The following is a 72089-nucleotide window of genomic DNA, read 5'->3' as shown; positions in this document are numbered from 1 at the left end:
GAAAATAACCAACCCACCACCTTTATCAGGTTTCATAACCCTAACAGGCATCTGACTCAGATGATCCAGAGCAATTTTTTGATCGTATGAAATATTGCTATGGAGGTCAAGCCGTTTAGCACTATCGAGCAAATGTCCAAGATCTAATTCACAAACATTTTCAAAAATGCTCAAGTTAGGGTGAAGTGGAGGGTTGAAAATACTAGGCAATTTAAACATTCAACGTTCACTGTGTGCATCATTGTTAAACAAAACTATTAAATTCAATTTACGCACATAACATTTAAGGTCAATCAATGTTCTAGCTAGACAAGGCTTCTGGTCGGGGACGAAGGTAACACCCCTAGACAGTAATTCGACCAGTTCTTGGTCAATGCAAAAGCTTGAAAAGTTATAAACCTTAAAGTCACCTTTTCTATTTAGTAGGATTACAGGTTGAGTCAGATTTTCAAAAGGAACTTCAACCAAAACATTAGGTAGAGTTAATTGTTGTAATTCAACCGTTGTTGAGGTTTGTTGTTCCTTCCCCCTAAAAAAGGCCTCTGTTGGAATTTATTGTTGGGGTTGTTTTTATGGTTCTGACTATTAGCCTTGATCCTACTACTTCTCCTTAACCCCTCATTCGGAGGGCAAGGGTCACCATTACTCTGATGGTGATTTTCCAAATTTTCGTCCCTAATGGGCATGGAAGACGTGTCCATTGTCCGGTTCGTGCCCTCATTCGAATTTGTATTGTTAAACTTATTCCTAATGATGTTAGGGTAGGCAGTGCCCTGTTGATAAGCCTTCCTATCCCTCAGTAATTTCTTTGACTTATTGTGTTTTAATTTCACAATAAGCGCGTCAATACTAGAGAAAATACATTGATAATCATATTTGTAACGTAAGAAATTAAAGTCCATCTTGATGGTATTGTCCAGTTCCTCAGTATCAGTCAGAAGATGCCCAATGTGATTATTGTAGTGCTTGATCATAAGTTCAAGCAACTCTGTACCTTGGCGATTGAACAAGCAAGACAAATCATCTAAGAAGGCTGGATCTGTAAGTAAAGTAGTAGGAGAAAAAGAAATCCTTAGGCCTTTCGGTATTATTTTTTCAGCCAAACTTTGCTGGAAGTAGGCCACTTCAAGCTGTAATTTCTTAATTTTTAACATGTTACTATCCAAGGTCTTTAGTTTTTCAGAAATATTATCAATGCAGTTACCTGTATTGTAATCCTGAGAAGATGGATCGATAAGCGGTGAAATACCGAAACCGAAGCACTCGGTATTACCAGCCCAATCAGAAAAGGAAGGAACACCGGTAAAACCACCAGTGTTATCTGCTGTAGAGTCCCCAGGCTGGTGCCGTTGCGCACCAACATTTACATCATTAGAGCGGAAGGTATCAAGTTCGCCAATGGATCCCAGTCCATAGGACATAGACATAGGTTATGTAATACTATTGCACAATGTTGTGCAGAATGCATTCTGCTGTCCTCAGGCCGTATAGCTGTAGCAGGCCTCACTGCCTGTAGCTCAGTCCCACAGCGTTTAATCACTACATGACATATGCAGGCACTGCTTGCTGTCTGCAATGCCACACACTACAACCTACATACATATGTGCACATAACAGCCTTCAACAACATACATATGTCTAGCCTTCACTAACATTTGCAGTATGTCCCTTGCCCTATGCAAATGTGCATGTACATATAGATACGGACTGCGGCCACATATGGATGGTTCACGGTATGTAGAGTACCCTTCAGAAACATCATTCGGATGTCAGCAAATACATATCAGTTACATACCTTACCTTTGTATTCCTCACCTCCGTCTGTTGTAGGTGTTGATTGTTCTTGTTTTTTTTTTTTTTTTTTTTTTTTGGTTTTGGTTTCCTCTGTGTGTTGGTCTTTCTTTTCAGTGTCTGTCTCCTACTGCCTGTTTATATCCGTCTGTCTGTCTGTCTCTGTCTGTCTCTCTCACTCGCGGTCTCAATCTCTCTCTTCCAGTTTGTGCAATGATATTATTGCATGTGTGGACAGCAGATACAGGCTGCTTTTCTAGGTATCTGCACATGTGCATGTGATGGCCTCTGCATCAATTGGTGCCCACTATTTAGTAATTGCATGCAGCCTGCTGTGTGGTAATTGCAGTTCTCACTGTGATTTCAGGACACTGCTATAAAATGATAGGTTAGGTAGGCGTAGCCCTTTCAGTTTTGCAAGGTGGGGACCATGCTTGTTTGCTGTGGACACTGTTGTGTCAGTCAGAAGGTTGGTATATGTCTCATATCTGAAGCAGGGTTGTATCCAGTGAAATGCATGTTGTACTGAAACCTGACTGTTGCTTCTTCCAGTACACTCTTCTCAGTGTGTAGGTTTACTCACACCTCCAAATGCTAACACTGGACACATGGGAGTATGGACTTTCTTTTCCAATTAGAGAATTAACTGGCATACAACAGTAGTTATTGCAATGTATTCCTATGGCTTTCCTATTTTCCCTTTAAATTCACTCATTGTAATGCATGTTATATTTCTTTCAGCAGCCAGTTATTGAATATCTGCTGTGGTGTAGTGGTACTTCATGCAGACTGGTGAGTCTGAGGTCCCGGGTTCGAGACTGACAAGGTTTTTTATTTTGCTGCTGAGCAGTACAAGGGCCTTGTCATGCAGAGTGACTAAGGCACTTTTAAGCAGTTGTAAGTGGGTTTGCACGGGTTTGCATGACGCTTAGCGATGCTAAGCTAAGCTTGGCTTAGCTTATCATATCTAAGCAGTGCTAAGCTAAGCGCACACATGCACACACTGGTGCAAACCCGCTTACTGCGGTTTACAAGTGCTCACTACCGCTAACCCCTGTGCTCATTTCTTTGACAGAAAAGTAAATGGGGAGATAGGAATGTGGTGATAAAGGGTGCACAAAGAGGGAAAGACAGTAGGGAAACAAGCTCGGGATGTACAGGATGGGTGTGGAGAGGGTCCATAGCTGCCCATTTCTTTACCAGCAACAGCTGTGCATTTGCAATACATCAGGAGGGATATTTGAAACTTTCCACCCCTGAGAGAGGGGTGAGGACAACTAAGTGTGTTGTACTAGCAATTATGAATATCAGGCACTTGCACTGTTTGTGAACTGCTACACTGTCATTAGTATGTTACTCACTTCTGAACAGTTTGTGGTTTGTTTGTGCTGACATTAGCACAGTCTGCTCAGGACAACTGGACATATTTCACTACTGTGTATGCCTACCTACACCCTTGGTTGTGCCTGACTACACAGGCATATAGTACCTTTGGGTAGGGGTGCAGAAGTGCAGAGTGTATTATTTATTATCGTGTGATGTTTATCTTACTGAACATGCAGAGTTGCCGTGTACCTGTAAGTTTATGAAAGCTAGTAGTCTTTCTGAGTAGCTCCCACCTGTGGACATATCCAGAGGGTAAACAAAGGTCAGCCTAGTATTCTTTGACTGTGCACCACAGCAGTCTTTTCAGCACCTGAACAATGGCATTGTCACAGGTGGTTGCTAGCAGTACATGGCTACATCCTTTGATATTTCTGTGTTGTACTTCTTCATAAGGGCATGCTTGCAGGATTCATTCTACAGTTATTTGCAGAGTGTGTAACAGCAGACAAGCTGATATGCCTGTGTGTTTCTGACTCTTCCAGGCCTCAGATACTCTCACGCTTATATATGAACAGCCTCAGGGAAAGGCACATATAACTGGGATACACCTGTGATATATTTCAGACATTTTGCAGTTCAGACTTTGGGGGATTCAGAGCATATGTATTACTACACCTTTTCTGATGTGCAGGCAGTGTCTACTCTCACTTATTGACATTTGTCATTAAGTGAGATTCCACACCTTTCTGCCTACTGTTAGTACATTTCACAGGGAGTCAGAGGGGCACAGCTAACATTTATTTACAAATCAAGGTCATCACTGTAGAGCAGTCACTGTTGGGAGGTCTGGCCTGTGACCTATGCAAATATGCCAGTGTTTATCCTGCTCTGATACTGTGTGGGGTTTGTATGGTGCTACTGTGACCTTATTCCCTACTAGTATGGCTGATTCTCTTTTCACAGTCATGTCATGCAATTCCACAACACCTGCTGGTTAAGGCCCACAGAACAAGATTTGTGTTATGCCATTCCTATTTTCCCTTTACATTCACTCATGGTATTGCATGATATATTGCGTTCAGCACTAAGCTATTGTATATCTGCTGTGATGTAGTGGTACTTCATACAGACTGTGAGTCCAAGTTTCCGGGTTCGAGACTAACAAGGGTATTTTTTTTTTGCTGCTGAGCAGTACAAGGGCCTTGTCATACACAGTGACTAAGGCACTTTTAAGCAGTTGTAAACGGGTTTCCGTGGGTTTGCGTGATGCTTAGCAATGCTTAGCTAAGCACACACAAGCTCACACTCGCACACCCCCGCTAACTACTGCTTAAAAGTGCTTACTCCCGCTAACCCCCACGCTAATTTCTTTTAAAGAAAAGAAAATGGGGAGATAGGAAAGTGATGAAAAAGGGGGCACAAAGAGGGAAAGACAATAGGGAAACAAGCTTGGGATGTGCAGGATGGGTGTAGGGAAGGTCCATAGCTGCCCATTTCTTTACCAGCAACAGCTGTGCATATGTATGAATTTTGGTGTGAAATTTGAAACCTTCCACCCCTGAGAGAGGGGTGAGGACAACAAAATATGTTGTACTGCCAATTAGAATTATCAGCTTACATGTCCAGCGGACATGTGTGCGAATTGGGCAGCTATGTATGGGGCGTGATTTTTTTGTGGGAACAGATTGCCCTTTTTTTTATTTTTTTTTTCAGGCGAGAGTGGAATGTGAGGTAGAGGATGTAGGTATATTTGGGGAGGTAGGTTGGGGGGTAAACAGACAAGACAAACAAGATGCATACAGGGGCGGAGTTTGACACATGGGGCGGGTGAACACAAATGACGGGGAAGGTAGTTTGGAAATCGCAAGCCCATGAGCCCACAGATGGTAACAGTGGAACTGAGATCCCCACCCATGGGCAGTCACCACTGCACCTTCACAGTCCCAAGGGTGCTGTGCTGGGGGCTGAGTAGGACGGGCAGGCTCAACCGAGAGACGCGCCACTCTCGCCTCAAGCTGGCGTAGGGGATCAGCGACTGAATGCTGGATCTCCTTATGCACCACAGCCCTGACCCTTCGAAGGGTGACAGGTGGCCCTTCTCTGCCCACGCTTGCATGGGGGGGATGAGCCCCATCCCTGCAGTGCTTCCACCCAAAGGTGGCACAAGACCAATGGAGGAGGGGAGCCTGGGCTGGGCACCGGAGCTGCTGGTGGCAGGTGCACTCGCCAACTGAGGAGGGACAGGTGGGTCCGCTGGGACCGGCCTTCCCATACGTTCTGTGATTAGGTGTGTTTAATTACAACATAAACAACAGCATTCCAGATTAGTTGTAACAGCATGCAGTAATATTCCCATTAACCCAACACACCAAGGTTCCAACAGTTGAACAGCAAGCATAACACATGCATATATTGAACGACAGTGGATATTCCAACAGCATGCAGGGATGTTTGGTAGCAACAGGCCATCATGAACGTGGTGTTTGAACAGGGCACATGCATCAACATCAATGCAAATATTTATAAAACAATAGGACATATGTCCCAATAAATATTTAAGGTTACACATACCCATTGAGGTGTGGAATTGCATGGTTTATGCACATACGGTAGGGTGTAGAAAAAAAACCTACACTACATTCCCAGTGACTGCAAGTGTATATCCCCTACCTGTATTATTACACTTGCCACCATAAATTAGGTTGCGTCATGTGTTTGGCTAGTTCAGTATATGCCTGACCTATATCTGACATACTAACTGTCCAGGATGCAGATGTTACTGCTACATATTTCTTGTTTGCATTTATATTTCTTTATCTACATATCTTTGATGTTTTCATATGAAATTTTCACTTCGATTTGTACAGAACCCTGCGTTTCTTAACACACACTCACATTTCTGGTGAATAATTACATGCTTCATGTGTGCCAGGTTTACTTATTCATGCCAGCCAGTAACTGACTATTGTGGACTGTATATATGTTTCACAGCTGCTAGCACTTCCATCACCCACTTTATATGGGACTGCATAACTCTGGGTTGTCAGCAAATTTTCAAACAGTACTGTTTGTATAATGCAAGGGTACAACAACATTTCAGACTCTGTGACACAGACACACTCTGGGTTTTAGACCTTTATTAATGACATTGCACACTTTTCCACAGGCTCACTCCTTTATTTGTTTTAACGGTGTTTATGGCAGACATGTTCAAGACATATTATACCTTTATTAATAGGTTAGAACAAACTTTTTTCAGGCTCACTCACTTATGTTATATGAAAGTGCCTACAGAGATATTATTCCAGACATATGTTACCTTTCTTAATGGGTTACTACACTCTTTTTCTGCCTCTCTGACGTTTGTATCTGGCAGTACATGCAGAGGACTTATTCAGGCAATTCTATGGCTGTTTTATTGGACTACAACACATTCTTTCATGCTCTCTCCCATATTTTATATAACAATACATGCAGAATAATCACTAACCTGCCTGGTGGCGCAACCTTAGCAGCCTATCAGCATAGGCTTGCTGATTCGTAGCACGGTCACCTGCAGCTGTAAAGTAAATGAAGGGATATTGAGACATACCTATCCGTTATACATACTCCATTATCAATTCTTACATACTGAATTCCATGGCTACATACTCAGTTGTGGGGCATTCTGCATCCCACAGGCTTCCTGTATCCACTGGTTCAGGCGGTCCTGCTTTTGTCTCTTCAGGTCTGCATGGTGGTGATGGACCTGCTCACCAGTCCGGGGAATGCCTGTGGCACTGGTGAGGTCATGAGCTAACTGGTTCCAAGCCTCTGCCTTGTACTCCATCCCTTGGAACTGGCCCTGCAGGAGTCTTGACTCGTGATGGTGGACAAGGAGCCAAACCATGTATTTGGACTCCTTGATGCCCCAAAGTTGCACTCAGAAGTGTGAACTACAATCAGTTATGGCGAGTATTCCCACCTATGGGGCTTAAATATGCCGCATTTCCCGCACTTTTTTGTGATTGACCATTTTGTAAAATTCTCGGCTGACTGCAGACCTGCTTAGTAATGGTTAAACTACCATTCGTAAGTATATGAATGTTAATAGTGGCTGCTTCCCTTATGTTGTCATGGCTTAGTGGTTCTGTACTTTGATTATGATGCACAGAGTCCTGGTTTCGAACCTTGTCATTCTTTTATTTTAATACTGTCTAGACAGGCTAGGGGGTGTTGCTGCGTTTAAGCAACTTAGCTCTACGTTGCTTCCCGGTGCCCTACAGTGCCCTGGTTGGTGTGGCGAGCACGTCCACGCCAACACATTGCGCTGAGTAAAGTGCTTTTAAACTTTGGGTAACTCTATTGTGCTGGGTAAAGCACTATTAAACCATGGGCAACTCTGTTTAGCTGGGTAAAGCACTATTTAACTATGGGCACCTCTGTTTAACTGGGTAAAGCGCTATTAAACTATGAGCACCTGTGTTTCTCTGGGTAAAGTGTTGCTTAACAGCAGCCTATTATATATCTGGGTCCTTTAAAAATATATATTTTGTTCACTGATACATTGGCCATGTCACTGCTTTTAATAAAATTTTAATCAGATATGTCTGGTATTACTTCAAATACTGATTTAAAACATAAATACGAAGGGGAGTGGTGGGACTCGAACCGTGGATGCCTTCCCTTTGTGCATATGCTCTACCATTGCACTATTGCAATTTGGTGTGATTTGCATAAACATTCTTTCTTATGCTCTTCCATATCGAAATTGCTTACCATGGCTAAGCAATGGGCACATCCATGCACACACGTGCAAATACAGGCAGCTATATCGTGGATTTAAAAAAAAAAATATTTTACTTTTTATAACTGTGATGGGGGTTTACAGTGTCAGAGAGTGTGGTGTTGGGTGCAAGTACATTTGAGCAAACTCACTCTTATGTGTTGACATTTTGCTTTTACTACACTTGCAGGGGCATGGACATTTAGATTGCTCAGCAGTCGGACATGCCCTCTGCTTTCATACTCGGTCCATGTAAGAGTTACGGTTGAGTCAGCATGCCCTCATGAATATTCATGGCATGCTGACATCAAACCGTTCAACTGCAGCCTCTGAGTAAGACTTATTAAGTCTTACACGGAGGATTAGTAAATCCTGGGGTTTATGTGAATGGTACACCTCACATGGAACCTTGAATCTAATTGCTACACATCACATGAAATATAAATAAAAGCCATGAATGCAATGGCTACATCTCACATCGAGTATGTGAGTGCTGCACCTCACATGGAATACATATAAAACCAATGAATGGGAATGCTAAACCTCACATGGAGTAGACATAAAAGCATGTTTGTTAATAATACACCTCAAATGGAGTATGCATAAAAATCATCAAAGTGAGTGCTAAACCTCACATGGAGTATATATAAAAATGATGAATAGGAGAGCTGCACCTCAAAAGGAGTTTGTATAAAATCTATGAATAGAAGTGCTACACCTCACATGGAGTATGTTTAAAATCTAAGATTGTTAGTAGTACACCATGCATGGAGTATGCATAAAACCCATGAAATACATAAAGCCATGAATGTGATTGATGCACCTGACATATATTACGTATAAAATCAGTTAATGGTAGAGTTACACCTCATAAGAAGTATGTATAAAATGCATAAATGTAAGTGCTACATCTCACATGGAGTATGTATAAAACGCATGAATGGGAGAGTTAAACTTCATATGTTGTATGTATGAAAACATAAATGATAATGCTATGCCTCAAATGGATAATATATAAGACCCACGAAGGAAACAGATGATTCTGAAGAAATTATTTTTTAGGAGAAATTTTGGAAATATATCATATGTATGCTTGTAATATATATATATATATATATATATATATATATATATATATATATATATATATATATATATATATATTCTGTGTATATTTTTATACGCATATACATCCTTAGTAGGATTCTATTTTCTATATTTTTATTTCTGTATTTTTTTGAATATGTTGTAGATTACCTGAGTTTTTTTAAATGATGATATACCTTTTAGGTAATTGTGTTGAAGCTGTGTCATGTGATGCCAATTAACTAATTGTGATATGTATATAATGAGTGGTATCTTTAAGCATTTGATATACACTGAAGAAGGACATAGTCCAAAAGCTTTGTGAGCTATTGAACTTTCTTTTGCTGTATTCCTGAGTTGGTCAATTGTTTCCTTCACTGCATTTTCTTTGGGACATTATTGCTGTTTGCTATACAGTGAAGGTTAACTTTCAAATTGATCTATTTTTCTTTCTTATGGAGAGAATGAGTGTCTGGAGGTCTGTTATGTCCTTGTTTATAATTTCCATGATAATTATTTCCCTGGCTTTGCAGATAAGACTTATCAGACTAATTGAGCAGTAATTTCCAGGATCTGTTGAATGTCCTCTCTTATGAAAGGGGATGACCATTGCAGTCCTCAATTTATGGTCCACAAAGCCTGTTTTAACACTGTAGTTAAATAATGACTCCATGGGTCCAGATAAGTCACATTTTAGACAATTCAAGAGGCGTTCTGGGATGTTATCTGGGCCCATTGAGGCTGTGATTTTGGCTTTAGTGAGTCCAGCTAGTACATGCTCCCTAATTATAGTTGGAGGCATTATGTTTGAGGGTGTTACTATAGGGATGGTTGGGGATGAAGTGGTAAAGTTGGAACTGAATTTGTCTGCTAACAGGTTTGTTATATTGCCAGGCTCTGTGAATGTGGCACTGTTAGCCAACAGTTCAGCACATTGCTATATAACACCCTTGAGGTCTCTGAAACAGCTGTAGAGGGCTTATGGTTAGCTTTCACCTGGGAGGATAGCTTAACCTCAAAGTTGGTTTTGCTCGACCTAGTTAGTCCTGCTAGTTACCTATTCATTTTGATGAGAGAGATTTTATCTTTATGGGAGTTAACCATCCTGATGTTGCCATATTTTTTTCCTTTTGTTGTATATTCTGTTTAACTTGGGATGCTACCAGGGCAGTTGGTTTCTGTATCCAGATCACAGGCCAATTAAATGATAGAATCAAATTAATTAAAATTGTCTGAACTTTCAGTTTTTTTAGAATTTTGAAATCCAGGAAGGGAATTGCTAGGGAGTTACAAGTATAGGACTTTTGAAGAGTCCTCCACATTCTCAACCAAGATGGGCATCATAAACTTTTATGATGATTAAAACTGATAATGGGTAATAATCTATTGTAGTTAATGATTACGTAATAAAGGTATTACAGAGATTGGCCCCTTCTTTAGATTTATGTGAAAATAGATTAATATATCAGATGCATGTTGATTTAGGTGTCCAAATTAATTTAGACAATAATGAGGTGACATCATTAAAGAATTTTGGGGGGATTTTTTTTGAAAAAAATTAATTGTAAAGAAGAAAATCCTAGGACAAATGTTTGTTTTTACAATACCTAATTTGGAAAGGAATGAGAACTTTAAATTGGAACATCTCTTCATGTCTTCATTGATACATAACCTAGTGTTAATGATACTGGCTCTAAAACTGAGGGAAACATTTTGATGAAATGTGATAACCTAGATGTTTCAGTTCTGTGCTTATCTTAAATTTATTAATATTAGTTGTTTTAAATGAATTATAATTAGTCTTAAGAGGAAATAGCAATGATTTTTGTTAGTTTTTTTTATAATTCTAATTTTTCCAAAGGAATTATTAATATTTATGATTTTTGGAATATCTGAGTTGAGACTATTAAAGTAAATATTTAAATCATTGGCTAAGCTGTGTATGAAATTCTGAAGTTTGAAAATGTAGGCGAATGATAGCGAGTCTTGAAGAATAAGTAAATAAAAGGAGGTTCTAAGTAAATGTTAAAAAGAAGGGGAAATAGAGTGGGCAACCTTGTCTGACCTCACATTTGATGTATATAGTGAGGAGTTTGATTTCTTGATATATAATCTAGTGGTAGGGATTTTTTTATAAAATGTGAATATAGTCAATAAATTATTTTGGAATTTCAAATCTGGACATGATTTTGAATTAGAAATTGTAAGGTATCCTGTTAAATGCTTTTGTGGCATCTACAGCCAACATAAAATATTCCTGACCACTATGAAAATTTATGGTTTGAAGGGATTTGACAGTTAGTTTGTGATTTATTTTATTTATTTATTTTACATTTGGTTACAGGGAAAGTCTGACTGGACACAAGTCCCTTTTTTTAGCAGAGGCCCGGGGAGAAACTCTCCACATATAACAAAGCACATACAACATAATTATTATCAATTATAATTTCACAGTTGCAGAAGTAAGACATTTTCTATTTCCATCACTAACTTGTCTGTTGTAGAGAAAATCAGATTGAAAAAGAGATAATATACTGGCAAAATGGATTTGTGTCTATTAGTTAGCAAGGAATCATACATCTTTATATCAAAGTTTCTGATGCAATAGGCCTATACTTTAAGGGGCGGAATGGTCTCTGTTTGGTTTTGGTATTATATTCTATTTGATTGGTTTAAATAATGATCTGAAATTTAATTTTTCTGTTGTCATTGCAGAGTTTTGAAAGGATTTTTGAGTTGATGGGTGGAAAACATTCAAAAATTTTGTAGTGAAACTATCTAAAACAGGAGATTTACCATTACTGAGAAACTTTATACAAGTGGAGATATCAGAAAAAGTAATGGGTTTAGTTAGTTTTTCTTGTTGAAAAGAATGAATAGCTGGGAAGTCAATTTGGTCTAAATATGAAAAAAGGTCAGAGTCTGGATCAAGCTGCATTGAGACATGATACATTTGAGAATATATTTTTAGAAAAACATTGATTATTTCTTCATTAAAAGTTATAATAGATTGGTTATTTTTTAAGATAGAGATATAACATTGATAAGTGTATTTTATGATCCTGCCTAATAATTTTAAAGGGTTTTGTGACCAATGTGAATATGTTGCTAACATTTTGGATTCATAATGTGAGTTGCTCTTAATAAAGACGGTTTAATTGTTTTTGAATATTTTGACCTGAAGTTCTAATTCCTCGCTGTAATTAGTAGCTAGTTATTTTTCAAATATGAGTGTGATGTTCCCACTCTGGGCCAGTAATCAAGGAGCCTGAATCCTTACCACTGACATTGGAGGGGGACATTCACTTGGAATGCATATGGAAACACTCAGAATTTCCAGATGCTATCCTCTCTGCATCAAGCACAACTTCCATTAAGCGGACACAGGAAACACACTCAGCACGGGGTCTGGGTTTCTCTCCCTGTCTCTCCCCAGGTCCCAGTAAGGCTTTCTACTGGCACAGCTGTGTTCAATATCTTGTCTGTGAAACCAGTGCTTCATATCCCTGCTCCAAGTAGCTGACACACACTCTTTTTGAGATTTAGTGTTTCACACACACACACACCTACACACACACACACACACACACACACACACACACACACACACACACACACACACACACTCACATACACAGAAGCACACACACATGGAAAAGGCTGGCACAGATTACACTCTACCATTTTTGCCCAGACTATATGGTACATTCATTGCCACCAGTCAGTTACTGTAAGGCTCTTTAAAGGGTACCCAATTATATGGAATGAAATTAATATTAATACAAATGGTAATGTTGACCAAACAGCCAGGCTTTTTGGAGTGACCACAGTTATCACCAAATAAATATATGCAAATACTCTCAAAGCTTAAATATTTTCTAAAGGGATCAACCACAAATGGAAAGTTTAAATATATTTAATAATAAATAATAAAAGAACAAAGAAATACTAAAAATCTATTTACAGTAAATGCCAGAGTTTCAATCACAGGAAATATTTAAAATAACACAGCTGGAAAGATTCAGACAGCTACAGAAAAACAACAATTAATTATTCTAACTGTATTTTCCTGACTGATCTAGATAATTACTGCCCCTGGTCACTTACTAGAGCAAGGCAAGATGAAGTAGGTGAGTGGTCTTCCTTCTTTCTCAGGTTCCAAGAACAGGCTGTTCAGTCTGACTGACAGTTTTCTCTATATAATTATTTCTGGGGTAGCTTACAGAATGACATCACTTCTGGTCATCTGACTCTGTGTCCCACACTATCACGAAACTCATTGCTGCCAGAATTTTGAATCTCTGTGTTACCATACACACAGGTAGAGCTTTGTTCAGATCTGCTGCAGCTCCTGGAAGTCATAAACCAATTTCAAACCTCTAGCCTTCCAGAGTAGCAATCAGCTCCATGCTAGAGACAATAAAGAAGACTTCCTAGTACTTGATTTTCCAGACATTTTGTCTCTGGCTGCAACCAGAACGGTAAGATACAATCTTTATGATCTAATTTAATTTCAACAATTGTTCAAAGTTTGCTGCAGCTGGATTGTGATTAACCTCTTCTCTTCCAGTTTTCTTTGTTAAAACATATATATTTAATTCAGTTATAATAATACATGCACATTTCTTTTCAATCCAGTGGGGTACACTGTTGATACATTTTTAACACAATTAACTTTAGAAATACATTTTCAACACAATCATCTGTACAACTTAGTTTTATATAGAAATGGCATATAATTCTTTACAAAATTCCAGCTTGCTGTGCTGGGATACATTACACATCTACTGCCCTACTTCTCCTGGCATAGCTGGTAGGACCTCCTATTGTCACAACGAGTAATTTGTTTTTGAGGCTATATTATTTAATTCTGTAAGATCTGTGATAAAAAAGAGGATTTGCCAATAAGGATTCCTCTGATATGAACTTTTGCAACAGCCTGTTTGATGTCTGTTTTGATACTGGCATTGAGTCTATCACTGTAAAACTTCCTAAGAAGGACATTTATATTGTTTTTGATGTCAGCTTTTTGAAGTAGCCATGGGTTAAATGTCCATGGAATGGTTTTATTTTTGTGGTTTTAGATCTAACCCAGTCTAGAGATAAAATCATTTTTGAGTGGTCTGAAAAGTATTTGGGTTCAGTAGTGAAATTAGATGAGGTATAGGTTAATGTCTATGAAATAAGAAAAAAGTCAATATGGCACCAAATTTGTGGCAATTAGAATAGATAGTTGCATACCGGAGCTATTTCGTAAACCCTATACCAACTTTATTACAAGCTGAGATAAGTACAAACTTGCAGTGTTATAAGATAGTACTGAATTTTATTTTTTCTGTTTGTTTCATTGAATAGTGTGTTAAAAATAGTACTCCATTTATCAGCCTATTTGTTTACTGAAAATTGGAAGCTGTCTCTCTGTCCCTCCCTGTCTGCAGTTAGTTTATTCATCTCACTTCATTGCTATTCAGTATAGAAGTCTTAGCCTAGAGGGATTCTCTTTGCCTTAAAGTCTTAGTCCCTTATCTCTGAAATTATTTCTGCTGAATAGCTGCATACTGGAGCTGTTTGGTATACCCTACATCAACATTATTACAAGCTGAGATAAGTACAAACTTGCAGTGTTATAAGATAGTACTGAATTTAATTTTTCTGTTTGTTTCATTGAATATTGTGTTAAAATAGTACTGCATTTATCTGCCTATTTGTTTACTGAAAATTGGAAGCTGTCTCTCTGTCTCCAGTTAGTTTTCCTTACTCACCCTCTCTGCTCTTGTTGTGGTAGTAATCTTGGTGGCTTTGGAATTGACCACCCCTCCTGTAAAATTGTGTTTGAACACTCCTCCATCTCATTTGCTCACTCAACTGAGTACAGTGAAATCATATTTTGATTTCAGACACTCCTACCATTCCCATCTGTTCAGCCCTATCCCAGCTCTATCCTAGTCTAGTCTCATTAGCTTATCCTGCCTAATATAGAGAGAACATTTGAGTAGGCATACCCACTTAGGCCCTGAACTTGTCTGATTGAAGACTGCTGGAACAGGGCTCAGTTCTGAGTTTTTTTACCGGTTAATTGGGTAATTTGTTCAAATCAGTTTGCTTGTTTTCTATTGTTATAAAAAAATAAATAAATAAAAACAATTTGCACTTTATCTGCTTTTACTGTATTTCTGTTTTTTCCTACTTTATTACCGTATTTTGATTTTGCCTCTTCTTAAAAGAACTCAATTGTATTTCTTCTGCTGCATTTAATACTGCTTGGTGGTAGCCTGATTAAATTGTAACTGTTTTTTCGTCTTTTGGTTATTACACTTGGGCTTCAGACCAGTTGTTTTACATTAAGAAGGTTTGTGGTCTGCACTGTTGTGGCAGGACTGGTAGCTTACATCCTTCTAAGTTGGGAATTGCTGATTGAAGGCTCAGTGTCTGTTATTCTAAAAGTGTATTAGTTTTGGTTTAAGCACTTGGGCTCCAGGCCAGTCATTTTACATTAAGAAGGTTTGTGGTCTGCACTCTTGTGGGAGGAGAGGCTAGATTCTACCCTTCTGAGCTGGGACTTTTTGGTTAAAAGCTTAATGTGCATGCTCATTTGAACTGTTTTTTCTGATATTGGTGCACCTTGTCTGTTGTACCATAGACTAGATTCAGGCCTGCTGAATCTAGCTTTGTTTGTATAACTTGAGCACAAATCCAGGCCATCTTTTTTGGAGAAAGTTCCTCTGCACCTTCGTGGCAGGAGTGTGCGGTTGGAACTTGTCAGATTGAAGACTGCTGGAACAGGGCTCAGTTTTGAGTTTTTTTACTGGTTAATTGGGTAATTTGTTTAAATCTGTTTGCTCGTTATATATATATATATATATATATATATATATATATATATATATGTATAAAATTGCACTTTATTCATCTGTTTTTACTGTAATTGTGTTCTTCCCACTTTTTACCTTATTTTGCTTGTGCTTCTTCTTGAAAGTACTCAATTGTATTATTCTGCAGCAGTTATTACTGCTCAGTAGTAGCCTGATTAAATTGTAGCTGTTATTCTAAGCCTTTTGGTTTAAGCACTTGGGCTTCAAACCAGTTGTTTTACATTAAGAAGATTTGTGGACTGCATTGTTGTGGCAGGACAGGTAGCTTACATCCTTCTAAGTTGGGAATTGCTGATTGAAGGCTCAGTGTTTGTTATTCTAAAAGTGAATTAATTCTGGTTTAAGCACTTTGGCTCCAGGCCAGTTATTTTACATTAAGAAGGTTTGTAGTCTGCACTCTTGTGGAGGGAGAGGCTAGATTCTGCCCTTCTGAGCTGGGAATTTCTGGTTAAAAGCTTATTGTGCCTGCTTATTTGATCTGTTTCTTTCTGAAATGTGTGCGCCTTGTTTGCTGTAGCCCAGAAGTTAGTAGTTTATTGGCCATTTTGGGCTAATTTCTATCTCTTTCATTTTCGACAAACTTTCAACTTAATCACTCAAACCATTAATTTCACAGCCCATGACTTGCTCAAAACTCATAGCAAGCACTAATTAACCCTAACACTAGACTCCCCTATACTGTCCAGGATGACAAGGCTCTTTATTCATCCCTACCAGCTAATCAGTAAAACAGCTCACTTTACCTGTTCAGGTATGTCCAAAGGGAAGTTTCAGGTGTACTCTCCAGTCCAACTGGTGAATCTGGCAATGTTACAGCTGCCTCATGTACACAGACAACCCTCTCTTTTTACCACCAAACACTAATATATGCGAGAGATGCAATTATACAGCCAAACTGGAGGCAAAGCTCTCTCAACCCAAGACTGGAACTGGCAGTCAAGAGGAGAAGGAAAATACTTGCAACACAATACCAGTCTCACATAGACCCACTAAACCAACACCAGCAAATAATACACATAAATACATGAAAACATACTTGGAGGCTCTAAATAAAAATCTGCAAAAGCAACAGAGACCTCCAAAGCAGACACCCAAGCAACCTCCACACCCCATCACAAACCATGAAACACATACTTCACATAATCAGTGTGCCACGCAATCACAGCCCTTAAGGCAAAATAACATACCCAACACACTAGTAATAGGTGACTCTGTAGTCAGGCACACTGATGTCCCACTAACTAGGCTGGACAAGGAAAAGGTTACAGTTAGCTGCCTGTCAGGCACCAGGATCCGCCATATAACACAAGCACTCAGGTCACTCCAGAACAAGTACAAATATGACTCTGTCATTGTTCATGTTGGTGTGAATGACCTGAGATGTACCTCCCTGGACTGCATGAAAAGAGACATGGAAGAGCTCTCTGAACACACAGCCCAGGCTGGTATGACCCTGACCCTGAGTAGCATCCTGCCCTCACCAAGAATGATGCTACAGTATAAAGAAAAAATGATCAATTTCAACAATTGGCTAAGTTTCTGGTGTCATTCAAAGGGGATCCAGCATCTGACCACCTGGGATGACATGCTTGATAAGCCACGTTGCTTCGCAAGAGATGGCTTGCACCTGTCACTTTTAGGCTTTCGGATACTGGCTAAGGCTTTTGCCACCCCCATAATGCCTTTTTAGGCAAGGCTCAAAAGACAAACCCACTGCCGTAAATAGCACAAGTAACCAAAAACTGAGGGTAATGCTACTCAACGCCAAAAGTCTAAACCTCAAAATGCATGCACTCAAGGCACTCCTCAGTATGGAGAACATTGATATCTGTGCAGTAACAGAAACCTGGTTTAAGGATCCTGAGAGCACCCCAACACTACCAGGCTATAACTCATGCCATACTTTTCGGCCACAGAACCTGGACCGAAACACAAAAGGTGGGGGTGTATCCATATTCATCAAGGATAACCACACCTCCAGGTTAGTGGCACAGCACAATGCCTCAGAGATCATCCATGTGCAACTAACAATGGGAAAAACTACAATTCAAATTGTAGCTTGCTACAGATCACCCACCATGACCCAGGACCCTCATTCCGCATTTCTGGAGACACTGGAAATATGAAGGTTCTACCAAATGCCCTAATATTGGGTGATTTCAATTACCCAAACATTAACTGGGAGAACGACTCAAGTACTAACTCCCTTGCCCAATGCTTCCTAGAATTTATAAACTCAAATGCCCTGGATCAACTTGTCAATACCCCCACCAGCGGTGACAACATATTGGACCTGGTCATCATCAACATGGGCAACCGGTGTTCTGCACTGGAGGGCAAACCCTCGCTGGTTAGATCAGACCATAGACTAATCACTCTGGATATCCACATTCCGCCCCCACCCCCAATCAAGGAAACTACAGTGAAAAACTTTTCAAAAGCAAACCGCGTTACTTAAGACTGAAGTGAAAAGGTTCACAGCCCCCATGGTAAAGGTCAACACTGTCCAAGCTGCTGAAACCCTTACAAAGGCACTCTATGAGCACCTGCAAGAATGCATGGATCATACTATCCCAAGCAAAACCAAGACTCACTCCTCCAAGTAAAGGAAACCAGTCTGGTGGACCCCTGCCATAAACAAGCTATACAATAGAAGGTGGAAACTAGTGCAAAAAAGAGTAAAATCCCAAGAAGGAAAGACATCCCTGATTAGTATCAGCAAGAAACTACAATCCCTCATAAAATTATCCAAGGCTAGCTTCAAAATAAAAATTGCCAAGGACTCCAAAGATAACCACAAAATGTTCTTTAGCTATGTCAAGAACCTAAGTGGAAACTCTCAGATCTGCTCTGAGTTAGTGCAGAATGGCACAAAATACACTGAACCGACTGATATTGCCAACAATCTGGCAGACAGGTTTAGTGAAAACTTCACCCCCCTCTCACCCCCTAAAGGGCCCATAACCATACCAGAAGAATGCAGTATTCCGGCAATCACTGACACACAGGTTAAAAAAGCCCTATCTAAAGCCAAAAATACAGCTTCAATGAGACAAGACAGTGTTCCAGGCTGTGTCTTACATGAGCTCCAAAATAAACTAACCCCTCACCTAAACACACTGTTGAAACTCATCCTCTCTACAAGCTATGTGCCCATTGAGTGGTGCACAGCAACCATTATCCCACTCCACAAAGTTGGAGCCGCAACGGACCCCAGGAACTATTGCCCTATAAGCCTGACTAGCCTGGTCTGCAAGACTATGTTGCACATCATCATGGAATTCATTAACAGAGACATTGGGAACCTTCAAACATTGGACCCTAGCCAATTTGGCTTTATTAAGGGCAGATCATGCCTCCTAAACCTGGTGGACTTCTTTGAGACAGTTACCAAGGCTTTAGATGAGGGAAAGGAGGTCCACACAGCCTACCTAGACCTCACAAAGGCTTTTGACATCATTCCCCATTCTGGTATTATAGACAAGCTCACCAACCTGAACATAAACCCCTACATCACAAGATGGGTTGCCAATTGGCTCACAGAAAGAACCCACATGGTGAGGGTTGCAGGCTCTAGGTCCGACTCTAAACCAGTTACAAGTGGCATCCCCCAGGGCTCAGTCCTGGGACCCCTCCTGTCCAGTATATACTTCTCAGAGGTACAGGCAAGCACAGGAGGACTATGGCTGACCAAGTTCACAGACAACTGCAAACTGGGGACCATAATTGACTCTCCAGCTGATACAGACATCCTCCAAAAGGGTCTCACTGAGACTGATACCTGGTGTCAAAATTGTGGCCTCAAACTAAATGCCAAAAATTGCATAGTCATCCCCTTTGGAAAAAACAAAGTACCCACAAACTACCACATACGTGGTAGTCCCCTAAATACAGAAAATGTAATAAGGGATCTGGGGACCCAAGTAGATAGTAAACTCTCCTTTGATAATCATATTGCCAAGGTGGTTAGAAAATCCTTCTATGTGGCCCACCTAATCACAAAAGGGTTTGCATGTAGAACAAAATAGGTTATTGCACCCCTCTACTTATCACTCATCAGACCCATCATAGAGTACAACGCCCCATTTGGGATGTACCTTACAAGACACCTGCAACAGCTGGAAAGACCACAGAAGTACCTCACCAAGAGGATTACTGGCCTCAAACATATGCCCTATGCAGCCTGACTAAAGAAACTCCAGCTGTACTCAGTTGCATACCGCTTATTCAGAGGTGATATCTGCCTGACATACAAGGTCATGTCCAACCCATAATTGATGAACATGCTCCACCTAAAAAAAAAAACAAATCCCCAAGAGCCACATGCTCTAGAGATCTAAACCTCACCACAACGATAAATAGGACGTGCTGGAGGGATAGATTCCTGTCCCAGAGACTTCCCATGCTTTGGAACAGGATTCCAATCTACATTAGACAGAGCCCCTCACTAACACTCTTCAAGAGAAACCTTGATGAGTGGATGGGAAACAGAAAATTTACCCCAGGGATCACTGCAGTGGCTCTGCTGGACAGAGGTACAGGGAACTAATGGCTCTGCTGGACTGAGGCACAGGGAACTAATCTAAGGGGGTAGCGAAAGCCAACACATTCTGGCTAGGCTTATAGATGCCCTAGGGCAAATAGCCTAGTACTTACCTATGAACCTATGAAAGTAAAATTGTTATAAAGATGATGAGATTGGGTTAAAGAATTTTTGCACTACACAAGCTGCTACCCCTGGGGTCAAAAAAGATCCTTGGTTAAGGGCCAGATGTTTCAGATGTTGAGGCTTATATCCAGGGATGATTCACTTTTAACTCATTCCCTCCAGTACAACTCTTTTAAGTGTGTACCTTTAACTCCTAGTGGGTGTGGCCTGTGCCTTTAAAAATGAAGTTATCACCTTACAATTCTAACAAATACTCATTGACAGAGGTCAAATATCAATACAATTGTGTTTGCCATCATGTATGCTTCAAGATAAAATATTCTGATACCTTGTATGAAGCATGGTTTTGGAATTATTAATGCAAGTATGAACAAGTAATATTTGATGCCTAGAGGAGCAGTAGGGGGTAACTGCAGATGCACCTGGAGGCATCACTCAGATGTAATGGAAGTTGATGATTTGTCTAGAATGTTTCTGGACAGGGGTTATCCTAAGGCTATGCTAGATGATATTGGCCAAGAAGTTAAAAATAATAAGAAGAACAAGATATTTACACCTTTATTGGGAGATGATTCCTTTACCAAAAATGGTGATCATAAGGACAAAACTAATGAGAACACCATGTCTGATGCAGCTAAATATGACTCTATTATGACCATAAAATATGAGGTTAAAAGTAAATTAGTAAAATATATATTGACCAATAACTGGAAATGCATTGAGTGTGACAATAATTGCAAGAATGTTTTAGGAAATACACCCTGATTTATTTATCTAAGGCTTTTCAATATTAAAGAAAAGTTAGAGATAGGGAACAAAGGTGGACAAGGTGATAAAACTAGTGGGGGCAAGAGGGAATGTAGAAGGTGTTGTCAGCATAAGTACATCTTAAAGGTGAAGAAATAAATCTTAGAACTATTACTGGTGTACTGAAAATGAGCAAGGGTGATGATTGTAACATTTGTGGGGCAGTTTATTTAGAGTTCTGTGATTTCTTCCATGCTTTTTAAGTTGTCAAGATGGAATGAGCTTTGAAAAAAGAATTTTTGAGCACAATTGCAATATCAGTAATGACAACAGTAACAATGCTCTTTTTAAACATAAATTAACTTGCAACAGAAATAATAAATATCTTTTTTCCATTCTAGAGAAAGTCCTGTAAACTCAAGGGGTGGCCCTTGGGATCAAAAGCTTGAGTACAGGGAATTTTTGCAGCAGATTAGACTGAACAATCGCTCACCACCCTGATTACATGATGGTATTTCTTTAAGCAGTGTGTTAAAGTTTCTTATAAATTTTACAGCACATGTAGCTTTATACTACATTATTAACTTTTGAAAAAAAATATATTTATTAAATTATTTGATTGCTTTTAATGTGGTATATGAATTTACCTTATTATACCATATTTTACTAAGGGGGTATGTGCTACCTTTTTAAGGGGCAAGATCACATAGGTTCATAGGTAGGTACTAGGCTATTTGGCCTAGGGCCTGTATAAGCCTAGCCAAACGTTACCCTGGTTTTTGCCACCCAAGAAAATTATTTTCGTGTGCCCCTGTCAAGCAGAGCCCCAGAAGTGATCCCTGTGGTGAATTTCCTATCTCCCATCCAGTCATCAAGATTTTTCATGAAGAGTGCTAATGAGGAGCTTTGTTTGATATAGATAGGTAGTTTGTTCCAGAGTATGGGAAGTCTCTGAGACAGGAATCTATCCCTCCAGCATGTTCTGTTTATTGTGGTGACAAGGTTTAGGTCCCTAAAGCATGTAGCTCAGAGTGATTGGGATTTCTTTAAGTGGTGCATGTCCACTAGCTCTGGGTTTGACATAGCTTTGTATGTTAGGCAGTGATTGCCTCTGAGTAGGTGATATGCGACACAGTAAAGCTCGAGTTTTTTGAGATGGTCTGCATAGGGCATCTGTTTGATGCCAGTAATCCTCTTTGTGAGGTATTTCTGTGGCCTTTCCAGTTGTTGTAGATGTTTGTGAGGGACATACCGAAAGGGGCATTGTACTCTATAATGGGTCTAATGAGTGAAGAGTAGAGGGGAACAATTACCTCTTTTTTCCTGGATGAGAAACCTTTTGTGATGAGGTGTGCCATGTAGAAGGATTTCCTGACTACTGTGGTGATGTGATTATCAAAGGAGAGACTACTGTCCACCTGTGTCCCAGGGTCTCTTATCACACTTTCGGTATTAAGTAGACTACTGCCTATGTGGTAGTTCATGTGTACAGAGTTTTTACCAAAAGGGATGACAATGCACTTTTTGGCATTGAGCTAATGACTAATTTTTAAAATTTTTAATCACATGACTAATTTATTTTTAATTAGGGAATTAGTATTTAAATGGCTGGTTTAATTTTTGTGTGTGTTCTGGTAAAGTTCATTTGATGTGTTTGGATGAACACGATTAACCTTAAACTTTCTTTGGATGCTGTAAACTTGTCACTGGGCTGTATCTTTTGCATTATTACCATTGGACTACCAGACTTTGGTTTAGACTGGCTTTCACCCTGATTTTTGTGGTTAACAGTTGTCTTTTGCATGGCTATTCTTCCAATTTACTGGGATACTGGGTTAAAGATCTATAAATTATATATGGATCAGCTAATTCTAGATCTACTGCTAGCTCTAGAATAAATGATGCCATTGATTAATATTTAGAAAATATTTTACCTGTATGGTCCCTGTTCAGGTCTAAAACAGCATTCCAATCTCCAGCAATTATGGAATAATAATTGGATTTGAACTTATTAAGGAGGGAATGGATCTCTTCTATAAATTTATTTTTTCCTGGACCTAAGCTCCAGGTGTCACTGTTGAGGTGACACCCTGAACCCATGTGTAAAAATGAGAAAAGGCGTTGTGAATAGATGGATGGATGAAACATAAAGGTTTAAGTGTAATATATGTTTATTAAGATTCAGAAGTTAATTCAACAAATAATACCATCTAACATGTGGGTCAAATGACAAATTTAGAATTTATCGTTGAAATGTGTTTTCAATTAAATAGTGAATCCTTCTTTTTTTATTAGAATTTCTGGCAGCAACAATAGTTTTAATACACTTTTTAGATTTCGATGTCTCCTGTTGATTTCATGTAAAAAAAGCTATAGACATTTAGGCTTTAGAAAAAAAAAATGTGGAAAAATAGTTTTCTTTTTTTTTGGATTGCAGTCTTTTTACATTCTATGATTCTACATTCCAGTGACTAGCCATGAGTGCATGTGAATGATAGTTAAAAGGATAAGAAAGGATACACTCTGATTCTTTAAAATGAGTTCAAAGAGAGGCTTCAATTATGTAATATGTTTATCTGAAAGATTGTGGCTATATTGTGTTTTGTTATCAACCTGTTGTTATAGGAAGAAAACAAAAAGAAGGAAATAAATTGTTTAGCATGTTGTGAATGAGCAATGATAGATGGCCACAACGTAGTAAGTAGTAGAAATATTTGTAAGTAAAATTGGCCAAAGTTTGTTGATATAACAAAATGGTGAACCCGCATACTTGTTTATGGAAGTATAAAAAGACATTGGCAAGGATTCACGAAGCCTCCGTGTAAGAGTTATAACTCTTACACGGAGGCTGCAGTTAAACGGAGTGATGTCAGCATGCTTTGCATATTCATAAGAGCATGCTGAATCACACCTAAGTCTAACACGGTCCGTGTAAGACAGTAGGGGGCGTGTCCGTAGGCTGAGCCCTGCAAGCAGACACGCCCCCAGAATTGTAAAAGTGCCCAAAGTAAACACATACAACAGAGTCCACGGAAATGTGAATAAACACAACACAACACATGCCCTCACAGACTATGAACATAAAATATATATAAATGAACATGTTATATATTTTTTTTAAATTGTAAAGATGTTTAACCGTGAGTGCGCTCGTTTGCGCGGGCGTGCCCATAGCGCAGCTACAGTTAGCAGTCAGTGGGAAAGCATATAAGAACTAAATATGCAAAATAAGCCTGGAAGCAATAGCATAGTGGTAGAGATGTTGGCTGAAGAGCAGGCATTCGTGGTTCGAGCCCCCACAACACCAATTTTTTTTTTTTTCAAAATAAGCAGGAAACAAGTCCCTGACAAATATGTACACATAAAACCACAATTTATGTAAAATGTAATGAAATAGCCCATTTATATTGAAGACATGTGAGGTAACAAGAGAAGAAAAAATGCCAGATGTGCTCATAGCTGAGCTACAGTTTAACAGAGTGAGTGCATGTGCCCGTAGATGAGCAGTGGTTTAACTGGTGCAAAATGAGTGGCCGTAGCTGAGCAGTGGTCTAACACGCTAAATCTATGTGCCCCTAACTGAGCTGAGCGTAATATGCGTGCCTATAGCCAAATGAGGCTTAAACCAGCGTACCCCATTTGCGCGGAGCTGCGCCCCACGCAAACGAGCTAACCGACGGGCAATGTTGAGCAAGCCGTATCAAAACTGCCTTTACACAGACACACCCCTCAGCATGTCTAGACAGTCATGAAAAATAAAAAGCAGTGGCCAGGTTCGAACCCAGGATACTATACACCATAGTCAAGGTACCAAAGCACTAAGCCATGACAGCAGTACCTAGAAATGCAATAATAGCTAATATATAGGAATGAATACAAACTGGAGCATGACAATGCAGGTTTACTGAAGTTGATACAATTCCAAAATGGCCAAACACAGAAATGTGCGGGAAAAACGGACTATATAAGCCCCATAGGCGGGAATACACAGCATAAACGATTGTAGAACTGACCTGCAGGCAGAATGACAGGAGTAGGAGAGGGTAGTTGCTTTCGAGCACAGAGGTGGGGTGTTGAGGAGTCCAGGTACATGGTATGGCTCCTAGTCCATAATCATGAGGCCCAACTCATGCAGGGCCAGGTCCTCTGGGGAACATACAGGGCTGAGGCGTGGGACCGGTTGCCTCATGATCTCACCAGTGCCACAGGGATTCCAAGGACTGGTGAGCAGGTCCATCACCACCATGCAGACCTGAAGAGACGCAAGCAGGACCAACTGAACCTTTGGATCCAGGAGGTCGGCAAACACCCAACACCCCACTACTGAGTAAGTAACATTTAATTATGTATGTAATAAATTAAACTAGCTGATATTATGGAGATGTGTATTCCAATATTACTTCATTTATATTACAGCTGCAGGTGTCCGTTCTGTGAACCGCAGAGCCTATGGCGATAGGCTGGTGCGGTTGCGCCACCAGGCAGGTCAGTAATCCACTACCAGTAACTGTAAAGAAATATAAAAGTATGACAGTCAGCAAAAGAGTGCAGTGTAGTCAGTAAGGAATAAAATCTGCAAGTAACAGTGTGAAAGTGTATGCAAGTATTGCTTGATTACAAAAGTGTGTTTCAGCCTGTAAGTTAAACCGAAAAATGAAACTGTCTAACATATATTCTGAAATAAAAATGCCCTACCTGTAAGAAAATAGTAAACAACCTGCAGCAGGCTGAAAAGTATAGCTGCAGAAGATGATGAAATCACATGTGTGAAATATATCCCTGTGGAAATACTGAAACATGACAGAAGTGAGACTGCTGGAAAGGATTGTAATAACTACTGGTAAAACATGTCAATAAAGCCTAGAAGTACCATCCTGAATAGTAAAATGAAAGCAAGTGAGAGAGTGTGAGAAAGTGTCATGAATCCAGCAATACAGTAGTAATAATCCCTGAATAAAGTATATTGCAGTCAAGACAGAATGAAATGCATGTGAGATTCAAAACCAAACAGCAAAATCTGTCCAAAGTGTTGCTGCATCTGGAATGTGTATCCAAAAATCTGGATATGTTGCTCTCAGACTGCAATATGCAGATAGGATGATTGTCTGATATACCAAACATCCACACTTGTCTACAGCTATATAAAGCAAATGTAGCAGGATGATGTAGCTGAACAAAGCTAGATATGAATGTGTATGAAGAACCATAAAATGTATATTGATGTTGCAGTAACAGTCCTATCACCAAGTTGAAATAGTTATCATATAGGAAACTGTAGTTAGAACAGTAGTGTGTATATAACTGTAGCTATTAGAAATGTACAGCATATGTATTGTTATTCGAAGGTGTTAATATTACTTTCTTTACCCCACCCTATAACCACATATAACCCATTCCACGTGAAAATGGTATGCGCAATCACAATTAACACCCCTGGACGATTGTCCTGTTGGGTCATATATATTTGCATGTCCGTTGATGCATCTGCCCTGTTCATACATCCACACCTGATGGCCTGCTGCCATCAATTAACCCTGCATGTTGTTGGACTGTGTATTTCTGTTCAAATTATGCATGTGTTATGCACGCTGTTCAATGGTGTGAATATCTGGGTGTTTGGTTAATGGGAATACTAATGCATGCTGTTACAACTAATTGTGAATGGTATTATATGTCACTAACCCAAACTGTCATGACATAATGCAAAACATAGGACGACAGGGAAGGCGGGTTCCAGCGGACCCACCTCTCCCACCTCAGCTAGCGAGTGCACCTGGCACTAGTGCCGAGTCCGGACCCTCCTCCGGTGGCCCTGTGCCACCTGTGGGTGGAAGCGCTGCAGGGGATGGGGCTTGCCCCCCCTCTGCAAGTGTGGCCGGAGGAGAACCACCACTCACCCTCCATAGCGTCCGGACTGTGGTGCGTAGGGAGATTCGGGACTCTGTTCTCGAGCCCCTACGCCAGCTCGAGGCACGGGTGGCGCAACTAACGGGCATGCCTGTTGCCCGCCTACACAGCCCCCAACACAGCCCCGTCCTGGGCAGTGAAGGAACAGTGGCAACTGCCTATGGGTGGGGATATTAGTTCCACTGTTGCCATCTGTGGGCTCATGGGCTCTGGATATCCAAACCTCCGTCCCCGTCAATTGTGTAACCCCCCCACACGTGTCATACACCGCCCCTGTATGCATCTTGTTTGTCTTGTCTGTTTACCTACCCAATCTACCTCCCCAGTTGTACCGACTTCCTTTACCTGACATACCACTCTCACCTGAAAAAAAAAAAAAAAAAAGGGCACTCTGTACCCACAAAAAAATTACGCCCCATACATAGCTACCCATTCCGCACACATGTCTGCTGGACATGGAACCTATCAATTACAATTGGCTGTACAACAAGTATTATTGTTGTCCTGACACCTCTCTCAGGGGTGGAAGGTTTCAAATGTCACACCAAATTACATACATATGCACAGCTGTTGCTGGTGAAGAAATGGGCAGCTATGGGCCTTACCTACAACCCTCCTGCACATCCCAAGCTTGTTTCCCTACTGTCTTACCCTCTTTGTGACCCCTTTTTCACCACTTTCCTGTCTCCCCATTTTCTTTTCTTTCAAAGAAAATAGCGCGGGTGTGTGCAAGAGTAAGCACGTTTAAGCGGTTGTAAGCGGGTGTGCGCTTGTGTGCTCGGAGCTAACCGCCAGTGCGCATGCGTGAGCTCCGCGCAAACCAGCGCTAACCCAGTTACAACTGCTTAAAAGTGCCTTAGTCACTTTGATTGACAGGTCTTGTAGTCAATTCAGAAGCAAAATAAAATCCCACTGGCAGTCCCGTGGAAACAGTAGTCTGCATGACTTACCACTAAGCCATGACTCTTATACAAGAACATTGTGCTAAAATAAATATATCATGTAATAGTAGGAATGAATGTAAAGGGAATATAGATGTGCAGTACACAAAGCATGCCATTTAAAATTACTATCAAAACTAGTGGATTTCCATAATAGTAGTGTGTGAACAGAAACAGCCATGCTAGTTGGAAGCTAGTAGGTAATAATGTCATTAAAGCACCTTGCAAGCCACACACATACTCACAGCAGGATAATCACTGCCCATACCCCACAACCTCTTACAGGAACACATCTGGACCAAGTAATAAAATATGTGGAGCAAAGGCCCAAAACCAGGGACACATTACAAATAATGTTACAACAAATGCAGACAGTTCAGAGAGTAACAGGGTCTGCACTTTGTGGGATGTTTGGAAGGGTATGAAGTCTGAAACTTGAATGTTTGTCACCATATTCTGACTTGAGCCCAGAGTGATTTGCCAGAAAAAGGTGTGCATGAGATATTGACCAAAATATGAGGCAGAAATGTGGACAACCTGCAAATATCTGCACACATGACGGGTCTGACACCACCATATTTGAATAGTTAAGAGCCTAGACATAGCAACAGTGAATGACTTACAGGGATGCCCCACAGACTCCATGTGAAATGTACAAACAGTAGGCAGAAAGGTGTAACACATGCAGTGGTAACTATGGAGTCCTGAAAGTATTCACCACTTGCATGGCAGAAAAAGTGTAGTAATACATATGCTCATGCTAACCCACAGTCACAACTGCAGCATACCAGACATTTTAATGGGTGTACCCCACTGATATGTACCATTCCATGAGGCACATAACAGATGAACCTGAAAGTCTCTGGGGCCTGCTCAGCAGCATACTCAAATACCCTAATAGATGTCAAGGCCCACACCATGGCCAGACCACACTGCATGCTGTAACACCCTAGCAGATATAGCAAGCATTCCAAGGTGTGAATGTACATGGAAAATAGGAAAGCTACAGCAGCACACTACAGTCAGGACACCTAGCAGGCATACAAGTAGTGACTGTAAAGGGCAACTATTGAAGCCTTAGCAGCAAAGTGCAAGCAAAAGTGAAAGGAAAGCACACACACACTCATTAACAGTAGTAGTAGTTGTAGGTGTCAGTGTACATACACAGTTAGTACAGGAAACTGGAGAAATGAATGGAGGAATGTTAATCTACAACAGACCTGGAAATATGAGAGAGATACCAACCTTTACACTCACAGAACATTGTCCACAGCATAACAGCATGGTCCCTGCCCTTAAAATCTGAAAGGGCTACGCCTATCTCACATACCTTTTTATAGCACTGTTCTGAAATAACAGTGAGAACTGCAATCAGTACACAACTGGCTGCATGCAATTAGCAAATGCTGGCTAACAATTGGTGCAGAGGCCATCACATGGGCATATGCAGATACCTACAAAAGTATGCTGTACTCCCAGTCCACACATGCAATACTTTCATTGCACCCAGAGAAGGACGTGAGAGACAGACAGACAGAGAGAGAGAGAGACAGAGACAGAGAAAATTGCAATTAAGCAGACACAAACAAATTGTTCAGCAGCAGCCACCTGAAAGCTGACAACTGGGAAGTGGAGCAGCAGGACAGAGAACCAGACGGCAACACAAGCAGCTGTGACAAACACAGGTAATGTAAAGTAATACTATAAAGGTCTACATACTGTGAACACTCCATATGTGTCATTGGTCTGTATCCATATGTATATGAAGATGTGTAAAGGGCAGGGGACATACAGCAACTATCAGTGAAGGCTGTACATACATTTGTATGTGAGAGCATCTATGTGCACATATCAATGTTGGTTGATTGTAGGTTGTAGTGCCCTGTACAAAGTAGGTTTCACAGTTATGTATGTTTAGCAGTATGTTAGTGTGTATATACAGTATGGTAGACAAACATGTTGATATACCTGTCTATCATATGGATACGTATGTATGTCAACATATGTATGTGTGTATATATATATATATATATATATATATATATATATATATATATATATATATATATATATATATATATATATATATATATATATATATATATGATATGCATATATGTATACATACATAGAGAGAGAGATGTAAGAATACATAGACAGATGTAGATAGAATATTGTACAAACATATATATGTAATGCACACATACAGATATAGATATATGTAGATACATATACATAGACAGACTGAACTGACTATCTACAGGTATGACTGTATATGACGACCTTCAACACAGCCTGTCCCACCCCCTCTGTCACTCTCACCCCCTCTGTGTCCCCCCTCTCCACATCTATAGCAATATATGTACATCAATATATATGTGTATATGTATACAGATATATATATTTATATATATATATATATATATATATATATATATATATATATATATATATATATAGCTATATATCTATATACATATATATATATATATATATATATATATATATAGAGAGAGAGAGAGAGAGAGGTGTATATAAATTCTGAGTGAGGCACATGTGTACAGATGTATTGCAACAGGTGCCTGGTGACAAAGGCATGGAGTGAACACCAGTGTCAAAACCGGAGTACCATACCACATTCCAAATCACCTACACCAGTAACCACCAGATATGTGATTGGCTGCCCACCACTGCATGCGTCAGGGGTGAACAGGGTCATAAATGTGTACAATAGTGGCCCCAATGATATTCACAGTGGCACACTATCCCTGGAATACCTGCACATGGTATGTGTCAGCAAACATGGTGTGTCAGCTATGGACATGTAGGTCGGTGTACCCCTCCACACCACATAATGGATGCCATGGTATGGACCTCACATGACAGCTACAGATATGGAGAAGGACACAGTGACATGTACAACACTGTGACAATGCACTCAAACACATTACCAATGCACAGTGACTGACAACACCACAGAGTACACATATACTACCCACATAGAGGTTACCACTCCCGGATTTACATATGTAAGTCACACCCATGACAGATGTTCAACAACCATAGTAACACCTCACACCATCCACAACCTAAATGACTGCTGTGTGTCGTCCGTGCCACTGCAATAGAGTGCACATATGGAGGTAAATGTTCCAACCCACAGATAAGACATACCCTGCAATAAACCACACAGTGTTAAGAAGCAAGACTCCTCATGAGTACATGTCACACATACCCCTGCTGAATGTTAGTCAGATAGGTAATATGCCATATGAGTCACCCTGTGTAACTGTGTGACAGCAGCAGGTACCATCACACCACATGTGTCACAATGGTCAGGGTAGCAGAACAGTATGCTGCTGTAGTCCCAGGGGCAATAGCATATTGTATAGTATTGTATTGTAATGTAATGTATTGTGTTGTATTGTATTGGTATGTTGAGGTGCCTCCTTCGTGGAGTGGAACCACTGCTGCTGTGCGCCAGTGTACAGGTACATATCCTGTAGTCAGGCTAGTGTTACATAGCACTTCAATATGTGTGTTTAGCTCCTGTCAGAGTTTATGTAGCATGCAACTGGGGATACCATCAGGTCTCATTCATGTTGTGTATTCTGCTGTCCTGAGGGTGGCTCTCACCTGGACATCTGTGATGACAGGGAGGTTACAGTCAGCTGGGATAACTATATCTTATTTTGTGGGAGACGGTGGGGTGACACCTGCACTGAACCTGTCTGCCACAATGTTGTCAATATCTGTGCTGTCAGTGAAATATGTGTTGTTGTGTACTAACTATGGGCATAGAGGATGGATCCTGACCAGGTTGCTAACATAACTGAAGAAGGCCTTCTGGTTATCTATAGTGTCCCTCTTGATTTCCCTCTCAAAGTTGCCCATGGATGTTTGTATGATGGAAAATAGATCCTTACTACTGCTGCTCAGACATGCCCTCCCTTTATGGAATTATGCTCTGTCTTGCAGTAGCTTCCATCTTCTGTAATACAATCTGTCTATGGCTGGGGTCCACCAGACAGGATGCTGTCCCTTTGTGGAGAGTGTCTTGGCCATATACGGGATTGCATGATTCATGCATTCTCAGAGATGTCTGTAGAAAGCAATTGTGTAGGGGTCAGCATTGTGGGTTGTATCTGCCACTGGCCCAGTGGGCTGAAAGGATACCATGTCACTGTTACAAAGTGTAAAGTTTGCATCTGTAATGTTATTCACTATAGTCGTTTGTGCTGGTGGTGGAGGTGGGATATGTATATCCAGGGCAATCAGTGTGTGGTCAGCTCACAGTAGTTGATGATGTAGGCCATACAGTACCTAGATACAAACCCCAGAGTGAGGAGGTGCTCTTGACCTGAATCAGTGTTCTGACTGCTGGGGTTTGGTAGTATGTCGTATGGAGTGTGCCAGGTACTGTTGCACAGTTGCTGGCTGAGCACTGATACCTGGCCATTTACATGTGTATCCACCAATAGACAGACAGATGCTACATATGTGAGATATGTTGTATCATAACAGTCGAATAGCATGTGTAGTATGTGTGCCAAATTCTGCTGACATATACTGCTGATATCAGGTTATTTTCTTTCTCAGGTACATGGCCCACCCGCGGTATCCCACTTACTCTACAACTGAGGATGAGGAGATACACCAGAGCCTGGTGCGGGATTATGCAATACTCTTTTCCCGCACCAGCCAGAATCAGCAGGAGAGGGCTGCACTGTGGCAAGACCTTGTCCGTTGGGTAAATGACATAGGCACGCATAATAGGACATATGAGAAGGTACGACATCACTGCAATGATTTAATCAGACATGTCCGTCAGCGTTCGTTGGATATCCACAGGCAACAGGTCGCCACAGGTGGTGGGGTGGCTACACATCCCCCATTCACCAGACTGGAGGGACTACTCATGAGTGTAGTGGCTCCAGTCCGCCAGCAACAACAACAGCAGCAGACATGCATTATGATGGAGGCTGGAGCCACGCAGCAGCAAGACAGTGAATGTGCAGGTAATATGCCATATGTATAGTTGACTGTTGTGTACACTGGTAGTTAATGCATGTGTGAGGTGTGTCCTTGGTTTGTAGCTGTCACCATAGTATTTAATGTGCAAGTGTGATATCCTCAATATTAGCAGCTGACCTGTGAAAGGCGACTGTTGTACTACTGACCTGTATCATGCTCAGTAACAATGACACAGTTGTGCCCACTGACATTAGTTTCTTCACGTCTGCAGGTCCCTCTGGTATAACAGCAATGCAGCATATCCATGCTGGTGAGTGTGTATTAACAATTCCTGTAATAGTCTTGATAGTAATAGTACTATTTGGCTCACTTAGTAGTGCTCTTGGTATGCATGTAGGTGTGTCTGTGTCTGTGTGTTGACATCACGCATACTGAGTACTGTACAATTGTGTGAAACTGTATGCATGTGTGCATGTGTGCACGTGTGCATGTGTGCATGTGTGCATGTGTGCACCTGTGCACATGTGCATGTGTGCATGTGTGCACCTGTGCATGTGTGCACCTGTGCATGTGTGCATGTGTGCATGTGTACATGTGTGCACCTGTGCATGTGTGCGCCTATGCATGTGTGCACGTGTGCACCTGTGCATGTGTGCATGTGTGCACCTGTGCATGTGTGCATGTGTGCACGTGTGCACCTGTGCATGTGTGCACCTGTGCACCTGTGCATGTGTGCATGTGTGCATGTGTGCACCTGTGCACTTGTGCATGTGTGCATGTGTGCATGAATTGCATGTGTACATGTGTGCACCTGTGCATGTGTGCATGTGTGCACCTGTGCATGTGTGCGCCTGTGCATATGTGCATGTGTGCATGTGTGCATCACTGGTAATGTGTAGACATTGTAAACTGTGTTTCCTGTTTCCCTCCCACAGGTTCTGGTGCTGCTCTGGTGTCATGTAGCAGGGGACCTGAATCAGGTGCCATGGGTACTGATAATGATGACATCTGTGTAATGGCACAGGAAGGTATGCCAGGGTACGCCATTGTTCGGCCGATTGACAGTACACATCTGTCGACCCCATCAATGCGAACAGTTATCCTGCCAATACACCCTTTGTCACCAATGTCCCTAGGTGATGGACAGCATACAGTAGGCATTGACCAGGGTAATGTGGTATCTGTGGCACATGCCTCCCCACACAGCAGCCAAGGGCATGGCCCAGAGATGGTACCACACAGACAGATGTCCAGGGCTTCTCATGGGAGCATCCATGGGCGTACTGCCCCTGTCAGATGTGCCCACAGAGGTCTTACAACCTCAGCTATGTTTTGGGCTGTCATGCAGGCACAGTCATGTATGGAACGGTACACCAGACAGGGTCTGAGGGAGCTGACAGCATGTTGCACAGCCATGACTGACAGTATGCGTGACATTGCAGCTGTCATCCATGATTTCACCGATGTCATAGACAGACGCTGTGGGGACATATTAGACCGGTTCCACAACTACATGTCCATGAGCCAGGGCGATGGTGGGCGGTTGAGGCATCGACGTGGCCGTATGCCAGCAACAGCAGCAGCTGGCAGTTGTCATGGATGACAACAGGGCCACGGCCACCCCATAGTGCCAGCAGCAGCCCCAGCAATGGGTCTGTGCTGTCATCAGACCACCCCAGGAGACCAAGTGCACGTGGCTCTGGCCAGGCCTGACACGGATCTGTGTGCAGTCAACGAACACCTGCTTCTGATGACAGTACCCAGTCTGAGTTGGTACCGGATACGATCCGTAGCACCCCTGCAAGGCACCGGTACCGTGTCCATGGCCAGAGACACTGATCTGTATGACCTGGCAGGTACAGTCTGTGGCTGTCCACAAACACCAGTATATGGCAGCCATGAGGTGGAACTGTGTGCATCCATATACACATGCGAATTGACAACACCTAGGGCTACCGCATACATGCACACACTGCATCAACATTGCCCCACCTTCTACTGCTGTCCCTCACCAACACACATGCACATACATGTCAATTGGTGGTATCGGTGGCTGACTCAGGCATACCAAGTTCACACCCTGTGCATATGATGAAACTGTGCCACCTCCTGCAATCTGTAACAACTGTGCAGGTACAGGTTAACATGTTGCTGATGCACAAGGTGACCACATAGATGTGTAGTAATAGTATCATGTTGTTAACAGTACTGTGTGCTGAATTAATTGTGGGTATATCACAGCATGCCTGATGCAGTAAGTGTGTGATTGTCATGTACTGTTGTCTACACCCATGGTAAGTACCATAGTGTATCATCTGCACATGTTGGCATACTGGTGGTAATGATGTCAACAGAAGGCTACATACATAGGTAGCACAGGGGATAAGGTAATGAATGTAGTAATACGCAATGATGGACATGTAAATTGCAAGTGGCATGTTGCCCACACTGGACTCTGTAATGCAGATGTTTGAGGATGTTGATATGTGTGCAGTACTACACGACTGGTACAGGACACACAGGAGCACCCTAGCACTGCATGCTCACATCTCATACCATGCTAGACAGTCCCAACACACAAAACTAACTGTCACAGGAGGGAGAGTCCCCATATATGTCAGGGATACTGTGGTGGCAGGCCAGGTAGCATACATCCTACTAAGTATGGAACCACTGAGTGAAGGCTCAGTGTCTGTTATTTGACATGTGTATTACTGCAGGTATGAGCACATGGGTTTCCATCCAGTTATTGTACATCCTGACAGTACACGGTCTGTACACTTGTGTGCACTGAGAATGGACCCTAGCCATCTGACCTGTATATTTCCATGTACATGTGCATAGTGCCTGCATATTTGCAATGTTTCCTACTGGAACTGGTACAGCTTGTTTGTTGTACAATGGACTACATGCAGCCCTGTTTACTGTAGCTTTGTTTGCATGCATGTTTGCTTGCAATTACCCTGGAATACTGATCACACCTGCAATGCATAGTTATAGAGCTTCTGTGGACTCCTAGTGCCATCTGCATAGCTTACTATATGTATGTCCATGTCCCACTTGACAGGATTTCACTGTTTGTCCTGTTCACATGTACATTGCCTGTGACACAGTGCATATGGCTTACCTGGCATGTGTCCACGTGAGCAGTCATATATGCTACTGCTAACTAATCACAGGCACTATACCTTCACATATTCATCTTCTGTTGAACTACCTGCTTCGCTAGGGATGGCCTGCACCTGTCACCCCTGGGCTTTCAGATATTGGCAAAGGCTCTTGCTACCCCCATAGTGCCTATGTTAGGCAAGGCTCAAATGTCAAACCCACCTTCATAGGTATCACAAGGGATAAGAAACTAAGAGTAATGCTACCCAACGCCAGAAGTCTAAACCTCCAGATGCATGCACCCAAAACTCTCCTTGGCATGGAGAACATCGATATCTGTGCAGTAACAGATGCCTGGTTCAGGGCTACTGAGAGCACACCAGCACTACTAGGTTTAACCTGGTTGATTTCTTTGAAACAGTCACCAAGGCCATTGACGAGGGGAAGGTGGTTCACACAGCCTACCTGGACCTCACAAAAGCCTTCACAACAATACCCCACTTGGGCATTCTAGAGAAGCTCACCAGCTTAAATATAAGCCCCTATGTCACTAGATGGATTGCACAGTGGCTCAAGGACATAACCCACATGGTTAGAATTGCTGGAGCCATGCCAGACTCCATACCAGTTACGAGTTGTGTCCCACAAGGCTCAGTCCTGGGACCTCTCTTGTTTGGTATATATTTATTGTAGGTACAGGCCAACACGGACGGACTGTGGCTGACCAAATATGCAGATGACTGCGAACTGGCCACCATAATCGACTCTCCAGCCGACTCAAGCATCTTCCAAAGGGGCATCATAGAAACAGACAACCTGTGCCAGAGCCATGGCCTTCAGCTGAACAGTGTTTAGAAAGGGAAATGTGCATCCTGTAGTCTGTTCTCCTAGTTGCCAAAAGGGACATTTACCTCACACACAATTACCCCCCTCAGCCAAATACACACACTTGCCATTTGCAGGATTCAAACCCCTACCTCACTATATTATGACACTTGAGACAGACGCATTAGCGGAGTGTACTATTCGCATTATTGAGAGGTTTCCCTTCTCTTGCTATACTTATAGGGTGCTGACATCATCAATGTTTAGAAAGGGAAATGTCCATCCTGTAGTCTGTTCATCTAGTTGCCAAAAGGGACATTGTCCTCACACACACTAACCCCCCCTCAGCCAAAAACACACACTTGCCATTTACAGGATTCAAACCCCTGTCTGACTATGTTATGACACTCAAGACAGACACATTAGCAAAGTGTGCTATTCGCATTACTGGGAGGTTTCCCTTCTCTTGCTGTACTTATAGGGTGCTGACATCATCAGTGTTTAGAAAGGGAAATGTGCATCGTGTAGTCTGTTTTCCTCATTGCCAAAAGGGACATTTCTCTCTCATACAATTGCTACCCTCAGCCAAACACACACACTTGCAGGATTCAAACCCCTACCTAACTATATTATGATACTTGAGACGGACGCATTTGCGGAGCATGCTATTCTCATTATTGGGAAGTTTTCCTTCTCTTGCTTTACTTATAGGGTATTGACATCATCAGTGTTTAGAAAGGGAAATGTGCATCCTGTAGTCTGTTCAACTAGTTGCCAAAAGGGACATTTTTTTTTACACACAATTGCACACACACTAACCCCACTCAGCCAAACACACACACTTGCAGGATTCAAACCCCTACCTAATTATGGTATGACACTTGAGACGGACACATTAACAGAGTGTGCTATTCGCATTACCAGAAGATTGCCCTTCTCCTGCTATACTTATAGAGTGCTGACATCATCGGTGTTTAGAAAGGGGAATGTGCATCCTGTAGTCTGTTCTCCTAGTTGCCAAAAGGGACATTTTTCTCCCACAGACTTACACACACCAACCCCACTCACACAAACTGAGCATTTGCAGGATTCAAACCCCTACCTAACTATGTTATGACACTTGTGATGGACGCATTAGCAGAGCATGCGATTAGCATTACTGGGAGGTTTCTCTTCTCCTGCTATACTTATAGAGTGCTGACATCATCAGTGTTTAGAAAGGGGAATGTGCATCCTGTAGTGTGTTTTCCTAGTTGCCAACAGGGACATTTCTTTCCCACAGACTTACATACACACCAACCCCACTCACTGAGCATTTGCAGGATTCAAAACCCTACCTTACTACGTTATTACACTTGTGACAGACGCATTAGCGGAGCGCGCTATTCGCATCACTGGGAGGTTTCTTTTCTCCTGCTATACTTATAGGGTGCTGACATCATCAGTGTTTAGAAAGGGGAATGTGCATCCTGTGGGGAGGCAGACGCCAAGCACACTCTGGCTAAGCTGTCATTCCCTAGGGCAAACAGCCTAGTGTTGACCTCTACACCCATATGTTTAATTGTCAAATGTACATTATTTGTTGCTGATAGACTGTTTGCACATCTTTATTGCCATAGCATTCCCTGTTTGTATGAACAACTTGTGCATCTGTGGAAGATGTTTGTATATGGGAGGGATCCACTATATCATGTATGTCTCTGTAGTCATTTAACTGTGTGCACTGGGCAGACTGCTGTAATGTGGTTGGTTCCTGGAATAACACGTAAAAATACCAGATATGTGTGTCCAACTGCTAAACTGAGATTTGGCCTAAGTGTGTGAGCATGCCCAGTTCAGCCTTCCCATGGCATGTTGTCTGACATATGTCTCATTTATCATGTTGTCTGACATATGTCTCATTTATCAAAGTGTGTGAGCATGCCCAGTGTGAGCATTCCATATGTTGGACTCTGCAGCCCACCACATTTGTGGATGAGTGTGAACTTCAACAAATATCACCCGTTTATGGTTGTGTGTTGTGTGTCATGTTGTGTAGTTACTGTACAACTGCTTTGTGTGTGAACACAACAGGATTATACTGTGCCTGCAGTGTTTGCATGGGATACTTTGCATACAGTTGTCAACATCCTTTCACACTGACCTAACACTGTAGTACTGTACAGTGTACTGGTAGTACTTTGACTGTGGTGGACAGTACCCTGGGCTTTAGTGCTATCACTGCTTTACATTTTGATAGTGAGCACAACAGCCTGGTTAGGGGCCAGTTGTCTACATCTGACCATGTTGCATTCTGTTCAGATATGAACTACCTAAACCAGGCTTGTCCAACATTGGTAGTGTATTCCACAACATAGGTGTACATTTGCAAACACTAGCGATGTGCCCTAGTCCATGTCTAATGCTAGTTGGAGAGTGTGTTTGTCCTTCAACACAAATTGTAAGTGAAGTTTGCCATGACATATGTCATGGTTAGTATACTGTGCCTCTGTCTACCTGTGACATGACAGTGATGCCCAGGATAAAGCTACCATCTCCCATCCACTCATCAAGATTCCTATTGAGGAAGATTGATATGTGACTCTATGGGTAGCCTGTACTGGGAGTTCACTCATGGGTGGGGGTGGCTTCTGTGTTATGGATCATGCAGTACAGTAAGTCAGTGCTGGGGTTCAGGTCTCTCATGTGCATAGCTCACTGCCATTCAGATTGTACAAGGTGCAGCGTGTTTATTGATACCAGCAACACAGGCAACACATGGCATCTGTGCAAGCTCTTTGATACTCCTGGTGAGGTACTGTTGGGGAGTTTACGGTTGATGGAGGTGTCTGCTGAGGTACATCCCACAGGGGCTATTGTAGTCAATTGTACCACTGATGAAGGATGACTGCAGAGCCACAATGACCTCCCCTTATCTAGATCTGACAACCTTCATGATTAGGTGGGTATATGGTATGTTTCTGTAAACACTACAGCACATGTTTGTCCAATGCAGGATATCTATCACCTTGTGTCCCCAGGTCTCTCATTACATGTTAACTACATAATGGGTTAACACCTATGTGGTAAATGGTGGGCACTTACTGTATATCCACGGGGGTTGACTATACACTTTTCTGCAATTAGCTTGCTGACATGGCTATGGCACCAGTTGTCTGTTTCTATGTGGCCCTTTTGTGGGATGCTTGTGTCAGCTGGAGGATCATATGTGGTGAGCAGTTTGTAGTCCTCTGCAAACATGTTCAGACACAGTCCTTCCATGTTTGCCTGTACCTATGGGACATATATTCCAGACGAGGGAGATCCCAGGACCAAGCCTTGTGGGATGCCAGTTATATCTGGTTTGTAGTCTGACATGGCTGCAGCATGTCTGACCATATCTGTTCTGTCCTTGGTCTGGTTTGCAACCCCTCTACTGACATAGGGGTTTATATTTAAGCTGGTGAGCTTATCTATAATGAACACGTAGGGTATTGTATAGAAGCCTTTGCAAGGTCCAGCTACACTGTGTGGACCACATTGCCCTCATCAATGACCTTAATGACTGTTTCAATTGAGTCAAACATGTTTAGGGGCAGGATCTGCACTTAAGAAAGCCACACTGGGTAGGGTCCAGTGTCAGTAGGTCCCCGATATCTTTATGTCTGTGGTACATGCTGATCCTTTCCATAGCTGTGCAGACTGAGCTTCTCAGGATTCTGGGGTAGTAGTTTTCAGTATCCATTCAGGCAACACCTTTGTTGAGAAGGACCACTGTTGTTGTACACTGCTCTTTGGGTACATATTCTGTGGTAAGGCTGACATTGAGCAGTAGTGTGATTTGGCATTCCATTCATCTTGGAGTCCATGTTGCACTAAGCCCAGGACACCATCTCATACCATTGCTGCTGTGTGTTTTGCTTTGTAGATGCTGGCTGTTACCTCAGCATCTGCAATGTCAGGGGGCCAGCAGTCTGCTGGGATAGATATTCTGCATTGGGGGGGGGGGGGGTTGCACTGCACCTGTCAGGATGTATGTTGGCCAATGTGTGTGCGTTTGTGATATTTGTGTGATTCAGAGCATATCTGTGAATTCCCAACATGGTTCCTACCATCAGTTGTGAAAGCCTTGGGATTATCCTTAGTGTCCTGTACAATTTGTATCTTCATAGGTTCATAGGTTCATACTAGGCTATCCACCCTAGGGCATTTGTTAGCCTAGCCAGAGTGTGTGTGGCTTTTGCCACCCCTTGCTATGTGAATATTATGGCCATTTATGATTTGCTTTGCTGTGCCTCTGTCTGGATATGACACAGTGAAGACCCCCAGTGTAACTCTACAATCATCCATCCACTTGGCAAGATTCCTGTTGAAGAGTGTCAGTGAGGGCTCTGCCTAACATGGAGTGGGATTCTGGTCCAGGGTGTGGGGAGCCTCTGGATTATGTATCTGTCCCACCAGCACATCCTATTTCATTATTTGTTGAGGTTGACATCTCTCACTCTCACAGCTCCGATGGCTTTGAGTTTTCTGGAGTGGAGCATGTCCATTACTCCTGTGTTGGGCATGGCCTTCTACAACAGGCATGCAATGCCTCTGTCTAGGCAGTATGTGACTGCATTCAGCTGGGGTGTCTACAGCCAGGCAGCATATGACATATATTTGAGACCCTTTATCCTCTTGGTGAGGTACCTTTGAGGTCTTTCTAACTGCTGCAGGTGTCAGGTAAGGTACATCCCATATGAGGCATTGTACTAGATTATGGGTGTGATAAGAGAACAGTATAGGGGCACAATGACCTCTGTTGACATAGATGTGAATCCTTTCCTGATACGGTGTCAAATGTAGACAGTCTTCCTAGCCACATTGGCAATGTGGGTGTCACATAACAGGTTACTGTCCACTTGTGTCCCTAGGTCCCTGGTTACTCCTTCCATACATAATGGTTTACCACCTATGTGGTAATTTGTGGTACCTTGTTTGGTATTTGGTGGGACATTCATACTGTCCAGTGTCTTCAGGATGGCTGGGTGGGGTTCCTGTGTGTGAGAGTGTGGTCTGTAGCATGCTACAGACTGTACAGCAGTCTTGCCTACAGTTAGTTGCACATGGGTGGACTCCAATGCCTTGTGCATTGTCAGTTACCTGGACATATGGGTGTCTGTGCTGAATATGGATACTCACCCTCCTTTTATGTTTTGTTCCAGGTTTTGGGGCCATGACACATGATATGTGGTATAACCTGGTAGTGCTGGTGTGCTGTCAGGAGGCTTGCAGCAGGTTTCTGTCACTGCACAGACATCGATGTTCTCCATACTGGGGATGGCCTTGGGAGCATGCATATTGGGGTTTACACATCTGGCATTGGTCAGCATTACCCTTATGTTTCTTTCCACTTATGTTTTCTAGGGTGGTGGGTCAGTCTTTTCAGCCTTGCCTACAAAAGGCTCTATGGAGGTGGCAAAGGCCTTATCCAATATCCAGACGCACAGGGGTAACAGGTGCAAGCTATCCCAAGAACAGCTGTGTGGCTTGTCAAGCATGACATCCCAAGCAGACAGACATTGGATCCCCTTGGAATGACACCAGTAAGTGTGCCACTTGCTATGACTGATCATTCCGTGTTTGTACTGTGGCATTATTCTTGGTAAGGGTAGGATGCTGCAAATGGTGAGTGTCATACTGGCCTGGACTACATAATCAGAGAGCTCATCTATGTCTCTTTTCATGTAGTCTAGGGAGGTACATCTCAGGTCATTCACACCAGCATGGACTATGACTGCATCATATTTCTACTTGCTTTGGAGTGACCTGCATACTTCTGTTATGTGGCGTTGTGGCAGCCTACAGGCAGCTTACTGTACCCTTTCCCTTGTTCAGTCTGGTGTCTTGGGACAGCAGTGTGTCTGACTATGGAGTCACCTATTACAACTGTATCAGGCATGTTGTTTCCCCTTCTGGCCTGTGACTGTTTGGCACACCAGCTTTGTATACTATGTGTTGCATGTGCTATGTTTGGAGGTTGTTTGATTGGGTGTCTGCTTTAGAGGCCTCTGTTGGTGTGCTGTGTTTGTAATTTGTGCCTCCGGGAATGTTTTCTGTGTTTATGTGTTTGGTTTGCAGTTGTGATAGGTCTATGTGGGACTGTGTTTGTGGTGTGTGTGGTTACCTTCTCCTCCTGACTAGTTTTGGGAGTACTGAGTTGAGGGAGCTCAGCCTCCAGTTTGGATAGATGGTTGCATCTCTCATATATATTTGTATTTCTTGGGTGGAGTTGGGGGTTGTCTGTGTACTTGGGGCAGGTGTAACATTGCCTCAGGATTCACAGATTCAACTTGTTATGGCTGGCCTTAGTGGATTCTATGTGTGGACAGATTTTATTGCCATACTACTGATCAGTGATTACTTCATTGTTTATGTTTGCTCTATCATATAGTAGCTTCCTCATTCTCTTGCATGGTTTGGTTATGGCTGGTGTCCACCATGCCAGATGCCTGCGTGTATGGCATTGTGTCTTGTTTTAATTTAGGATTGCATAATCCAAGCATTCCTGGCAGTGTTCATGGAATGGCTGTATTACAGGTTCTGAGGTGTGGCCCATATTTTGCACCTGCACAGGACCTTTAATGGATTCTACATCAGTTTGGAGGAGTGCAAATGTTGCTTTACACATGTTTTCCACTGTGGTTTTCTGGCCAGGGACTGTGGTCAGGATTTGTATATCCAGTGTGATTATTCTATGGTCTGGTTTTACCAGTGAGCAATACACTTCTCGTCTTGCCATCCAGTACCCATGTTGCTGATTATCACATCCAGTATGCTTACCCCTCTTGTGGGAGTGGTACGTTGTTCCCGGGCCTTTTGGTTTATGGATTCTATGAACTTTTGTCCTACACTGTTGGAGCTAGTATAATGCTCCCAGTCTATGTCTGGGTATTTTCAGTCACCCAATATAATGTGGTTTGGAGGACTTGATATATTCATGTATTCCAGCATAGGCCAGGTGTAGTTCCTGGTGTTGGGACAGTAGTCTGTAGCAGGCTATAAAATGGGGTGCAGTTTTAGCCACTGTTACTTGACCATGGCTAGTCCATGCTGCTTTTTGTTGTGGTACCAACATGGGGGTGTGGTTATCCTTGACAATTCTTGCTAGTCACCCTCCTTTTGTAGCTTGTTCCATGTTTTGAGGCTGTACAGCACAGTATGAGGTGTAACCTGGTAGTGTTAGGGTGCTGTTGTGAGCCTTGACTCAGTTTTCTGTTACAGCGCAGATATCAACATTCTCCATACTGGGTGAGTTTAGACTGCATGCATCTTGCTGTTTCGACTTATCCCTTATCTTATTCTTATCCCTTCTGATACCTATGGAGATAGGTTTGTGTTTTGAGCCTTACCTATTCAGGGCACACTGTGGGTAACAACAGCCTTTGCCAGTATCCATACGGCCTGGACTGATAGGTGCACGCCAGTCCTAGCAGGTGGAGCATCATGTCATGCTCAGCATGTCATCCCAGACTTGCACACATTGGATCCCCTTTGACTAACTGCGATACTTCAGTCAATTATTGCACTTGATCATCTCATTGTCATATTGTGGCATGATGCTTGGTGAGGGTAGGATGTTAGTCAGGGTCCTCAGGTGTGCATATAGTACATGGTGTTACATTACTTAACACATAGCATTCATGCCTCAGGTGGTGCTGCAGGGCTGCCTCTGTCGGATGCACATATTACACTTCCCTGTACATGTTTGTGAGCAGGTCATGTCATTGTAGGCATCCATGTTATTATTTGAGTGAGTCAGAGGGGGTATCATTCCCATGGTTCCTACTGAGCCAGTGTATGTGCTATGCGTTGCCTCTTTGCCAAGGCCAGGGCATACTGGGCACGCCTCCTTCTGCCTACTGGGGCAGGCTCAGGTTGTTCCTCCTCTGAGTCACGCTCTGCTTGTGATGGCCTTGGCAATGGTGGGGGGCTGTTTGGCCCAGCCCTATGCTGGTCCTGCTGCAGCTGTTTTTGCAAGATCATATTATGTAGCATAGCACATACCATGACAATTTGGGTACATGTAGTTGGTATGTACTGCAAGGCTCCACCAGATGTGTCCAGACACCGGAACTGTGACTTAAACAGCCCAAACACACGCCCTATTACATTACGTGTTTGTGTGTGTGCCTCATTATGGCGTTCCTGTTCAGGTGTGTGTGCGCTTCTGATGGGTGTCATCAGCCACGGCTCCAGTGCATAACCTGCATCCCCCACTAGGTGTCCGTGCGGGATGTCCCCATTGGCAAATGTCTGGTACAGCTGCGTCAAATGCCAGATGTGGGAATCATGGTAGCTCCCAGGACAGCCAGCACACACATTCATTATTATGCCCTGGGCATCACACACGACCTGGCAGTTGATGGAGGGGAAGCCCTTGCGGTTGATGTATGCCCTACCCCGCTCACCGGTTGGTGCTTTGATGCGTATGTGCGTGCAGTCTATTGCACCCACTACCTCAGGGTATTCCGCTATTTGCTGGAAGAGACGCATATTGCTGGCCAATACCTCACGGGCATTGGGGAAATATACATGATCACCGACATGTGCTGACATGGCATCCAGGAACTGGTGCAGTACCCTGGAGGCTGATGCCTGTGATATCCCCATCATATCACCAGTTAGTCTCTGGAAGGTACCTGTTGCTAGTATTCTTAGGCCAACACATACCTTGGTTTCCACTGGGATGGGTTCCCCTCTGTTGGTTCTGTGTGTGAGGCGTGGCCTGCACAGCTCCACTATTTGCTGCAGGAGGTCTCTGTCCACTCTATAGCGCTCTACTATCTCCAGCTCATGTAACCCGTGTTAGGTGACCCTGGGCCTGTACACTCTTCTCTGTCTCCTCACTGTGGGTTGTCTGGCACCATCTGCATTGTCACCACCCTCAGCAAGTCACCTATGTCTCATTATGACAGCTATGGCAGCCCCTAACATTTCTGCTCTGAGTTCAGCTTTTTCAGTTTTCACTTCTAATAACTTAACTCCTGTCTTGCAGTGTCTCTTGAGAGAAACATCCTGCACTGCTGTTTGCAGAGTTTTAAGTGCTGGGCTGGGCTACTATTCTGCCTGTGTAATTGCCTGCTTCTAATTGTTTTCACCTGCTAGCTCCAGCAGTATTCCCTGCTAGCTTCCTACTAAATCTGTTGCTTCCTTTTTCCTCTCTGTTTCCTCAGGGAGGAGCCATGTGCAGACCAGCAGAAACACGCTCACAGTGGCTTACATGCGCGCACACATGCTTACATGGTTCAGAATCTGCTTATTCGGGTTAAAACGCGTGCACACCCACGCAAACAGTGTTAAACATCCCCCAACACGCTCCCACATGCTCAGTCTGCCTTACACGTGCACACTGCCTTACTCGCGCTTCATGGCACACACACGTGCGCATGCACGCCCAGCAAGAAACTCTGGTGTAGGCAACAGTGTACACCTTCCATTTCTTGACTTTCTCATGCTTATTTAGTGGCACACCTCTTTCCATGATATCTGTCTGACATCTGTCATGTAACTCTGACCTCCAATGAACTGCATTTCTTTCTACCATTCCCCCCGTGATGTCACCTATCTTCTACTCTGTTCCTCCCCCTTCAGTAACTCTTACACTACTCAGACTGTGCTCATTTGCTATGTGACAGTGGAATTCAGTATCCTAACACTCATTTGCATCAGATTGCCTACTAATGCTTAGTTACATCTCTTAGACTCAGCTTCCCCCCTTAGCAGCCACTACACGGTGGCCATGTTGGTTTTGGTCTGCTGGTCCCTGCATTGACATTCCATGTATTGCATAAAACCCACATTTGTGGGTTTAAAACCTTCGTTTTTATGTTTTATACAGCACAGCCCGTTTGTGCAGGGCTGCGCTGGGTTTAAACATTGGCGATCGCCGAAAAAAAAATTATATTTTTAAGATGTTTGCATCAGGTTACCTTGCCAATGGCCACATATTTGGCCATTGGCATGCTGCCTGACACATATGCACCCTTAATTTGGAGCTGACATGGCTCCATTGCGGTTTTTGCAGAAACGTACTCAGTTGTCAACTGAGTACATTTCTGCAGCTAAAACGGCTCTTACACAGGCTGTTCTCGGCTTCCTGGATCACTAATCATCCTCATTTGCATGCTATTCAGCTGCAAGTGAGGTGATTAGCTTATCCACACCCACTTCATGTAAGAGCCGTTTTAGCTTGTCTCTTACACGGACTTTGGGCTGTTCCTGGATCGCAAAGGCTGCATGGAGTCTTACACTACTCTTAGACTCCGTGCAAGCCTTCGTGAATCCGGCCCATTGACAAGTAACTCTTCTCCCCTTCCTACTGGGCCTAACCCTAAACCCCTAATACTGAGAAGGGATTTATAGAATTTCTGAGAGCTAAGACAGTTAATGATAAGTTACTAATTGTAGGGATTCTTTCAAATTGTTGTAAAGCAAGTAACCTAATAAAAAACTATACTATTTAGATTAACAGAGTTATAAACAACTACATTATCTAGCTAAAAACTAAATATCTTTTCCCAAATTGGAAAATACCAGATCACTCAGTTCAATAGCTACAATTACAATTGGTAAAAGGATGCCTATAAATTACAGTAGATGTTGCTCCATGAAACATAAAAGCTGGCTTAAACCAGACTAACTTACACAATGAGTCATAATGTCGGTTTGGATTTAATGAGGAACATCCACAAAAAAATTAATAAATATCCTAGACAAATGTGAAATAGGGATGACCTATGCATTGATCATGCACACAAAGTCCACAAGATAAGTGTATTGAGTAACAACATGAAAATAATTAACATATGAAATGACTATTTTGTTGGCTGTATACGGGTTGTTTTCCTTTAAATGAAATATTAGGTATATTGTCAATAGTATACGGTGACTTCGCATGACTTCCTGTTTTCACTTCTTGATCCTGAAGGTACACAAAGACAATGTGGAAGCATTTCAAGATAATTCCACATTTTTTCTACGGCCAATGCAATTTGTGACTGAGGTAGAAGTGAGTAAATTAACTTGGTGCTGTAAATTTTAGGTTATTGTAATTCAGTAATGCCATATTTAGTGCCAGCATGAGAGAAAAGTAGCTTCACCAGGTATGCCATTTGGAATCTTATCCCCCTTTTTATTAGGTAGTCACGGTATAGGGAAAGTTTTTGTCTTGAAATTTTTGTATAGGAAGGTCTACTCCTAATTTAATTTGAATACATTTCAAGGTGAACTCCGGTTTAGATGTAGGTGCCTGCATTAATTTTAAACATCTTGATAGTTAAATCATTTTGTGTATATTTGGTTAGTGATTGTCACAGTGAGCTCCCTAAAAAGCTTGATGAGCTCTTTCTATTATTATATTGGTGTTAGTTTGTTGGTCAATGGGGAATTTATTGAAAATTCCCTGCATTACTTTTATGAGATATTGATGTTCGATCCTCTCAGGAATGCTCGTTAGTTCTTCTAGAATGTGCCTCTAGGTCAATTACTTTTTCACTTAATCTGTTAAGTTCCTGTAAATTTGTATTGCTGGAGGCTTGCTGCACTTCTATGCTGTCTTCACAGGGAGTTATTATGTTTTTAGAAGAGCCAGTTCTTTCAGAGATATTATAGTAATTTTTTCCCTGTTTGCATGCCAGTTTATATCCTTTACTAGCAGTTTCTTTTTCCAGTGAAATGACTGATAAGAATTTAGTTTTTGTAGTCAGACCTTCCATTAGTTCAAAATCATCAGATATTTTCACAGTTTTTGACTGATGAGCACTGATGAAGTGCAGATTGCCAAATACATTTATATTTAAACAGTTGATGTTTTTATTTTTCAGAGTAGTTGAAGATTCAACCCTAAGCAGCAACTACGTGTTGTGCAGCAGACTACAGACGAGGTTGGAGATAAGCATTAATTGTTGCAGTTTATGATGTAGCTTGACAAAGATGTGAAGTACACATAGACTTATTGGTTTGATGCGAGATATTGCCATTTGAGTGGTGAAGACTGTGAGTATTGTGCAGCATTCCTTTAGCTTTACAACTGGAATTGACAGAGATGAAGCAAAAGAGTGTTTACCTTGGGGCAGCCATCTTAATGCACATATGAGTGTTACATCACACATGCAGAGTATGTATAAAACACATAAATGTGAGTGCTACACCTCACATGGCATATGTGTAACAAAATGCATGTTAATATTACACCTCACATGCAGAATGTATGAAACCCATGAATGTGAGTGCTACACCTCACATGGAGTATTTATAAAACCATGAAAGTGAGGTCTACACAACAGATGAAGTATGTATGAAACCCATAATGATGAGTGCCACACCTCATATGAATAAAACATATGAATATGAATGCTACATTTCATTGGCGTATGTATAAAACCCATGAATCTGAGTGCTACACCTCTCATGGAACATGAATGTGAGGGTTGAACCTCACATGGAGTATGTATTAACCACTGAGTGTGAGTTATCCACTTTATTTATTTTTATTTAACATTTGTTAACCGGGAAATTCTGACTTGGAACAAAGCCAATTTTCAGTAGAGACCCTGGGAGAAACAGTCTAGATGCATGTCTTTGTAACATAGGAAGAAGCCAGAGTACCTAAAGAAAACCCACACAAATGCAGGGAGGACATGCAGACTCCACACAGAAGGCACCCCACCTGAGAAACGAACCGGAGAACCTCTTGCTGTGAGGTGACAATGCTACCGCTGCACCACTGCACATTCACATGGAGTACATATAAAACCCATGAATATGACTGCTACACCTCCCATGGCATATGTATAAATCCAATGAATGCAAGTGCTACACCTCACATGGAGAATGAATAAAACCCATGAATGTGAGGGCTACACATCACATGGAGTATATATAAAACCATGAATGTGAGTTTTACCTTACACGGAGTATGTATGAAAATATATATGTTAATGTCACAGCTCGTAAAGTGTAGGTATATAACTCCTGAGCGTGAGTGCAACACCTGTAATGGAGTATGTATAAAAACATGTATGTTAATCCTACACTTCACATGGAGTATGTATAAAAATATCTATGTTAATGTGACACCCCATGTAGAGTATGTATAAAACTCCTTAGGGAGAGTGCAATACCTCTAATGGAGTATTTATAAAAACATGTATGTTAATGCTACACCTTACATGGAGTATACAGAAAACCTGTGAATGTCAGTACTACACCTTTCATGAAGTATGCATAAAACCCATAAATGTGAGTGCTACACCTCACATGGTGCATGTGTAAAACCCATGAATATGAGTTCTACATCTTTAATAGATTCTCTAGAAAAGTAGTGAATCTGAGTGCTATACCTTGGATGAAGTATATATAAAACCCTTGAGTTGGGATTGAGATTAGCACACATCACATGGCGTACATAAAAAAACAATGAATGTGAGATCTACCCCTCAAATGGTGCATGTTAATGCTACACTTCATATAGAGTACTTAGAAGACCTGTGAATGTGAATGCTACACCTCACATGAAGTATGTATAAAACCCAAGAATCTGAGTGCGACACCTTACATGGTGTATTTATAAAATCCATCAACGGGAGTGCTACACTTCGAATGGAGAATGTATAAAACCTGTGAAAGTGAGTGTTACAACTCACATGGAGTATGCATAAAACATGTATGTTAGTGTTACACCCTCATAATTTACAAAACCCATGAATGTGAGTGATACACCTCACAAGTAGTATGTAAAAATCTCAAGAGTGTGAGTGCTACACCTCCAATGGCACATGTAACATTCTTGAAGATGAGTGCTACATCTTGCATGGTATATGTACAATATGTACAAAACCCATGAATGTGAGCGCTACACCTTTCATGAAGTATGCATAAAACCCATAAATGTGAGTGCTACACCTCACATGGTGCATGTGTAAAACAAATGAATATGAGTTCTACATCTCTAATAGATTCTCTAGAAAAGTAGTGAATCTGAGTGCTATACCTTGGATGAAGTATATATAAAACCCTTGAGTTGGGATTGAGATTAGCACACATCACATGGCGTACATAAAAAAACAATGAATGTGAGATCTACCCCTCAAATGGCGCATGTTAATGCTACACTTCATATAAAGTACTTAGAAGACCTGTGAATGTGAATGCTACACCTCACATGAAGTATGTATAAAACCCAAGAATCTGAGTGCGACACCTTACATGGTGTATTTATAAAATCCATCAACGGGAGTGCTACACTTCGAATGGAGAATGTATAAAACCTGTGAAAGTGAGTGTTACATCTCACATGGAGTATGCATAAAACATGTATGTTAGTGTTACACCCTCATAATTTACAAAACCCATGAATGTGAGTGATACACCTCACAAGTAGTATGTAAAAATCTCAAGAGTGTGAGTGCTACACCACCAATGGCACATGTAACATTCTTGAAGATGAGTACTACATCTTGCATGGTATATGCACAATATGTACAAAACCCATGAATGTGAGCGCTGCACCTCAGATGAAGTATGTGTAAAACCCATGAGTCTGAGTGCTGCAGCTCTCTTGGAGTATATATGTTGTTGTTGTTTGTCTTTCGGCTTTTACCCGGTAAGGGGTCGCCACAGTGGAACTCCGGTCCGCTAATGATTGGCAGTAGATTTTTACAAAACGCCGAGGTGCCAGCTCGATGCCTAACCTTCAACGAAGGCACACCCATTTGCACACGCATGTCTTTCGAAAGCTACCCAACCATGGGGAGGACATGCAGACTCCACACAGAAGTCACTCCCAAGCCATGCCGAGAATTGAACAGGAGAACCTCTTGCTGTGAGGTAACAACGCTACAGCCGTACCACCGTGGTATATAAAACTCATAAATGCTGTAATAATGCTATACCCAATATGGTGTGTGTATAGAGCCCATGAATGGTAGTGGTACACCTGTCATGGAACATTTATAAATCCCATGAATATTAGTTTCACACCTCATATGCAGAATGCATAAAACCCACAAATATAAGTGCTACTCCTCACATGAGGTATGTATAAAACCCATGAGTAGTTGTGCTATCCTCACATGGAGTATTTATAAAACAATGAATGTCAGAGCTACACCTCACATGGAGTATGTTTAAAATCTATGAACATGAGTGCTACACCTCATATGCAGTATATATAAAACTCACAAATATGACTACTACTCCTCACATGAGGTATGTATAAAACCCATGAATAGTTGTGCTATACTTCACATGGACTATTTATAAAACCCATAAATGTGAGAACTACATCTCTCATGGAGTATGTATAAAACCCATGAATATGAATTCTATACCTCACATGGTGTACATTTAAATCTGATGAATGTGAGTGCTTCACCTCACATGGAGTCTGTATAAACCACATGAATTTGAGAGTCACATCTCACATGGAGTACATATAAAACCTATGAGTGTGACTCCTACACCTTACTGGAGTGTGTATAAAACCCATGAGTGTTGCACCTTATATGAAGTATGTATAGAATACATTAATGTGGTTTCTACACCTCATATGGAGTATGTTTAAAATCCATGAATGCGAGTGCTACATCTCACATGGAGTATGTATAAAACCCATGAATGGGAATGCTACACCTCATATGGAGTCTGTATAAAATCTGTAGTTAGTTTATTACAGCATCGCTAACCTCAAGCACTCCACCCTTCCAGAGTGACATCACTGGTAATATCAGGCAGGTCTCCAAACTAGGGTCAGGTCCCCAGTTATTTTGGCTCTAGGGGACATTAGAATGAAAAGTCATAAAGAAGTGCTTTAAGTACATATTTGGCTGAAGCCTCCTTCCAGATTGACATCAATAGTAACATCAAGCAAGGCTCAGAAATAGAGTCAGGACAGCCAGTGATTTCAGCTCCAGAGGGCATTAGAGTGAAAAGCCAATAGACCTGCCTTAAGTATATTGACACTAGGCTCAACACCCCCCTTCCAGACTGACATCACTTATAACATAAGGCAAGGCTTCAATGCAGAGTCATGACACCCACTTATTTCAGCTCCAGACAGCATTAGAGTGCAAAGTCACAAAGGAGTAGCCTATGTACAGCAAAGTTAGGCTTAAATCCCACCCTTTCAGATTGACATCACTGGCAACATCAGGCAAGGCTCTGAAGCAGGATCAGGACACCAAGTTATTTCATCTCCAGAGGGCATTAGAGTGAAACGTCACAAAGAAGTGCCTTAAGTAAGGGCCTTATGTATTTACAGTATGTCACTGTTGTTGGTATCTCCTGCCTTACAATGAGTGAAACTGTCATCTTTCACCTTATTGTATGAATACTGAGGTGTCCCAGGAATACTTCCATACTGGGTTCCCTTCCTACTGGAGCCCATTTATATTTTATTCTACTTTGTAGCCTAGACATACTCCTGTTTTTTTCTCTCAGTTTTAAGGCACACTGAGTGGGTTTGGTTGCTGCCTGTCTCCTGTCTGCTATATATATCTCACTCCTAACTCCCTGTCTACTTTCCTCATCTAGGCTGGCCCAGTTCTAGCTCCTTTAGCACCCCCATGCTACTATATGATATAGTGTCCTCTTCTATCTTCCATGATACAATTTTCTCTGTTTTTCATGTTGGTGCTACCAACCTTTTGCTGTTAGTTTTTAACACTGCCAGTGCTATTGCTGTGTCTTAGTCTAGTAAGACATTTTTACTTATCTTTTGATTATCCAGACTGATTGTTTTTCTGCAGGAGTATTTTTGATCCTGCTCTGCTTCTCCTGACTACTGTCAAGGTCACTTTACTTTCCACCCCACCACCATTCCCATCCACCCTTGACATCACTCCCTTTATACTGGGCCTAACCCCCATCCAAATTTCAGCCTATCACAAGACCCCTAACTCTTCTGACCTGAAGCAATATAACCATCTCACAAATAACCACTCAAAGGGTCTCACGCCTCCCGAACATAGAAATTACATCTGCCTCATCCTCTCTTCATAGTATTATGTACATCTAAATTTCATTATTAATTTCCTTAGTTATATTCTGCTCTTTATAGCTCTGACTGACTTCCGATATGATTGATACTCCTCCATTTCATTTCTTGTTATTACTAGCATTAACTAAGACAAATCTTCTCCACCTACTTCTCTTCTTTAACTCCACCTCTACCCCATCCACTTCATACTACATACTACACTTCACTTTTCTTCTTCTATATGATCACTGAAATTTCAAATGTTTCTCCAAACATCATGTCTCTTTCTGTTGCTACTATCATCCTATCTAACAAGCTATCACTGTTTACTTTCACCTCTATACACTACAAAACCAGGAACAACTATATCAGTATATCTTACAGCCCTTTTAATCTCTCACCTCATCTTTATTTGAAGTACAAAATACTTCATTACCACAACTCTACTCAAAAAATAAAACTCATGCAGATCCCCTCTAAAGCAATGCACTACCTCTCAAAAATCCCACAGTGTGGTGATGTCCACCCCAACCCAGGCCCCAAAAACTCACCAATAAATTCAAATAACAAAGAACCACCTCTATAAAATTGTGAAGTAACTAACCCTTCTTCATCTACAACCTCACACTGCACCTCTTCCCAGCTGCACTGTCTTATCATTAAACAACCACCTCTCCATACTAATATAACTAGCAAATCAAACTCCCCACCCCATCATTTTCTCACTTGTCTTTCAAAAAACTGAATATTTCCACAATCAACCCCAGTAGCATTTGTAACAAAATTACAGTGCTACATGCCTGGATATCAGCATAACCATGATATTCTTGCCATCACAGAAACATGGCTTAAGCCTAACATTAAATACTTTGAACGTCTCCCTCCAGGCTATAGTATTATCAGAGCTGAGGAGGGGTATCCTTAATTTGTCCAAGTTCATACAATATCCCTATTCACACAACATCCCAAAATTCAAAAATGCTGAAATACTAGTATCACTGTTAAAGCTTAACAAGAAAAATAGCTATGTTTTGTTACAGTCTACATCACACCTAGAAATAATATAACAACTTTAGAAGAAATCCTCTCCTGGACAACTAATTATATACCTTATGAAAGAAAATCATACTAAGAGATGTAGATATCGACTGGCAAAACCTTAAATCATACTTTCCCTTAGCTAGTATAAATCTTTATGGTTACACACAAGTTATCAACACACTGGATTTAATAATATTAACAGTAAAGATTAATTTCTAGACTGGATACTGGTCTCTGACCCTAATAAATTTACAACTGCTGGAACCTATCCAACCTCACTTAGTGACCACCTTCCAGCTTATACCCATAGAAATACCACCCAACAACCTAACACTCACCAACTCAAAACAACCCCAAACTTTGTTAAATTCAATATAGACTCCTTCATCAATACTTTGAAGGCCTTTAATTGGTCTGTCCTAAAATCTCTTCCACTTAGTGAGGCAGTCTATAATATTAATACCTTATTCTTAAATACCTTAAACAGCCACACCCATTCCTAAAAAAAAGTGAAAATTAACAACACAGTATGGCTTACTACCCAGACAAAAACTACAATATTTAATAGAGACAAAGGTTTGAAAGACTGTCTTAAACTTAAAACTCCCTACAACCTGCAGCTTTACGGAGAATTGCACAATCTGAGTAAAAATCTAGTTAGCAAGAAAAAATACAATATTTAAATTATCTACAACTTCAACACAAGAAAAAAACAAAATTCTGGACATCAGTATGTAACTTGCTACAGCTGGGCTCAAACAACAAAGAACCCAAACCCTTCTCATAATAGTTCTCCAGTAGAAATTGCAACCTTATTAAATACCTACGTCATAGAAAGTTCTACCTCCTTGACTAAAAATTCTTCACCTCCATACAGTATTTGTACCACCCCTCAGTAACATCCAATCTTAGTAATTTAGGAAACAACAGTTTAGATCAAAACCAATATTCTCCATGCACCATACATAATACCACTTCTTTTAATCCCCCAGTATCCTCATGTGAACCTAATTTACCCTCTATATCCATTGTTATCAACTTCCACTTTAGATATGTCTTCATATCAATGATACAAAACAAAAGAAAACTTAAACTCAAGCCTTGCTCCACTGCAGCTGACAACCTCCCACCTGAATACCTAAAGATAGCTGCTGCAGATGCCATAGTACACCAGTCTCTATTCTATCAATAAATCAATATCTGAATCTGAAGTACCATCAGCCATCACTATAAAAAAAATCCTATATTAGCTCTCTTTATAAAGGTGATATCTCAGTCGACATCTCAAACTTTTGGCCTATTGCAATATTATCACCTCTCTCAAAAATTCTTGAAAGATGTTTTCATAAGAAACTCCTCCAAAATCTTGTACAAGAACAGCTCTTAAAACTCACCCAATATGGCTTCTTCCCAATGCACAGTACAACTATTACCCTTCTATCATTCACTGACACAATAAACAAATTCAGGGAATGTGTTTCCTCCTTATTTCTTGACTTTTGATACAGTTTCTCACCCTAAACTCCTGTATAAATTGTCTCAACGTGGATTATCCCTTTCTTCACTAAAGTGGTTCAATAGCTATTTAACTGACAGGCACCAGTCTCTAAAATGGCAGAACACTATCTTACCATACCTGTAAATCTTCACTGGTTTACCCCAAGACTCTATTCTTGATCTCCTCCTCTTTAATAACTTTATCAATGACCTTTGTACTTCCATTGGTCCAACCTCTCTAATACAATAAGCTGATGATTCTACAGGTATATGTGCATCTAACAACTTGCCTCAATTCTTCCATATCATACAAGATGTTTTTTTCCTCAGTTGAGAAATGGCTTCATAATGCCCAGCTACAACTCAACCCTAAAAAAAAATAAAGTTATGCCAGTTTTCTCCAAATCACACACACCTGATAAAACAAATTTCAAAATGTTTTCACTAAACAAAACAAAAACTTCTTGGACTGTTTATAGGTGATAACCTTAAATTTGATCTGCATGTTCAGAATAACATCAAAACAGCACCAAAAACTAGGAATGCAATACAGGCATAAACACCTCCTTAACAACACCAACAAAACCACTCTTGCTACTACCTACCTTCTCCCATCTCTCTCATATGGTGCACCCATCCTAACCAACCTTCACGCTACTAAAAATAAGCTGGAGACATGCAGTAATAAGGTTACAAAATTTGCCAGCATCAAACAATACTGCAGCCACTACTGTATTTCCCTTAAGGCTTTGAGCTAGCTTGAACTGACTCAATACTTAGATTACATACAGCTTATCACCACAAACAACGTTATACACAAAGTTGATGACTGCCCTGATTTTACTCCTATTCTCCATTCCTATCGACTTAATAGACTACTTCTTTCTAATGAACATCTTCCCAGTATATATATAAACCCCACAAATCCTCTGGCCAAACTCTCTGCTTATACTCTGTAGAAACAAAATTGGAATTATATCCCACTGCAAATTAGCTCTACCTTTAACCTTTCTAATTTCGGACTACTACTAAATGAGTACCTAAATAAAACCTGTCTCTGCCCCTGCAATACTCCAGACTGAACTTGCCCCCCCCCCTCCACCACCAACAAACTTTGACTATGTTCAGACAGAAGAATTAGTACAATCTCTTAGACAAAGATCAAATATATTTCTGCCTAGACTATGTTATCTAGTTATCTCTTTTCCAAAGAGTGTACTCAGTATGTTTAATGTCTTCCCTATGAACTACAACTTATAAATATTATGTCTATTGATAATGTTCTTTTTCAGCTTGTTAGAGATATCCACATATCTGCAGCATGAATAGGTTCACACTATATGAGATGAAACTGAAATTTTTCTTAGTTAATATGTCATTTTTCTGAATCAGTTCTTGTAATAACTTTATTTAACTGTAACCTTATTATGTCAGTGTGGAGCTTTTCTCCCTGGGCCTCCACTGAAAATTAATATTATTCCAGTAGTACTTTTCCCAATAAACAAATGTCAAAATAAATAAATAAAAAATGAATGTGAGTGCTTCACCTCACATGGAGTACATATAAAACCCATGAATGTGAATGCTGCACCTCACATGGAGTCTGTGTAAAAACATGCATCTTAATGCTACACCTCATACTGACTATGTATAAAACCCATGGCTTAGTAGTAAATCACTTTGATTGTGGTGTGCAAGGTCCTGGGTTTGAGCCTTGTGGAGGCTGTTTATTTAAGAAAAACAGGGGTCCAGGGAAGGAAATAGCCAGGGAATTGTTATGGCTAGGCTTGTATAGGCCCTAGGGCCAATAGCCTAGTAACAACCTATGAACCATGAATGTGAGTGCTACATGGCATAATGGAATATTTAAATGACAATGCACATTGTGTATCACAGACAAGTTATATTTTATCGAGTTTCCTAAGTCAAGCAAAACTTAACTTGTAACTAATGTTTTTTTGCATGGAACAAGCCCTCTGCATCTTCCAATACCCCATACATGAACTTATATATTTATATCTATCTGTCTATAGATATCATCTCCACTGTCACAAAACAGTGGAGAAAAGAAAACAAAGGAACAGTGCAGAGCAGTCTTGCAGAAAGAGTAAAACCACTGAGCACAATGGAAGCCAAAGAATTTCTGACCAATCATTAATAAACCAAACCTAGTAAAAGTCAATTGTATAATTGTAGAACAGTGTGTGTGTATGTGTGTGTGTGTGTGTGTGTGTGTGTGTGTGTGTGTGTGTGTGTGTGTGTGTGTGTGTGTGTGTGTGTGTGTGTGCGCGTGAGAGAGACAGAGTTTTTAGAGAGTGATAGAGAATATGACAGTGTGTGTTAAAGATGGTCATTTTCTTAAAAAAGCCATGATCTTAATGTTCCAAAAAGGTAAATGGGGGGTGTGAATATAGCTTTAGATTTCTTCATGTAATTATAGAATACAACTGATATCTTCTTGTATTTCTGAATAAAATGTAATTGGTTTGATTTATATAAGAGGTATAATATTTACCGAATATCCAAAGATTATGGATTCTAACCTAAAGGACAAAGTACTGTTCTGAATTATATGCAATAGAAGCAGGCATGTGAAATGGAAATTGAGAACAGCATTCATATGATAATGATTTTAGCCCACAATGAGGCATCTGCTTACTTACTAATAATGTGCATAAACCTACATGATCTGAAAAACACAGATAAGACTATACATAGATCAGAGTCCAGACAACACTATTAGATATACTTTTAGAGCTCAGTAACAAGTTTATAAGCTTGAAGTAGTTAATGGAAAGCATGCTTTTGCCTTGATAAAATCTAAAAGAAAGGCACAGTGCAGACATGCCTAGAGGCAAACCAGACTTCTGATAATACTACTGCATATTATTTTAGCAGAACCGTGAAACCTTGAACTAGTTAAATAATATAGGGTTTAAATGCTTTGCTTTGGGCAGGGCCTAAAAACTATATCATATTAAAAATAGTGTTATGCTGTACTACTGTTAGACATATGTAAATGTACAACATTCCTCATTCTGATAAGCAGAGTGGTCATTGCCTCACTTAGAATCACTAAAAGGTTATGCTTTAAAGATTTAATTTTTAGAGAGAAGAAAAACCCCCAATAAGCAGATGAAGATAAAGTTTTTCAAGCAACTTCCTCCTAGAACTGAATGTTGAGCAGATTATTGCATGATCACTTCCCTGCAAATAAGACAAGCATTCTTTCTGTTTAATAGGTACATTTACACAGCATTCTTTACTTTACAAGTCTCTCTGGAGAGATTAAAGGATACTGTTGTAGCTTTCCTATAATAAACCACAATAACAGGATAAGGAAGGATGATAACAATAGTTCCCAGATCGCACTATACAAAATGTTACTTCACAACCAATATTACTGTTTTGTGATAAACTGACTTCATTCCCAAACTGTCTGGTTTGTGGTAGCAAAAGAAAAGTCTAACATTATTTATATCACCTATTAAACAAAGTACATAAGATGATAAACCATGTATCTGTCTTGACAATAAAATCCTCCCTATTTACAACATGAACATTTCTAATCTTTTAATATGGCATAATAACTTATTTCTGCCATTGGAGGCCACAGCAGGAGTTTGGAGAATACTTTGTACTGGTGTGGAAACATGTTAATGTATCATCTGCTATAAACATTACACAAATCTGTCAATTCTATGGAACTTCTGACAAATAATACTTATTTATATTCATCTTAATAGCCCCAGTGGTTAAGTATAAGAAAACATTAAAGATTGCTATTCATCAGCAATTTTTTTGGTATGATGGAAAATTGGAATAACAGAAGAGCACATGCTATTAAGTAAGAATACACAAGTGAGGTATAATTCATACTTTTCTCAAACTGATAATTTTTAGCTTGTGTGTATAGACATAACAGAGCAGGAGGTAGATGTTTAAACTATTTACAATTTAACACAAAAACAAAGTTATTAATGGCATATAGGAAAGATTGTATGCCTTTTCCCTGCAGTACGAAATTCTCAAACTGTTTTTTTTTTAAGCACATTATTGGGAAGCCTGCTTTGTATACCTTGCAAGCCCTTGGAGAAAAAGAGATTCACACTATCACATTACCTTTGAACTATGCCTGCTCCACCTCCAGCACATCAACAAATTTATTTTCTCTAAAACTGTTGTCCTTGTGAATATGTCCTGGGCTTTTTAAATTATGTAAAATAATCTATAGTGCTTTCATCCTTGCCTAAATGTGTTACATTTCTTTTGCATCTTCATGTAGTCTCTAAATTAGGCAGAATATTTTATTAAATCACATTTGTAGAAAAGAGTGTGCTGCAGATGTGCTCACAAAAGAATGACGTTTGCCATAATATTATGGTGTACAGCTGACCACAGCAAAGCACAACCGACTCTTTCCTGAGACTCTTGAGATGTGCAGGTGGTGAGACTGTTGCCGTGTCTCCAACCCTTTGTGGAGATTACACAAATTATTTTACACTAACCTGTTCCTGTTAAATTTTCAGGTGTCAAAATACACTGGGTAATCATTTATTACAAAGCAATGTGATTGTTACTGCTTGGCACTGTGAGTAATACAGAGTGCAACATCTGAATATATGTTGCTTACTTTGTAATAATGAAAATCTAAATAAAAGCTTGCTTTTCAGTACTAGATTGCAGCATTGGTAGTATTCATGGAAGGTAAAAAAAAGAAAGAAATTTGATGTTTATTAACATACCACAACATAAGGTCCGCTTCATCTTGACTTATGCCATGTTTTATGCAAGCAATAATGCCTCGACAAGCAAATTATATCACTAGTGAAAGCCCCCAAAGCCAATTATGAATCGAAGCTAGCCTCCAAAACAAAGGGAAACCACAAAGCCTTCTTCAGTTACATCAGGATCCTCCATGGCAAAGCCCAGGTTTGTTCCTAATTAGTACTTAACAGAATCACTTACGCCAATTTTGTTGACTTAGCCAACCTGCTAGCAGATAGGTTCAGCACAATCTTCACCCCCTGTCCCCCCCAAAAGGCCATTTCAACATCCCACATACTTGTCCCTCACCTCACATCTCCATAGATCAAGTGCTAAAGGCCCTATCCAGGGCAAAGAACACAGCTTCCATGGGACCTGATAGTACCCCATGCTGTATTCTGCACCATCTCCAGCAAGAACTGGCTTTGCCATTCAGCACCTTATTCAACTACAGCCTAAGTACAGGCTTCATTCCAGCAGAGTGGAGAACTGCCATTGTTACCCACATGCACAAAGGTGGTGCTACTACTGACCCTGGAAACTAACCCCCCATCAGCTTGACAAGTCTGATCTGTAAAGCCATGGAGAATACTATTATGGATCTCATAAAGAAGGACATAGGCAAGCTCCAAATACTTGACCCTACCCAGTTCGGAATTGTCAAGGGCAGATCTTGCATGTTGAACCTGGTTGACTTCTTTGAGACTGTCACCAAGGCCCAGGATGAGGGAAAGTCAGTGCATGCAGCTTACCTTGACTTGGCCAAGGCCTTTGACAAAATCCCCCACTTGGGCATTATCAAAAAGCTAACACAACTTGCTGTAAATCCCTATATCATCAGGTGGGTGGGCAACTGGCTAACCAACAGGACCCTCAAAGTCAAAATAGGCACCTCCACCTCTGATATCAGACCTGTCACTAGTGGAGTTCCCCAGGGATTTATCCTTGGACCCCTACTGTTTGGCATCTACTTCTCAGAGGTCCAGGCAAAGATAAAAGGCCTGTGGCTGACCAAGTGTGTGGATGACTGTAAGTTGGGTGCTGTCATTGACTCCTCAAATGATGTTAACAGACTGTAAGAGGATCTCACAGCAACTAATGACAGGTGCCAAAGACATGGCCTCAAGCTAAATGCAAAAAAATGTATCATCATACAATTTGGCAAAAACACAGCCCTTACTGATTACCACATCAACAGCAACCCCCAAAGCACACAACCTGTGGTGAGAGATCTGGGCACTCAGGTTGATAATAACCTCACATTCGACGATCATGTAGCAGCAGTGATCAGAAAAGCCTTTTTCTTGGTTCATCTCATAAGTAATGGGATTGCATCCAGAAAAAAGGAGATTATTTCCTCTCTATACTACTCCCTCATTAGACCAATAATTATGTATTACATCCTGCTTGGTATGTACCTCTCCAAACATCTGCACCAACTGGAAAGGCCACTGAAATACCTCACAAAGAGAATCCATGTCCTCTAACCTGTCCTATGCGGACAGGCTCAAATCACTATTACCTTTTTCGGTATTGTACATATTGCTCAGAGTTGATCTGTGTCCCGCCTATGAGACAATCTTGGACCCTGCTCTACTAGAGATGCTCCATATCCATAAGTCTAATTCCTCACGCATTACCCACTCAAAAGGCCTGAATCTAATATGTGACATCAACAAAACCTACTGGAGAGATAGGTTTGTCTACCAGAGGCTGCCCCATCTCTGGAATAGGCTTCTCATACGTGTCAAACAGAGCACCTTGCTGACCCTCTTCAAGCGCACCCTTGATGAGTGGATGGGAAACCACAAATATATCCCAGGGTTTCCACCTGTATCCCTCATTGACGGGGTGACAGGTACGGACTGAGGTTTCTTTTTGGGAATAAACTCTTTGCTAGGCTTGTAAGGGTGCCAGGGCCATTAATCTAGTAACCTCCTATGATCTTATGACCCTATGTAAAATAGTTCCTGCAACTAGTGCTTCAGTCTTAGTGTAGTATATATAAATATCGTTGGCCAAAGTATTTTACAACTAGAATATAAGTTTGGTAATTATTTAATATCTATACACACACTCTCTCACAGACAGACACAGAAACACAAACATTTACTTTAAAATTAACTTTAAAATGACATGATTTAACTTAATTAATAATGCCAGGCATTAAAAGTTTCTTACATACTTCTCAACATTCCAGATTTTCAAAGAATGTCCAAATGTTTACCTAATTTTTATTTTGGATCTGTTCCTCATAAAATATGTAGTTTGCTGGCAAATAATTGCGGATTGAAGTCACTAAATAATAACATTTGTTTGAGTGTCAGACTTCATTTCCTTCAGAAAATGCAAGCTAAACAAAATCTTGTTATTCTAGCAACTTTCTAAGCTTGTAAAATCTGCTTCTATTTTTGGAGTGTCCCCATCCTATTATTTTTGGCTTTATCCATATATCTTGACTAAGAGGTTTAGAGGTATACATGCCTCTTAACTGCTGCTGCCACTGCTCCATCGCTCAGACTCTCTCTGTTCCTCTCTCACCCACACACACGTCTGGCTTTCATACATGCCAGGCACGTATACACTCAGATATTAATATACACATGCACACATACACACACACAAACTTTTCTATTTTTTTAAGTAGTCAAGTTACTTTTATTTTACACTCACTAAACAGCAAAGGTTTTGCTTACTGAGTGTAAGATAATGGCTGGATCGGTCTCACTCTCGTTTTCATACGTGCTTACACTCACACACACACACACACACACACACACACACACACACACACACACACACACACACACACACACACACACACACACACACACTTTTCTATTTTCAACATTCTCTATTTATTTCAAGTTTAGCATATTTACTGTCCAAGATTCATGGCACCTTAATATGCTGTCGTGAAATTTCAAACTTGTTTTTCAGCAGGTATTACCTGTACATTAACACCCTGCTGGAGAACGTTCATTCTCAGTTCAGGGTACCCATGTATGGGTTGCCTATTCTCCAAGGGAAAATAACTTGCAGTCCCGTTATACCTTATTGCCCTGTGCCAGAAGTCTATAACTGTTTCTCACAAAGATTCTTATAATTAACAGAAGAGGTCCATAAATATGTCATCACAAATAGCAAAGATTTTTCTGGTAGATAGACATGAGTGCACACAACTATGTGTTTGACACTAAACTTAGATGTTCATGGTTTCCCGTACATACTAAATGCAGAAGACAGTAATGAGGCAAATGTCAGTGTTGGCTGCATTTCTGTCTAAAATCTGACACTGTCCTATTTCATTGACATGCTTGCAAAATGTTTTTCCCTTTACTGTTGGCTTGCCTTCACCCCAGTCAGTATTTCTAACTAGAAGATCCCTAAGGCATTTCCACATGCTGCTTTATTGACATCCACACATTCATTTTCAGGCCAGGAGACAATAAATAACTCATAAAAAAATGAGATGTGGTATAACCTTCATAATTTCTACATTCCAAAATACTGTTGATGAACTATATACCACATCATATGGAAGTAACTCCAGATAGTTTCTTAGCATTAATCATGTTATTTATTTCTTTATTTCTTTCTTTATTTATATTTATTAATCAAGCTGAGCACAGACCCACATTAAACCTTAAAGGCATATATGGTATTCCCCTTTTTTCCTATTTTTAAAGCTAATATATATATATATATATATATATATATATATATATATATATATATATATATATATATATATATGTCTGTGTGTGTGTGTGTATGTGTGTTCACATATCTATGAGGTACCATGTCTTATGATAACGCAGTGTAAATTAGCCTCAACACCATACTAAACATTGTAAATCCATAAAAAGACCACTATCACAAAGAAGCCTCGGTTGTACATAATATGCATAATTTATTCAAAAATAGATTGTATATACATTTTATATACATTCTATATACATGTATATACATTTTATATATTTTTATATGAATTGCATTTTATATATTATACAATAATAAGGTTTTGAATGAATTGTATGTGTTTATATGGATATATGACTTTAAATTGTAGAAACAGGTATTGTTCATGAATTATTCATGAGCCTTGATTCTGATTAGTTCACTAATTAACTTCCGGATTATAAATGTAGCATCTTATTGGGCATGCTCTAGCTTGATAAAGTCTCTAATATTTGAAGACGAAAGTGCTTGATTGTATAATTTTATATTCATTTTGTTTGTTAAATAAAGTTCAATTAAGCACTTATTTAGTTGCTTTTTATCTAATTTTCATTTTGACTCCATTTCCCTACAACCAAGGCTTCTTTGCGTCCATACTAAACATGTCACAAGCTATTAGATTGAAATAAAATGTTTTTACACATTTGAAGCACATTTTACCTTCTAACATTTTCAGTCATTAGAATAAATTTTAATACTAGAACACTTAATATATCTGACTGTCTTCTTCAGTGGTCAACCATACCTGGAGAATTTAACAGTACTGTTTTCATTGGATATCAAGTCTGTGTTCTCCTGTTACAGCAATGGCTGTGACTCTTCTGTTTGCTCATCTTCTAGAACTTCAATTTCGTTTTTATTTGTCTTAAAAAAATTCTGAGATTTCTTCCATACAGCTTGCAGTCTTCTTCACAAAATACATAGTAGCTTGGTTCACTTTCCTTAAATTCAGCTTCAGGACATAAATGCACCCATACTTTTAGATTGTTACTCTGTCTCCAGCCTGTAAACCTGGTAGCCATTTGTAGATATCACAGCAGTGCTTCTGTTTCTGATGATTTCTTTCCAGGATTTCTTGATACTTAATTTTGGTTTTTAAGCATCAGTAACACAGATGTAGTGGTCAATCTGCTTTTCAATCTTCTGCCCATTAATGGGTAGTGATTCAGTCCCTGCAGTGGAATATTACTTTATTTCAAAATTGTTAAGATGACACCCTTCATAGCTTTTTGCAATTGCTGTTTGAAATTCTTCAGTGTTTGGATAGTTCCCTCTTCTTGTCAACTGAATGCTGTATATCTGAATTCCAATTCATACAGAAATGTTCTGAATTTCTGACTTGTGCATTTAAGGCCATAATTGGGTTACACAGTTTTAGGTACTCTCAGTCTCAAGAATATAGACTTTATGGGAGCATGGCTAGCCTTAGTGGAAGAGGGACACTTAGTGAGAGACCTCCGCTTCAATGAGTGCATTTGTATGTTTATATTAACTGTTGATATGAAGAGTTCATGTTCTTCAATAATACAATGGCTGAAGGTGCTGTGGACCAAAATAACCTTTTGGGAAAAGTCAAAATAGCATCAACAGAAGAAAAAATGCTTGTGCTCTTTGAGAAAAAACATCCTAAAGCAGCTGAGATGGAGGCCTATCATAGTGTTAACAACGACTCACTCAACAAAGGAAGGATGACTTAGAAAGTGTTAAAGAAGTACTTAAAAGTACTCAACAAAAGTTCTGCTCTATGCAAGAGACAAATGCAGTCACAAATTACTGAGTTAAATAAAGAATGCAAAAGACAAATGGAGAAATTGGATGATATGGAAATTTGTTGTATGAACATCAGAATAATAGAAATACCCAAAATTTTTCTGGAGAAGGAATATTTATTGGAATGGTTATTAAAGGAAGTATATTTTTTGTATTTCAATCCATCTATTAAAAAAATCCATAGAGTGTGTGTGGGGTGTGTGTGTGTGTGTGTGTGTGTGGGGGGGGGGCAGAATGCACAGATAGCAAAACAAATCACCAGGCATGTGCCAATGGCCATGAGTGCAGTACACACTATAGGCTGTCTGGTGAGAAATAGTTAACAACCTCATGGAATTCTCCTTTCAAATGGTTGTTGCTGTTGTTATTCTTCAGGCTTTTCCTGGTCAGGGTTTGCCACAGTGGAACTCTGGTCTGCTAATGACTGACAGTAGATTTTTACAGTGCCAGCTCAATGCCCAACCTTCAACAAAGGCACGCCCCTTCACACATGTCTTTCAAATGCCACTCAATCACAGGGAGGACATGCAGAATCCACACAGATGGTGCTCCAGCCAAGAATCAAACAGAAGAACCTCTTGTTGTGAGGTGACAATGCTACTACTGCACCACCGTGGCTATGAATTCACCTTTCAAATGGGGAGAATGCAAAAAAAAAAAACATCTCTGGCTCATCAACACAGTCCATTTGGTACATCCACTATTCTACTAGTGGAAAAGCGGAAGATGCAGTAGCCCTTTTGCAGGCTGCTAAACAAGTAAAATTAAGAGAAGGAGCAGAGCAGACTTGAATAAAATACTGTCAGATTTGGAGATGAAATGGGAGGTAGAGAAGAAACAATGAACTTGATGACAGAGGCAGATGAATCAACCACCCTCCAAAAGAAGACTAATGAAACAACAGGAACAAGACGCATCTGGGGAGAAAGTAGAAAGCAAAGTACACATGAGAATATGAAAGGGAGTGGTAACAGGCTCTGAACAATAACAGAACCACCTGAGATGATTCCAGTACAAAAAAGGATGTCCTGGAAATATCAAGGAAAAAAAGGAATAGAAGGCCTGAAAAAAGGAATAACATGGACCAGGTAGGAAGGACACAAAGGGTGAAGAAAAATACAGGAGATGGACTAATCAGGGCTATAGAAAGGGTTATGTTGATTCAAGGATTAACTTAAAGATTTCTCCAGAGAAATCCACTAGGGGGCACCAAAGACTTGGTCATAGACTCTCTGGTTGATCTAACAACTGCTGCTGAACATTATTGATTCAAGGGCTTAGACAGGCTGGATAAAAGCATGAGTGAGAGATGAATCTGCTACAAAAATCTGGAATATTCTTGAAATAGCTGCAGCCCTATGGTAAAATCCGTTCCTGTAAGATATGAAGATTTTTTTTCCTCTCTCTAGTTTTCTCTACTTTTACTGATAGGAAAATGCTGCATATCTCATAATTATTTGAAAGGTGTAAAAATAGAAATCCGCATACTACTAACCTCAGTGATTAGAGCCTTTTGCATGCCTAATGAAAGGGAAGACAGGTACTCAAATCATGGAAATTTAAACTGAGTTTGTAGGGGAATAGAATGAAGTGTATGGGAAATACTTGCATGGAAACTATGTATTTATGCTAGCCAAAGTATGGATATTCCTTCAAACTCCCCTTGTAATTTTTTTTTATTTTGAATGTAGGTAGGGTGGCCATGGTGGTGCAGTGATTAGCATTGTCACCTCACAGCAAGAGGTTCTCCGGTTCAATCCTCGGCTGGGGTGCCTTCTGTGCAGAGTCTGCATGTCCTCCCTGTGGTCGCGTGGGTTTCCTCTGGGTGCTCTGGTTTCCTCCCACATCCCAAAGACATGCTGCAGGTGGATTGAACACTCTGAATTGGCCCTAGGTGTGAGTGTGTGCCTTCTATGGAAGGTTAGGCTGGCAACTCAACACTGTAAAACTCCACTGCCAATCATGAGCAGAGAGGTGATCCGCTGTGATGACCCCTAACTGGGAAAAGCTGGAAGAAGAAGAATGTAGCTATTAAGGCATGAAGAAATAGCTCCAAATGTAAGGTATATACAGATGTACAAGGCACTTAGGCATGTTTTGGACATCTTATACAGTATTTGATAAAAGGCACAATTACTATTTTAAATTGCAAGCTATTACTTCAGGAATTGTGTCACATTGTTGTAACTGGTTTGTAATAGTTTGAGATTGATTTTGAAAACAGTTAACCTAGGTTGCTTAAGCAGTTTGCTCACAGGCACTCACTTTAGGGGGGGAAAGAAAGTGGTCACCTTTCACTTAAAATACCATAAGAATAACCAATCAGTACATCCATTTTGTGGTATCCAATGGGATTCCTACCTCAGGAAATGTCTCTGGATAACATGGGGGGGGGGGGGTGTCAGCTTAGTACAATTTTCAGATAACTAAGCCACCTAGAAGGGTTCACAGCAAGTGCTCACATGCTAATAGCTCGCTACCACTTGCTCAAAAATGCAAATGCTGGAACTCCCATTAGCCAATTAGCCCTCCCAACATCCAGCCCTGTAAAACTGTATAGCCCTACCAAAGCCTTAACTCTACTCCTAAAACTCCCACCCAGTTCTTAACCCAAGTCCTTACACCTTACCTTAAATGTCCAACCTCCTCCCAAAACCTAAATTTCCCAGTCACGCATAATTGTAAAACTCCTTTCACACTCCCTTACCTTAAAACTCCCCTTCCACTCCCTAAACGTAAGGCTCCATTCCACTCCCTAACCCTAAAACCCCCCTCCTGCTCCCCAGACCTAAAACTGCCTTCCTTCTCCCTAATCCTAAAACTCCCCTCCCACCCCCTAAATCTAAGATTCCCTTACCACACCCTATCCCTAAAACTCCCTTGACAAGCTCTCACCTCTTCCCACTCCTTCCACATCTGGATGCCCAAACTCATACTCGAATCTGAACACAAGCAGCAGCCTGCCCAAGCTAGAAGGTGTTTGATTCCCTGTCTTTGAGACAGTATCTTCGAGTGCTTTTGATTCTGGCATTTGTAGAAGATCCCAACTGGAATTTAGGAAGAAAAAGATACCATATCTGAACAAAGAAAATACAGAGGGCGGGTATTCTGGTGATAGGACTCCAAGAGATGACATTAAAGGTCACAGAAGCATACAGCCTTAGCTCAAAACAGTATAATAAAGCACTTGCAGATCATAAACTAGGCAGAGGGAAAAAGGTATGGCAGTACTATTTCATAGGTTTCTTTGTGTTGCAGACAGAGGATTTAGGTTAAGTGGAGGAGGTAGGTGGATTTTATGGACAGGCACAATAAATAAACAAAAATGGACTATAGGAAATGTCTATGCACCAAACAGAAACAGCCCAACATTTCTGAAAAAATGTTAAGAGGTCTGAGAACAGGTAATTAGCATGATGTACAATATGCAATGTTTTTGAATGACTTTGATTTAGTTCTATATGCTCCAGTTGATAGAATCTATAATAAAATGGAATCCCATAAAAAAACACACAAGATACTAAAAGTTAAGAGAGGGTTTGGCAGCTGGAGATATATACATGGGACTCAAATTTACAAGGGACTTGTCTAAACAAAGTATCATATTGGACTTAATATTGGTTCTAAACAAAACGCATACTTGATAAAGTGATCGGAGACAGAGAATTCTATGATGATAGGATATGTTCATTCAAAGTGGTGCAGAAAGCAGTTCTGGCTAGTGGGACTAAAAGAGATCAGTTGATTGATAAGGAAGTGATACTTAAGAAAGCACTGGATTTTCTACTGACATCAAGGGCAAAAGCAAAAATAATGAGAAGGATGGATTATGGGTGGTTCAGAACAGGTGGTGATCCAAAGCAGATTGCATGAGCATTTATGGCTTGGACTATTGCTAAAACCGTGGCTCAAGTACAGGATGAGGATGGAATGATAATAAAAGGAGACCATGATACCAGAGAGACCTGTCATAAATATTATTTCAACTATATTCACCTGGGGGGATGAGGATGGAGAGTGGAATTTTGTGGCTGCCAACAACAAGCAACAAATAGAGCTGGATAGGGAAATATCAGAAATTTGATATGAAAAGAGCAATACCTAGCTTGAAACCAAATAAGGCAGCGTGAGTTGATGGATTCCTTGATGATTTCTATAAATAGACAGAAAACAAATACCTTTTTTGAAGGCTATATATACTATCATTGTGAATTATAGCAACATAAACCCAACAGCCAACATATCAGTTATAGTGGTATTACCAAAACAATAGAAACTTTCCATGAATCAGTAATCTTAGACTAATTTCTTTGATAAATGGTGATGTTAAAATTCTGCCAAAGGTGTTAGTTGAGAGGGCAGAGATGATAATCCCCATTATCATAGAACAGGAACAAAATTTACTTATTCCTGGTAGGATAGCCACAGATTGGTGGAACTTGGTGACCTTTCTTCATCAACATGACCATTGGCAAAAATGAAGCAGGGATAGTTTCATTTGACTTTGAAAAAAATGTGATTCTGTTATTTGAAGTCTTGTGTTTAGAGTATTAAAAGAAAGGAGAGTAAATAATCAGCACGGCTGGAAAATAAATGGCACTGAGCACCAATAAAATAGAAAATGTCAATAAACGATAAAATAGGCTCAGTGACAACCTCTGGCAGTCAATAGCAGTTACCATACAGATGTCTATTCAGACCAAGTAATGTCCACTCTATAATTCAAAAAGGAATCGCAAAAACTTCAAGTAAAAACCCTTTATTCGAGAACGAAAAACAGGTAAGCGCTTTCACCTAAGTGGCTTCTTCAGACCTCAAGGATACAATTTGAGTGGATGTACTTCACTATTTGTAGGTGGATAACCTATTCAGTCATGACATCACAACTGGTAAATAGGCAAATAAGATTAATTAGTTAATAAATGAATCCACATACTCTTCAACCTTAAACCATCTGTACCAAAAGTATCCCATCAGGAAAGCATACAAGATATAAATATACCAACAAAAGTACATTGTTTAAATACAAAATACAATTAAATATATACATCAAGTATATCAGAGAAACTTAATCAATAAATGACATATATAAAATATATTATTAGAAATATATCATTAAAATAAATACATATATATAGTATATATTACTTAAACATTTACTTAAAAATATATAAAGTTTACTTAAAAATAAGCCTCCTATTGTTAAGAGCTGGTTTAATAGGGATTGTCTCATTTAAACCAGGGTATAAATGGGCTTGAAATT

Source organism: Protopterus annectens, chromosome 14.part0, assembly GCF_019279795.1.
Source record: "Protopterus annectens isolate FY-2018-M chromosome 14.part0, PAN1.0, whole genome shotgun sequence".
Taxonomy (NCBI): domain Eukaryota; kingdom Metazoa; phylum Chordata; order Ceratodontiformes; family Protopteridae; genus Protopterus; species Protopterus annectens.
This window is presented reverse-complemented; position numbering follows the sequence as displayed.